The sequence below is a fragment of the Anarhichas minor genome, unplaced genomic scaffold, assembly GCF_050575085.1.
Source record: "Anarhichas minor isolate MPS153535 unplaced genomic scaffold, ASM5057508v1 ptg000026l, whole genome shotgun sequence".
NCBI classification, from domain to species: Eukaryota; Metazoa; Chordata; class Actinopteri; order Perciformes; family Anarhichadidae; genus Anarhichas; species Anarhichas minor.
The window spans coordinates 2399394-2471482 of NW_027466472.1; the positions used below are offsets into that span (position 1 = coordinate 2399394).

Consider the following 72089-nt stretch of genomic DNA (forward strand, 5'->3'; position numbering starts at 1 on the left):
TGGCATCCCTGTGAGCGGGCGCCTCTGCTTTCCCATGAAGACAAAAATACAACAAATCCCAGAAGACAAGATATAAGAGAAATAAACAAGTGCATACAAATTAAGAACAATGCAATTCAAGAGCACTGTTAGCTTGTTCCGTCCTTCATGTCACCGTTTTTGTTGTTCTTCTCACATTTTACTCATAACCCATCATTTTCCATAATATCTGTAAGCAGTGCTCGCGAGCACATAAGGTTTTCGTTTCATAATGCAAACAGTCTGGGGGCGCGGGGGGGGGGGGGGGGGGGGGGGGGGGGAAGAGCGGTAAAGTTGGTAATAGGGTAGCAATAAGGATGTCGGTGAGTTGGAGAGAAAGAGGAAGAGGAGAAGGAGAAGGGAGGCCAGGAGGGGGGAGAAGAGGAAGAGTTGGGCAGTGGTATTAACACTTGAAGAAAAGGCAGGCGAAGCAGGCCAGCAGGAGCCACAGTGATTGAGATACACAGGCAGAGCCGTTGATGTCTCGGCCTGTCCCGGGTCCTGTACAGAGAGAGAGAGAGAGAGAGAGAGAGAGAGAGAGAGAGAGAGAGAGAGAGAGAGAGAGAGAGAGACAGAGAGAGGGATAATGTTGATATTTTTGGAAGCACAACACCAACAATGATTTCTGTAGTTTGACAGATAAGTAATATCACTTACAACTTACTTTTTCTGGTGCTATATATATATATATATATACATATATATATATATATATACGTATGTATATATACATATATATATATATATATATATATATACATACATACATACATATATATATATATATATACATACATATATATATATATATATATATATATATATATATACATATATATATATATATATATATATATATATACATACATATATATATATATATATGTATATATATATATATATATATATATATATATATATGTATATATATATATATATATATATATATATATATATATATATATATATATATATATATATATATATATACATACATATATACATATATATATATACATACATATATACACACAGTATATATGTACACAGTATATATATATTAACATATGCACCTCCTCTGAGCCAGTGACTACAGACTTTGAGAAGTGTTTGGTGACATCTGGTGGTCATGTTACGCTATTGCCTCCCTTGCTGTGATTGAAGCTCAAGCCCAATTTTTGCTTCAGAGAGCACAGCCGAGGCACAAACTGGGGAAATATAGAGCGGCCCTGAAAGCTCAACGCACCGCAACTTAAGAAAACAAATGCGAAAAGACACAAGCAAATAAAAAAAAAAATGCTGCAAAGTGAGAAAACCCAATCGAATAAAGAAATGCATCAAATACAGAACTGCTGCAAGTCACACCTTCTGTGACATCACTGATGGTGAGGAGCAAGTACTCACCTTCGTTAAAATTAGTAATACCACATTGTTAAATATACATACAAGTTATGCATTCATAATCTTGGACCAAAAGTAACAGTACTCATTGAATGATCCATTTCAGAATATTTATTTTCTTGCTGGATTATAATAATTGATGAATGTGCCAGCTCGTATAATTTAACCTACTTTTTATGCTGCTAGGTGGCTTAATACATCATCAATTAGTAGTTGATTCAAATTTTTGATTAATAATCTGAATCTGCAAACCGGTAACTGATGTGTATAAGCAAGTGACACGTCAACTTGTGTCAAGGGTTTTCTTGCTCTCAAGGGGATAAAAGTCAATCATGCATCCGCAAAGTTTGATAAATAGTTCAAAGGTTATGGAATTTTATATATTGAAAAATACACTGTGATTACAAAGTTAAAAAGCAAAGCTTCCATTTTGAGGTATTTTCCACAAAGCTGAATGGACAGTTATGGAAATGATGAAGCTGAACATTACCTTTTGTAGGCTCTAGTCCCCTTTTACAGACATTTTGGGGTTTAAAAGTGGATTTGGATAATTTGAGAAGACATTCTGAAAGTAACCCGTTCCTTTGAGTTCACTTAAACCATTTGAACACAACCTTACTTCACCACACATCTCCTTCCCTCTCAAGCCATATTGCTGGATTTCCATGAGGGTTCTGTTACTTTCATGCAGAGTTGAGTACATTGTTTGGCAAATCATAAAAAATGACTACTCAGCAGGTTTTAGTTTCCATACTTGACTCAATTGTTCAGCTCTTGCAGTGAAGCTTAAAGAAAAGCACAGAAAACTAAAGTGAGTTTCCTCCCTGCTGGTTTTCAATGATTCAATAGGAAAGTAGTTTAATAGAATTAATACCTCAGTCATTCAATCTCACCTTGAAACCCACACCGATTTAAATGATGGCTTGGTGTATAAACTTACTGTAATATTTCATACTTTCTCTGTATTTTGAGGATCATCCATTTTGGATTGAAACCGTGAGATGGCATATTGGCAGTAATGTCTGTACTCACTATAGAGGAAAAGACTGGCATTCTGGACGCCCAGTCGGTTCGAGGCCACACAGGTATAGTTCCCATAATCCTCTTCGGTGACGTTGGCAATCATGAGAATGGTAGTAGTGCCATGAATCTGGATATTGAGGCCCTGGGCATTGGACAGCCTGGAGAGGAGAGAAAGATAGAAGAGAAGCCATTTGAAGTAAATTGCAAAGTAATGAAATCCTGGGGTCTTTAAGCCAAAAGAGAGTTAGTGACATTTTGGGCAAAAATAATAGCGTCTGCTGTGTCTGTGCACGTAAAGGAGACAGAAGACTCCATTAATCAACCAACTAACTATGCAGATTTTCTACTAAAAGAGAATACGCACTTTGAGTTTTTCTTAAAACAAATGCCATATTTCCAGTTTACAAATAGCTTAAACGCGCCATCGCAGTGCACGTGTGTTTCCTCGTGTTCCCCACTCCTCTCGTGTCGTCTATGTCCCCAGTTTGTCCCTCTATGTGTGTGTGTGTGTGTGTGTGTGTAGTAACCTGGAATGAGCCTACCAACACACCTGCTTGCAATCACCACACACCTGGTTACAATCAGCTCATCGACCCACAGTACATCAACCCCAGCTTTCTGGGGCTTCCTCTCACTGCTTCCTCTCACTGCCGGTTAGTTGCTCCAGTCTCAGTTGTAGCAATGGCCGTTGCCGCCTACTCCAGTGATTCCACTTGTGTATTTGTTACCTCGTCTAATGTTTGTTTGTTCCCTGTGCTCTGAATCCTGTTGGCCCGCCTGTCTGCTCATACCCTCTGCCTCCTCTGCTGCCACGCCACTCAGCCACTCTCCTTCCTGCTGCTCTCCAGCCTCATCTTGGTCATGTCCTTCAGTAACTCCTGCAATAAACCTGTTCAACTTTATCTGCTTCCTGGTCTGTGTTGTGTGTTTGGGTCCATTTGCCAGCAACAGTCTCACTCTAGATGATCACCCTAACGGCAACACGGGGGACAGGATTCAGCTGTTTTCTGATGGATGTGACATCCTTGAGGCATAATACTGCTGCCTCCAGTGCGCACCGTCTTATTGAATAGATTTCTGTGAATCTCTACACACAATGACACATTCATTTTGTTAACGTCAATGTTAAAGGGAAAGTTTCTGAAAAGCTACACACTGAAGTTGACATTTGAAAACAGCCAAATCTACCTTCTTACAAATATAACTGACCTCAACTACCGAATCTCAATAAATCATAAAAATGCACAATAATTTAAATAGAAATGTCTGCTTACTGTATGTGAGTAAAGGTCTCAACATAGCTAACGGCATTAATCATGTTCCAAAACGATGGATATACTTGTGCTGACAATCACTTTGCAGTAGGGGTCAGTGGCATGTAAGTCAGCGCTCTTGACTGTAGGTGTTGTGACTGTTAGGAGGGGACGCACGTCTTCATCATTTGGGCTCAGCCTCTTTCATTAACAGCATGACGCTGCATTTACCAGAGAGCAAAGAAGTTTTTTGTTTTCATTTAAGTTTGCAACAACTTGTAAACATGGCCAAATATCAGATAAACATCGCTTATGAAATATGTCTGTATGGATATTTACTGTGCGGTTTGTCAATTTGTTCTTCACTGTTCTCTTTTATTGCTTTTATGTCTTTCATTGTCATCAAACAAGCAGGGTCATTGTTGGATTAGTATGCTGCTGACGTCCTCCCCTGCACTTCTGGGAGTCTTAATGACCACCAAACTTCTGCCAATCAATTATGTCAACCCTCGAACCCCTTCTCAGCACAAATTAATCGATACAATTTGCTGACTCGGTCCGTTAACCTCTCTGATAAACCGTTCCTTACATCATCACAACCAAATAAAACCCTTCAAATAACACGGCGCACATAATGGATTCTGCTTGTTCTGAGCTGATTGAGTCCTTTCGTATCATGAGTGAGGTGAAGTTCATTTGAGGCGCCTCAACTTAATCCTGCTTAACTCTGGGTGATGTGGTAATCGGAATTTGAGCAGGGGAGCAAGAAGTTTGTGCTGACGCATACTTGGCTGATAGAAAGTATTAACATAAGAAGGCAAACGCACATCATGGCACAGCATAATTTGCCTGACTGGGGAGCGAGGACTTGATAAAGTGCTGAGGTCCTTCCCATAGAGACACCTTGGGAACGGTGGCTTTGTGTGTGTGTGTGTGTCTGAAAGCGAGAGTTAAGGGAGGGCACCAGCACTGTCCCCACTTCATCTAAAAGCAAACCCACCTCCCACGATAAGACCAGCAGCAGATATATTCTCCAGTGTGTCTTCATGAGAGGTGACTGCACTATTAAAAAGGTCTGCCTGCCCGCAGAGCATGCTGAGAGACCCTGCTATAGAACACAGCACTACAGGGAGCTGAAAGAAAACAGCTATTTGTCCTATAGATTACAGGGCATGATGCAGCAGCAGGGGAATAAACGGACCCAAACAGGCCGAAAGAGAAAGAACCCTCTTTTGTTTTCACAGTGACGGTTTCAGGTTGGACCATTTTGGGTTTTTTTCCGACTCTGTGTGAGTTCAAATACGCAGCAGCAGAAAACTAGAGCGTAAAGAACAGGAAACTGGATCTCTGGCCCCCAAAGTGCGTCTCCTTTTTCTATTTGCATTCATCGAGCTTGACATCTCTGCTGCCCATTTTAACTTTGAACGCGTTTGGCCCTTGCACGCAGATCTGCAGCCGGCAACATTTCTCACTTTTGATTTCAATATTATCCTCAAATATGCCCGTGTCTCTGCCAGCTTCTTCATCTGGCATAATAGTCTGGAATACATTATCAGAGAAGTTGGCAGAAATCGTGCACGTCTACCTATTTGTTTTGGAGGAACGCTTTGTTCTCATCGGTACTTGATGTCCTTCCTCGCAGGCAGAGGGCAGCAGTGTTTCAGTGGACATCTTCAGTGATCACTCCTTGATGCACAAAGCCACTCGCTCTAACTCACATTAAACCCTAGATTGAAATGATTTGACCCCTCTATTTGGCAGAGGGAGGGCGGTGTGTGTGCGCAGGGCTGCGACTGCCGGCCGGTAGAGATGAAAGAGCATGCAGAGCAAATCATCAGACGGACGGATTTGATTCTGTGGCGTGTGGGAGCATCTAAAGTAGGTTATCACTGCCAGAGAAAGTGACAGGCCTCTTATGATTCAAGGCAGATGATAAATGAAATCAAGTGTAGAGTCCTGCTGAGACAATAACCCAGAGATGATTGAAAGCACTTTGGTGTAGGTGACAGCCATGAATCAGCTGACAAAACAACAAACATATCTGTCTATCATGTCAGCAAACGGCTCACGTTGGATTCTCTCATGTTATAAACATGGGTGAAGGGATTTACTGCACACAGAAGAGGAGCAAGCAACTTTAACACATGCTTTAGCAGATCGACAATTCTCAAGATTTAAGTACTCTAATTAATTATGGGGTTCATAAGAGCTACTGCAAAAAAACTGGGGGATATTTTCTCAGTGAAAAATCAGATTTGTAGCTTGAACTTTAGGGGTTAGCATCACATAAAACACAGGCTGAAGGGGCAGGAAATGTACAGGTTGATCCAAGTTCCATCATGCACTGCTGCTGAAATGAGACACAAGGAGCAGGGAGGGTCGTGGCAGCCAGGCAGTAATATTTTTCAGTTATGGAATTCTGGCCAGCTGCTTTCAGATCATGATGAATCGGTCTCCACTGAGGTTAATTGGGTGCCTAAGCGCCATGGAGACTCTCAGATCCCGGTGAAGTCAGAGATGCTGTGAAGCAATGTTTCATTTACGTTTCAGAGGATGAGTTACGTTTTATTAGCTGAGGAGGGCCACGTTTTCACGTGCAGATTTAGACTGACGGAGGATGGATATGCTCAAGGTAAGGTGAGTTAAGCCTTTCTAGTCAGAGGAGGAGAAAGGAGCGAGCTCTGCAGCCAAGTATGTGTGTGTGTGTGTGTGTGTGTTCACTAGTTTGTGCCAGGCAGTTTGTTTGAACACTAAAGTGTTTACTCCTTCAGTTAGATTTGTTTGAGCAGGTGAGAGCGATGCTTTTCAAACTTGGCACTAGATAACTGAAGCAAAAAATGTGTGTCTCTGTTCCAAGAGAGCTGCTGTGTGAGTTGTTTGGGGTAACATAACCCCCCATGAGGAAAGGAAAAGCTGGAAGTGGCCAGAGAGGCAAGGTTCATTTATTTTTGTGGGGCTGTCACAGTATTAATAAAACGTTACCATTTTTTACTTCGGAAACAAAGGACATTAAAAAAATAATGGGGGTCGGGGGATTAAGGAAAACAATTAATCGACGTGAAATACGAGGCTTTGCAAAGATAAATCCTGCATCTGAGGGGTATCAGTAATTAAAATATGAAACATGGCAGTTTAGTTTGTTTGCCAAAATACCGTTAAAGGAAGGGATTAAACAAGGTTTGATTCAACAAGGCCCCAAAACTAATCAGAAAACTTCATTAAAGCTTAACTGTACTTTTAAAAATGTAGCAATGATCAACGTACAGTGTTTTGTGTTTGAGGCTGAAATAATGAGAGGTGACGATCCAAATCCATTAACACCTTTCTCTGTCTCCTTGCTAATGTGTTGTAACAGGAACAGGGGTTTGTATGTTTGCCAGTTGTTGTGTATCACCTATTGTACAAGTGTGGAGCCACACCCTTGTTTTCTTCTTTCTACGCAGGAAAGGGGATTAACTCCTTCACTGCTGACATGACAACCCGCGGAAAAATGCCTTTTCTGACTTTAAACTATCACATATGTAGCCTTCTACTGCCTATCAGCACCCATTTTACAGGGTTACCATTGTAAAACGAGTCAGCTGGAGACTTTGTTTCAATCAAATCATGGAGCTAACATTAACTAACTAGCTGGCAAAATCAATATTTGCCAGACTGCTGACTTCTGCCTCTGTTCTGAAACAAAGAACCCAACTTCAAGTGGTAAGTCTGGCACTGTGACTGCTGCGAGGATCAAAAGCTTGACAGCGACCGTAACGAACACATTTTCTTGATTCACATGCAGATTTCAACCTGTTGTTGATGAGGTTAAACTGATTAGAAGGGAAACAAAGACGGGAGCAAGACCTTAAAATTCTGGTGAATAAGACACAACAGGTGACAGTGCATTAGCACTGGGCAGGGCACTGTGAAATTAACTAGCCAAGCAAGGATAAATGATTTCATTATGGTGCATTAACATCATCATCTAAGGAGAAAGTGCAATAACACTTCCCACTGGCGTAGAGGGAGAGAGAGAGAGGGGGGGGGGGGGGGGGGGGGGGGTCATGAACAGGCACACAGCCAAAATCCTCCAGGGGACAAAACAGCTGAGATAGATGGCGGTTGGAAACAACAGATAATGTAAAAATATTTCAACCACCATCAATCTTTCTTTTCAAGCACTGCCGTGATAGGCCTATTACTTTAGAGACCATATCTGTGATAACACTTGTGACATAATTTTTTCTCCCAATCATCAGTGAACTTTTACTGCTGTAAATTGGGTGGGAGTATGTGCAATCCCCCCCCCCCTCCTTGTTCCCAAACCGACTCAGGTGGCAAGTTTGCTGCAGAGGGCGGACTTATTAAATGATAAGATGATGAAACGGAAAGGACTCGGTTGTCGTTGCCTTTGAATATCATTACACTTCGATCCTCTTCAAGTGTTTTCCAGACACATGCGTGACACTTAAATTGATCGTTCTCCAATGAACATCTGTGTCTAGGCACACAATTTACGATTTCAAAGGAGACAGTAGAGCGCCGGGAGGCTGATTTCCATTTCAGTGGAATTACTTGCGGTATGAGAAAAAGGGTTATTAGGATTTTCAGCGACTTCCGTACAAAAATTGCATGCAGGTTGATCTCCTTTTTCTCTTCTCCAAAGAATATCACAGAATCCACTGCTGTCTCGCCCAGTTATTTAAATTAACAATGGAGCAACAGCCTAGTGAGTGATTAAGTGGGTGATTAGTCATTATCAAACCACACACGATGCCATCAAATTAACATTGGGATGTGACAATGGCAACACTGCCAGGGCAGATTTGACAAAAGGGATCAAAGAGATCCATTATAACCACTGAGTTAAAATGATAGGGAGCATGTCTGGCACAGAAAATAAAGTGATGAAGCTGCTGCCACTTTTGCGAGATGAGGACAAAAGTACTGTGGAGAGAGCATGTAGAAAGTTTCTGACCCAGACCATTAAAAAAAGGGCTGCTCTTTGCAAGACCGCAGGCTTGATCTCAGGCTAGACCTGTTGTTTGAAGACAGCTCAATGATTAACGCTCAGTGTTCACCAAATTCCTGCATTGGGAACAGTGTTCAATATGCTTTTAATTTAGAAAGCAATGCTGTTCATTAATTGCTCATTGATTGTGCTCACAACAGTAAACAGCCTCTTACAGCTGCCACGGTCATGCCTAAGTAAATTCAATGTAAATCTAATTATTTTGCCTCATTATTTTATCTGTAATGGCGGCAAGATAAACCAAGTATGCTCCGTGCCTCCTGGCAAGTCAGGTCAAGTTAATTTTAAGATTATGTCTGCAAACTATCATCCCACGCATGGCACCAGCAGGACTCCATGGCCTAAGGACTAATTAGCACTCACCACAAGTCAAAATGTTTCAGTACAGAATACACCTAGATAAGCCACAAGGAGAGCGCATCAGAAGCTCTGGAACTTAAAATCATGACACAAACTTTGCCAAACTGTTGTAAGGCATATACAGTAAAAGCTTTTGTTGTGAAGGCTTTCCTCAAAGACTTTGTTGTTTCCAGTAATCTGACATGTAAGGGAGAGAAGGTTTTCCATCCCTGGAAACAATACTGGAGGTAATTACAGTAATACTGTAAAGGTGCTCCTGAGCACCAACGGGTGCCTGCTTTGAAAGGATCCGTCTTATATAGTTGTTTGTGATAAAGGAGACTAATGGCTTGTGCTCTATTTAATGGGTTGTTTGGTATACACCTCATGTAGCTCTCTTAGAGATTGATTGGGATAAAGCAGAACAACAGCAAGGACCGAACTTGCGACATCATCTCCAATCTGTTATATTTGCCAAGTGTTTCAATCCGTTTTTCATGGTTATACAATCTTGAAGCGTCCCACAGAAAAACGCATTCATGAAATGTCCGAATGTTTCGTCATCTCACCACGTCGTATGCAGATTTGTACACGTGTGTATTTGTGACATGTGGGGAGCGATAGTGTAAATGTGTGTCAGGTTTTACCTTTTCTCGTCCCTGTACCATTCAAACTCTGGTGTGGGCACGGCCGTGGCGTCACACTGCAGTGTCCCCATGCGGCCCACTGGAGTCTCTGAGCTCTGGGTTCTCTTCACTGTCGGAGGGTCTGCAGAGTCATACAATGTTGAAATAAGTAACATCTTAAAACCAATAACCAAACTCCTATACACTGCAAAATAAAATGATTTAACTTGACACTTTCATTTGTTCTTTTTTGGAATGCTCAGATTTCCTTTTCCTACAAGGTAAAATTCATTGAATTTCATCAAGTATGTCTGAATAGGGCCACTGACATAATTCAGAAGACAAGCCCTTTCTACAATGTATAAAAGCAAACAAACCAACAAATATTTTGGAAGTGAAAGTTTCTTCTACGAGCCACATTTCATAGTGTCAAATTTAATTCTATATTTAGGCCTTCAAGCCAAGAGAACCAATTTAAGATGCATTATTTAGAGCTCAGAAAAGTAATCAGTGCTAAAACTTTAAATTCCTTGAGTTTATTAACATTTCTCATACAGACAGAATTCTACAAACGTCACAACGGCCATCAATATGTGGATTAATACCAGTTTTCCATTTCGGATCAAACACCAAGAAATGGTTTAATATAGAAATCTTCATCGTTTCATTCACTTAGACTTGGCTAAAGTACAAATCGGGCAACCAGCCATACGTGATTTGTTCCGATCAAAGAGAATTCTCTACCTCCTCTGAGGGGAAGTGGGTTTGTGATGTCCCGGGAGGTGTTCATCAATCCAACAGATGTATTACACCCAACAGTTCTAACATGGACCCCTGATGAGATGTAATTAGGTGATCTTATTTTGAAATGCTAAGCGTATCTTTAGTGATGGTGGTACATGACAATTACCATGTTGCAATCAAAGCGAGAGATGTTTATCTTTCTACCTGGATTCATCTTGAGAAAACTGAGCGGTGCTCCAAAACTTTCAAGATTCAATCATCACTCTCTGCCAAACAACATTCTCCAAGTCTCTACACTCACTTCCAATCTTGACTTTTGTATGCTTTCATCTAATGAATGTATCATCCTGTGACATTTCTAACACAAAAAGGTAGTGAGCGAGCGGCGTATTGTCGGGTTACTTACAGCTGACAAGCACATTGACATATTTGACATCAGGCGTGGCGACGTCGTTGCTGGCCTTGCATTCGTAACGACCCGCTTGGTTTCGCATGATACCTATAATGTCCAGGTACTCCTCTCCGTCCAGCGGCTCTGCTGCAGAGAGTTAGAGACAGAGGGGATGGAGGGAATGAGGGAGTCAAGAGGGAGAGGAGCAAAGAGAGAGAGACAGAAAGAAGGAGGGATGAACACAAAGTTAATTGAACTCCAGAGTAAAAACATTTCCTTCTTATTTCAACTCTTACTTTTGCCACTGACCAGAATAATCTAGTAGCCATCAGTTCGAATGGAAAAGCTGAATGAATGGAGGAAAAACTGTCCAACAGATGGATGCATTGAGTCACATCTTTGACATACCAATCACTATACTGTATACATTACTTTACATTACGCACTTTGTTTGAACATACTCACATTGAGTTTTGTTGGAGACATGTTTATATGTATCTTCATACTTTGGATGTTTGTTGTTCTGTCAGATATCTGTTTATACTACTACAACAATTTAAGATTTGCTCAGAACTTTCCGGAACACACTTTATACAAAATACTGTATATTGAGGCACAAAAAGGAATGTCAACATTGCTGAATGACACGTTTCATCGTTCATATTGCTATCAGATAGGCGTGAGTATGCTCAAAAATAATTAGTTGATATAACCTCTGCAGAAGTGTTTATAGTTTTTGAATTAAACTAGAAAATTCATCCACACTCATATTGCACAACAGAGTTAATTCAAATTCACAGTCAGGTCATGCTGTGAAACTCAGATTGAATGACTTCGATTGACTCTTAAACTGGGGCTGCATTTGATATTCAACAACTTGTTAAACTGACTTTTATTAGTTGTTTTTCTGACAGCTTCAATTAACAGAGGCGGTAGACAAAACATCTTAACCGAGTGGAAGAAAACCACAGAGGCTATCAGACAGATATCTGACTAATTGTTTAATGAGCAATCCAGCTAATTAGCCACGTAAAGAACACAGTGTCTCGGCTGATCTGCTTTGTCTTATTACAGATCTGTTGGTGGGGCAGGAGGAGGCAATGGCAAACTCTTTGATGTGCTGCCATATTAATTGCACTTCATCTTTTCAACACCTCTAAAAATAGCATTGGAGTGAAGAGATATCATTATTTGCAATGTCACAATGTATTACTTTGGTGATTGTGTGACATTGCTTTCGTTTGAAAGCGGTGTGATAATTAATGCTGCATGCGACAATACCATGTGTTTGCACACAATAGAAAGATGTACAGCTTCTACGTACATTGCAACGTGATGGGCAATGAAATTATTGGAAATTGGAAACTTAATAAGGAATCATCTGCTTGTAGCCAGTATGCCAACAGTGCAGATCTCACGATATTTCTCAAAAAGATACAATTATCTGCCCTGAATGAGGGAGGGAGTCTCCTGGGACTGAGCAAATTTAATAACAACAATAACATGGACTGATTATTTTCTGAATCTAAGAAAATAGGGAATGATGGAATCTCGGCGGTGGAAATACATTGCGAGGAGGAGATCTCTGGGCTGAATGGGGAGAATGCACTGTTTGTAACAACAGTAAATGTCAACGGTCTCAATTGTGGGCAGGTTCATGCTCATGTTACGTGTGAGGGGCTGCAGGCTCTGTGACACCGAAGCGTTGCGACCTGAGGAATGAACAGGCAACTTCGGGGACTTCGATATGGGAGGTTAGTCCAAAAAAACAGCCGTTACACTTTGGTGAACAAACCTAAATGCTTTTGCCATTTCATGCCGTGAAGCTCACCAAATCAGCAGGTAACAACAAAACATCCGTGTGACTTCCATACATGCCTGAAGCTCAAACACCCTAATATCTGCAAAACTGAGTCAGGCCTCAGTGTTTGAAACAGAAAGAGAAATATAACTAAATGACCCATATCAAGTGCATGATGGAGATGGAAGTCAGTTCATACAGTATTATTTCATATCGACTGAAAGATCAGTGGGAGAATGATCAAAGCCTGAGCCAGACCATATTCAGCTCCCACTGGACGAACTGCCGGAGTAACGTGATTGGAGAGGTATGATTGAAAATCTGTTGCCATGGAAATTCTATTGAAGCTCAATCTCTTCTTCAGTGCTTTGGTTTTGGTGCTGGATACACAGAGAGAGAGAGAGAGAGAGAAAACCAGGTGACTGCAAAGATCAAAGCATAGAGAAGAGAGAAGAGAGGAGAATCCAAATGAGAGATGAGAGGAAACGTCTCGACTATTTCTTTTCAAACGCAGCAATTAACTGTCAGTAATCTCACCTGGTGTGTATAGAGAGCAACTCAATCATGGCGGATAACGGGAACGTGATGTATCGTCTGAAGAAACAATTCATTACAATACATTTCATGCATCTTTCTCATAGGAGAATACAGCTTCCTTCATGAGAAGAGTGTGCTTCACGTTATCTGTTTAATGAAGCGTAATGAATAGATAGGTTAATCTTGTCTAGAGGGAATTGGTTAGAGCATGTGTACAGTGTATGTGTGTGCATGTGCGTGCACACGGGCCCCACGCCTGCGTGCGGAGGTGTAATGTCTCCGTGGTGAGTATGACGCGTGCATGCATGAACTGGGATGAAGACACATTTCCTTGAGGGCTGTCAGGAAGCACTGACAGCGGTGAACGAGCACATTAGAAAAGCCCCATGAATCCTGGCATTACACTATACTACATAATCACATTTCTATGCTAATCTGGAGGAAGGAGGGAGAGTTGGTGACAGTGAGGGAAACAGTATTAAGTAAGGGAAGGACAAGGAGCATTTGTTTTCCAAATACAAATCAGCAGGCTGACATGCTGATGATCCTAATTACAGTAGCACTAAACAAACAGTACAGCTGGTATCCTACATTTGAAGGTATTTGATAATAAACCAAACGTATTGGACAAATGCAAATTAGTACCTGATAAAGTTGGGGGATTACCAAAGCCACTGGGATTCATCGTCTGAGCACCGTACATATCTGTGCCAAAGTTCATGGCAATCTGTCCAATGGTTGTCAAGATACTACACTGAAAATAAAACATGGCAACCTTGTGGTGGTGCTAGAGAAAAGGTCAGTAGAGTTCATCCTCTGGGGACCAGGAATATCTGTACAGAATGTCATGGCAATCTATCCAGTAGTCGCAGAGACATTTCAGTCTGAACCAAAATGGTGGACCGACAGATATCGTCATTCCTGCAGCCAAATCGCAATCATGGGGAGATTATTATCATCACCTAATAATGCTCAGTATTTATGTCATTCTGTTCATTTATAATAGCTATATAGTTGGCCAGGTATGGTCATAATCACAAATTGCTTGTAATATCTGACAATAACCTCTAATGGCGGCAATTTGCAGCTTAAGCTAACGAGCTTCCATTAGCTTCATTGAAACGGTCATTGCTCTACAGCCCTGAATCCCGGAGGTTTCCATTCAGAGCTTTTAAGGTGATATATTTATAATGATAATACAATGTGTTGTAAGTTGTAACTTTAACTGGGAGATTCAAACAACTCTATTCCCTGTTCCACTTCTATTTTTTTAAATTATAAATTAAGAACAAACAACCTGTTCTTTATTTTTGTAAATGTCAGAAATGAAACAGTGTGGAGTTCTTCCATCTCATAGAACAAACATGAATTAGATATAGATGAGTAAATTGTCGGTATAGCTTGTAAAATAAACTGTTCCAAATGACTGTACTTTAAGTTGCTTCTTAAGACAATGCAATTATGATAGTTTAATTTAGAATCTTTCAAATAGCAATGTTGATGAGCAACCAAGCGTTCAGCAGATTGACGGAGATATTTTTAACATTGAAACTTTGGCTCTTTTGGCAGTACTGACACCTATTCTTTCTCTCTTGTTCTTGCTCACACATTCTCATGGGTACACACACATATAGGTGTTCTTCCGCTTCCAAAATCTGTGAATGCAGGTCAGAGTTTCAACCCCTGCCAAACTGCAGTGTGTTTTTGTTGTACGTCTTTTGATTATATTTCCATGTTGCAAGCGGTTTTCTCCGACTTCTCTCCTGCCATACTTGGGAGTGGGGGAAGCACACAAGTGTCAGTAGCCTTGAGCTACTCTAACAATATAATTCACAATGAGGAACACACAGAGAATAGGTGGCAAAATGCATTTTTTAGTATGAGAGAAAACCGGAAATAGAAACTTGTGGTTGCAGAAGGTGTTTTGGACCACTGAACTGTGAAAAGATAAAGACAGAGAAAGCATCCATATAAACTTAAGATCATCTCTGTATGAAATGTGAAAGCTCTACCGTGTGTCACCACTGGGATGCAGCTATCAAAATGCTATGAAAATACTAAGTGTCATAATCACTTCCAATTTTGTGCTTGTAATATCTTGTTTGCAAGAGGTATCCTATTTTAGGAACTGCATATCTAATTTTAGAATTTTCCATGATGATCACAGAGAGATGTATACCCAGCACACAAAAATCCTGCTTGGTGACTATTTAAAAAGCATTGTTTTAGGAGTGGGTGAGAATGCTCAAAAACATACTGTAAATTAAAGCCATGTAATAACTTAGAATTGGAAGAAACATCATCAAATAATTAAGTTCTACAGTGAGCTGCATTTCTGCATTGCAGCTGACTAAAGCTAAATGAAGCGATACAGCCAGCTTTTCTTCCAAGCCATTTGAAAGCTTATAAAATGTGTTGCAAGACTAGATGGAAAAAAATGAAGTTTGTGACTGTCCAAACTGCAAAACATGTAGTGTATACCACATGTTCATGGCTGAGCAGTGACAGTTCATCAATTGCTGCTTTTAAACCCACCTTTCACCCTTTCGTGGACACAAAGCTCAAATTGCCATTAACTAATTTGCCATGCAGCCTGGCGCTAGGCATGCTGAAAAGACCCATCATAGCGTTGAAAGCCCCGTGCCCCTTGTGATATGCAACAGCAGGCTTCTGTAAGTGAGTTGGGAATAGTTGAGGGGCCTGGAGAAAGTTCACTTCTACAAATGCCTGCTGATTTGCATCGTACTGGCAACTTTAAGTTTGTGTGAACAACTACAAGTTTTCTATGTCAATTAAAAATACTCTGTAGGAGTGAAGGACAGCAGTGGCACACATTCTGTAGGTCCACGCATGCCCCCTTCCTCCCTGGTGAGGGGGGATCACAAACCAGTAACTTCAGCTGGCAACTGGATGGCGGCCATTTGCATATCCTCATGCATCATTCATCAGCATCACTTTACCACAGTGCGAAACATTACATTTATTTTGCAAATGCTAATTTATGTTAAACAGCGGATTTGAGAAACTTCAGAGTCGAGTAGCATAAAAGATCCTGCGACATTTATTCTCTTTTGTCTGCAGGAGTGTGTGACAGTACGTGCGCTGGTGTGTGTAGACGTGCACATACCCGTCGCCGCCGGCTGGACCTTAAACTCTGTGCATGTGTGTGCCTGTTTGAGCGTTTGTGTTTGGACAGTTGGTTTCCGGCTTTATCAGGGGAGGCCACATGGCAGCTATCTTCCCGTCAGGAGTCGGTGTGATTTAAACGACGGGTCAACACATAATTGCAGAGTAACTATCCTCATCAACACATTCCACCCGGTGGAGATAATGAAAAGATGACTGAGCTCGGAAACTAAAGGAATCTTAAGCTCACTTATGACTCCATTGACAGTGTGTTGCCAAAACCAAACACACCATGCGATGCGATGTCAACAGGGCTCAATACTGCTATCTTAAAGGGACAATGCACTCAGAGTTTGAATGCAGTGATTTCACTGTGTGAGGCATTGGTTTTAAATGACAAACATCATTTTACACCATTAAAATCAAATCACTTGCAATCTGAAATGTCTTAAGTCCTATGTAATGAAAGCACCAAAAATAACCTTGTGAGACTCATCGCGTTCATGTGCAGTGTTACATTTCCTGGATTCTAATGTCTTTTTACACTTGGCAGCAATTCTGTATGAACACTATCTTTTCAGCAGTCTGAGGACAAAAGGAGAACTTCCACTTCTATTCACAAGCCATTTGCTGCCACTGCTGCTGGCGGTGCAGAAATAACACAGGTGTTGAAGCCAAAACATGACGGCTGTTTATTTGCCGCTTCTTGAGCCGAAGAAATGATACGCACAGAGGAGCGGTGGAGCCGTCTGTTTTCCTCAACGCTGTCATTCCTCTCTCTATCTCGTTTTCCCACTCTCTCCTTCTCCTTCTTCTTCTTCTTCGACTCCTCACAGCCCTTTGTTGTTTTTTTTCTCGGTGTGGCCGAGTTGTTTGGCGCCGTATTGCTACCGTTGTTTGTCTTGTTCAAGTCTGAGGCTTTAAAAGGAGATTAATTGTCGATAAAACAGAATAAGGTTGAGTGATTGAATTCCCATGAAGGGAAGTTGTGTTGTCCACTTTCTCTAACACTTGGCTGATAAACAGATCCAGCCTTTTGTTGTGGGAAGACTTCTCATTACTGTCTGGATGGATTCAATGAGCTTGTGTTTGCCATGGGAGAAGAGCCTTTGTGTTCAGCAAAGATAGCAAGGTCAGGCACAGACTATCACTGCTTAGCCTTGTGTCACTGTTTCTCTCCTTTCCCTTTCTCTGTCTTGCACACACCAACACATGTCGTTCATACACTTCTTCATGTCGGAACCTGAGATGAACTCTCTGGGATAGATGTTGTTGGACGGTGTTAGAAGATAGACGTACAGGGATGTGCGTGTATGCATGTGTGTGTGTGCATGTGTGTGTGTGTGTGTGTGTGTGTGTGTGTGTGTGCATGTGATTAAAGAGATGTGTTGCCAGTAGGGCCAAAGCTCTACACTCATCATGTGCACTCCACACGACCATGACTCAGTTGTTTTTTTAGTTACTGAAAGTAACACCTAATCGGCATAGGGCTAGGAAAATAGCAGGATTTGTATCTATGTATCTACAACACTACAGGAGAGTAGATTCCATAGGTGGTCAAAAAAACACAGGACATTCCAGGACTTTCAACCACGAGACTGGTGTTTGAGACCGCAGGTCCCTAAATGTTGTTGTGAATTGTCGTGGTCATGACGGTTGTTGTAAACCTCACTAAGTGGTTTTGTTGCCTAAACCTAAGTTCACGTAGTTATTTTAAGCCCAACCATATTTTTTCTTTCCTAAACCTAAATAAGTGGTTTTGTTGACTAAGCCTAAGGTTGCGTAATGTCGTCCAGACTAACAGAAAAAAACAAGACAAGAATGGAAACTCTTTGTCCCTGTAGACGGAAGCAATAGATACAAGTTTGTAACTATTTCATGAACTGCTGTGAGACTTTGTTGGTACATGAGAATTGCCCAGTATGACCACACTATTTCACCACTGTCTACTTTAAAGGGCTTGCTCAAGGGCATGTGAAGAAAAGGTGTGTTCATTCTCCTCCCATGCGCGTATCAGCTTGCCTTGTGCAGAGATTCAAACCAGAAACCTTGAAATCACGAGGTCCACTTCTCCTTTAGGCTACTTTCTCCCTGAAGGGCTGTGTGACTTGGGGCTCTTGAAAAAAGTGCTTATGGACTGAAAAAAAAAAAAAGTGCTGAGTTTGGGTGCGAGCTCCAGCATTCAGCCAGCCCAGCGGTGACTACACCTAATGAGGCTGGGCAGACACAGGGCAAGCTGTGCTCATGATGGTCTGTGCTCCATGTGACAGCAGACTGATTTCAGACCAGCTGCTGATGATGCTGATTGTAAACAAACAAGGGAACAGTGGCTGTCAGCAGATCTGAGACCTGCTGAGAGACAGATGAGCAGCTGTCTTCTCTTGCCAAAGGGCTGGGAATCAAGTGGTTGTGCCACACATGCACGCGCACAGACTCTCGCACACAGCTGGAGACATGGAGCAGGAAGGTTGACCTGGGTTGCTCTGACAAGGACCTGTCACCACCTTACACTTCACTCCCACAATCAGCAGGCTTGTCAGCTACTCTCTGTCGCTGACAGCTTGGCACACAATGATGTGTGTGTGTGTGTGTGTGTATATGTATGTGTCTGTCTCCTGCATACTCTTCTCACCTACTCCTACTGCACGGGAGTTTTACTACTGAGGCACCTATGTATCTGCACTCATGCCAGCTCCACTCCCTCCTGAGCGTCAGAGATGTGTACGTGTGCATCCGTGTGTTGTGTTGTGCTCTCTAGCTCCATGCCTCTCCCCAGACAGCAATTGAAGTGACTGTCATACTCTGCCGATGGAAGAGATGGGAGGATGATGGAAAGAGGAGACAATGAGAGAGAAAATGAGGGAGAGGAAGACAGAGAGCGACAGCGGAAGATGGATAGACAAAGAGTCGCATCGAGGTACAGGGAGAGAGCCCTCTCTAGACAAGGTGACAGGGCTGGAGAGACTTCCCCGAGCCCGGTCTTGGAGCATGGCCGACACCCAGCCGTGGGCGGCATAGGAGTGATGTCAAGGGCACTCAGCATCAAACCTCCTAAAGGCTGCCCTGCCAAGCACTGTTATAAAAGGGTTATGACTTCAATATGCAGCCGGATCATATAGTGTAGGAGCATGGGCTGCGGTCCAAATCAATTAATTTGGACAGATGTCTTTGTTGCAATGAAACTGTTGCGGTAGATTCATAGCTTGCCATTTGCAGTTACCTGACGCTATTATCCAGAACACCTTTAGGGTTCGAAATGTGGCTCAAGGACACAGTAAACATGACTGCTGACGGACGGGTAATAGGTGTTGAGAAAGTTAAACCACTGATGTCTTGGTTACAGGACACTATTTGCAGTCTATCCGTCCATTCGGCTGCCAGGGTGCAGCATCGTAAATACATCAAGGCCTCTTTAACGACTTGAATTTAAATCATCAAGGTCCTACTTTCACTGCAAGCTTCTCAGATGCCCAGCTGGTGTGCCTTTGCTTGAGCGGATCCGAGGTTCACTGTGGCTGTCCTCCCTGCAATGTTAAATGACTGACAAACTCTTTTACACCAGATAGGTGAGAGGATCTCAAATGCATAATTGAACATTAATTAACTACTGGAGTTACTATAACTAATGATAAGAGTAATTGAACATCCAGTGAAACTGGCAATTTGCATACTAAAGCACATCTCTGTTCGTTCTCTCTCTGTCTCCAGCCTGTCTCTCTTGTCATTTGCCTTCCCTGAGGACAGCATAACTTCCACCAATTCCTCCTCTTTCCAGCTCAGTGTGGGTCCTCCAGGTCATGGGAAGCCACAGGCCACCAGAGGGCATGTATTTTTCGTACCTGTCTGACCACTACTTTGGTGGTCTTAAGAGGCATGCAATGAAGAATTCCATGCTTGACCAGAGGCTCCATTTCCCCCCTCATTGTGCACAATTGGTGCTGCCATTCTCCCGACCTCCCACCACCCAGGAGCTCCAGTCTACCACCTTTGGGGGAGTGGGACTCAAGCTGGGAACCAGCCAGCTAAGGAGATCAACACAGACATGCTTGGAGGTCTCAGCACGAGCATGTCGCGCAGACACTGGGGGCTTTGCGCATGTAGTGTACCAACACATGCATTCCCCCTCACATACTGTACTTTTCCCCACCCTTCTCTTTTATCTTCTTTTCCTTCCTCCCATCCCGCTGAATACCCCCTTACCACTGCTCTCCTCCCCATCCCTCCATGCTCCATTGATCGTTCGGCTTACAAGTCTGAGCAATCAGCTGCAGTCAACATTCACAGCGGAGGCTGGAAAAAAAACAGTTTTGATAAACAGCACAAGACTTACAAGATGTCATGCTACCTACAGCACTGCCCGCTGTCTCACACAGGTAAAACAGATTTCACACTGCCTCTATGGACATATGTGACTCAGATCTTCAAAGTCTCCCTTGCTGCCTTCAGTGACTACGGTCAAAACATTTTGGTTAAGGGGTTAAATTATTACTTCTTCACGGTTAGGGGACCTTAAGCGACATAGTTACAACAATAAACACACATAGGTACAACTGCGTTCTTGGTTTAAAGAAATCATCGTTGATTGTTGGTTTAAAACGGGAAACAAACAACAGTTCCCCCGAGTTTAAGTGACCCCTCCGTCCACCTCGACCTCCTTCCATTACAGACTTTGTTTCTCTATAATGATGTCCCTTCATGCCATCCTTTACTTCTGTCATAACTACCACTACTTCTAGAGGACTTTGTCACTTTCATGTGAACACGGGGCACTTGCTAAAACGATTGACTCTTGTTTTTCTTGGGTGGACAGTCTCCCAAGAAATATGCTGCAACGCCAGATAATGGCAACTTATATTTTGTACACTAAGGGGTGAAATCAAAAAAAGGATTGCACAGCTTGCGCATTTAAGATAAAGAACAAAACCTGCGTAATTCTCAAAGTATCAAAGGGTAAACTGCACCCTTAACTGGGCTGCCAAGCCAATAACTTCTCAGTGCTCCTGTGCTGCTTGCGTGTATTTAAATTAGGTAATATGCACGGGCCCCATTGCAAGAACAGTCAAATTCACAAAGATCAGCACTAAAAGCCACATGCAGTTACAGTGAAAGCATTAGCATGTTCAGAGAGTTGGCGGTAACTGAATTGCATTCATGCTGACAGACTTGCATATTAAATACCAAATTATGGTTGCCCTCTGTCACGTTTAAATTACTATCCTGAAGTTTCGGGCAATGCCTCTGGACCTCTTTGTAGGTCAGAACCTGTAGCTCACCGTCTGAAATGACTAGTCAAAATGTCTCAGCCATTATTATGCCTACTGTGTTCTTAGCACAAAGCATCATTTTAACTTTACCACATGAATAATTGCAATGAGACGCAAGAAAAGGGCAAATTGCACACAGCTACAAAACTTAATGGGCATGTTTGCGCTGTAATATCATAAGTGCATGGACCTTGATATGGGGCGGGTAGCTCAATCCATTCTTTGTGAATTTACTCCCGAGTGTCTGAAAGAACGGGTTAATAATCACACTCAGTTCCGTTGAGGCTATTATTTTTTGGTAGTGGTAATTGTTACACTTTGCTTGTTATCTGCGTTGGCGTAAGCCTAACAACAAATAAAACCGCTTGGGGTGAACCGGTGCATGTACCGCTTTAATGAGCACCTTGTTTGCCCTGCCTGCAGATGTCCACGTCCTTACTCATAATGAAGTATCTGCTGTCTCATTGTCATCTTTTATCATGCTCAGAGGGCTGTAATATTTACCAAGCCACAGTATTACGCATTCCATCTGATGGTTCTCTGTAGTCTCGACACAGCAGGTTCAAAAATCCCTGCATCAGACATTGCTCCGGCAATATATTACCAGACCTTGGGAAAATTCATTAAATTCAGTCTCACAATCACTTAATTACAAATGTAGCTCAGTGATGTGCAAGCAATAACCTGCCTGACCTCGTGTCTCAATGACGCAAAGACTATCTTTGATGGAGTCTAATTATGTATATACATATATCCCCAGCGCTGAAAATGCGCATTCTGTTAATCTTTGAATCCATCCAGCATGCCATTTCGTCATTAAGAAACCTAACACGTCAGTTATGATCTAATTAGCTTCTTGATAACTGAGCGATGGAGGCAACAATAGCAGAGAAATATGATTGTGCAGAGCTGAGAAAGTGCAGTTTCAGCTTGTAGAAACAGATGACAGCTGTAATCAATGTGGACACCCTGAGAAACCCTGCTATTAACTATCTCATCAACAAATCCTGCGATGGAATACCAATTGAGACTGTTAGCTGAACGCATTTAACTCCAGCGTTGAAGGCATCGTTTGTCACTCAGGTTATATGAATTGTATGGGATTGCTTCAGGCTTCTACAGACAAATATTTCTTTCAACAGATGTATTCAAGAGCTGACTACAGACACACTTCAGTTTGATGACTTTCTAGATTGTTATTGTCAGTTTGGCTACGGTATTTAGTTAATTATAGAGTTTTTACAGTTTTGTCAGTTTGATATGAAGCACACTTTTTTCGCTCACTCCCTTAGCTTCACCATTGGCATCTATTGCAATTTCAGTTTTTGGTTGGAGCTTTTCAAACATGTTTGCAAGCTACAGTACACAATATACAGCAGGGACTGTTTGTTTACAGCTGTAGCTTCTTGAGGAATAGTTTCCCATGGTTTTTTTCTTAATGTGAAAAGTTGTCAACACGTCTTTATAGTACAAACAGTAAGGCAGAGTTTGTTCTGATATGAAGGCCACGAACATTGTTTTTCTTACAATCACTTCTCATTAGAGAAAGAGGATTTCCAGTTCAAAAGACGTACGTCTGACAGACCAACATCCCTGGGTGGCTGTCATTAATCTAGAGGCATGTAGTCATGTGACTTGAAGAAGATACTATTAGTGCCCTTGTTTTAAATGTATTCTGTATGAGTGTGTTTGCATCTGTTGGTGCTCTGTCACTGCTATCTTAGACACAATGTTGTCACTTGAGGGTGCGAGTACTATTGGATTTTCCCACTTTTGTGCACAAAGTCATCAATCTGAAGATGAATATGCATGTGGTTATGCAAGGATGAGCTACAGCCAGATTTTGGCAATCAAATCTATGACTCATACTCAAGTCACATAGGATTTATGAGCTTCTTAATAATGACATATAAAAGTCATTCAAAGATTGGTAAATATGTTTTTAACAACCTTACCTAATAAATGAATGGGCACCGTTGCAGCTACAGCACTACTGTACAAACCAACAGTCTCAGTTCAGTGTAATTAGCCATTAGCGCTAGCCCTGACCTTATGACACTGCTGTTCTGGATGCTTGGCTGTTCTGAATGAGTGGATGCTTGCTGCATGATTTTGATTTTACTAATCAAATGTCTCTTTCCATTGAAGTGGCAAAAGGTTAACTTGACCCTCCGGATGGTTTGTGATTCTTTGCTCTCCTTCAATGAAGACATATTCTCCAGTTCTGATAAAACTGATGCTATTGCAGCATCAGTTTTAGGGGCATTAACCTCTTTAAGGGCCGCCATTGCTCTTTAGAAAGAACAGACGCCTCTCTGTGTCGTCACAAACACCCAAAGCAACGCTTGACAAGATGGATTTTTGTGTGGTATGTGATCATGTGATTCTGGCATGATCTTGTGACATCGTGAAAATCCGGCTGATGTGCAAGGTAAGCAAATGGTAGCCTTAGCATTATTAGTCAAAAGATGCAATATTGGGCAACTTAGTTCACCTTAGTAAGGGAACAGTTAATTCTTTAGCTGCCGCTTATAATATGAATGCCTACTTTGCCTTTTCCTGGCCTAAATGTACTAAGTTACTGCATTACTCTTGAATGTTACATTAAAGGTAATTTCCAGTGAAATCCGTGTAAATAGTCCACACTTGATCTTGATCCCCGCTCTGTAGAAGACTCAAGTCTTGATTGGAATAGCATTTTGGGACTCATGGACATCTGTGGTCCCAGCCATATGTTAAGAGCCTCGCTAGTTGAGCGAAGCAGCGTTACCGCTCAGGCAGGCGAAGGCGTGAAGCAGTGAGACCACAGGTTGCCAGACATCATTATCTCTCTCAGCAGTCCCCCACATGCTCTCAAACTGGGCTGGGCTTATGGATTCTGGAGGTGAAAGACACCCACACAACCACAACAAAAATAACAACAGTTGCAGTGTTTGCAAATGGTGTGGGACCCCCCATCTCTCTCTGGAGCCACTTTGTAGACTTTCAAAACCCAATCCTGCCAGGAGCTGACAGGATTTTCCTTCCGTCACACTGTTTCACCATTCACACTGTTTCAGTAAAGAACAAAGACTTGTCGAAGGTGGTCTGCCCACGAATTAAACAAAACACTGAAAAAGATTAAAATGAAAAGAAAAGCTACTTTATAGAAGACATTGTAGAGAACTTGCAGAGGGAATAGTTAGTAAGGCCTACTCCATTGAGAAATCTACTATTAGATATTGCTTTTTCCTTCACTCTATATCCACGTCTTCGTCCATATTCTTGGAACAAAAGCTGTTAAAACCTGCAAAGGGGCTTTTCCTCCAGTGAGCCATCTGAACCTGGAGGGTTCAACTTCAGTTTCACAGGAAGAAAAGGAAGGGAAGCTTCTGGTTTTCAACACAGCACCGTAAAGCAGCCCGTCGGATCCGTATGGCTCGCAGGATTAAGTTGAACAGATCACTCTCCTTTAATGCAAACAGCCAAAAGAAGCAAGTACACCTATCCAATATGTTCAGCTTCCAGGTGCAGGAGACATATTTGATGGAACACGTCTGGAGTGCTGAAAAACGGATGCAGTAATTGATGAAGACATACAAATAGAATGGTTTTTCAATCTGCAAAAAAGCTGTTATCAAACTGAGATGTCAGCTCGAGCATCTCCATCCATCATTCTACAAGCTTATCAGCAGTGGGGGACATTCTATACTTTCTCTAAAAATTGGATAAGACGCCAAAGCAGCGGTATCTCCACTAATCCGAATGCACATATATAGAGAGATGTACTGGCACACTGCCTGTACACACTTTGATAGCATGTACAAACAGCAACATGGCTATCCTACATGATAACTTATTACATAAGAGACTCAACCCAAGGAAAGATAAACTCACCCTAGCTGTAAACGTATCTGTCAATACCAGTATTTTTAACAGCATTCAGAATTTAGAGGATGTGGGCAGGTTCTGCTTCTGTGTTTTCTCTTATGCCCTTTAAACTCCTCATATCTCTGAGCTAAAGTGCTCACAAACAAGAAATATCTCTGCACATATTGATAAAACCTGCTTGCACAGATAAAAAAGGAGGCTGCGCATGCTGAGGAAGGAGGTCAAGAGGAAGTCTCATTTGAAGTGTGTGAAAAAATTTGAGAAAGCTATTGACTAAAGATCTCTTGACTAATTCCCATGCACTTTTGAGATGCCCCCCTCACTTCAGCTTGTCAGTTTCTGTCTACAGTCAAGTCGCACACAATATCAGACGAAGAGGTAAAAATGACAACATATGTGAACATCAGTGAATCCTGCTTCGGCCCACGAATGAGGTGAAGACATAGAAATACATGTTGCTCTGGCTGCTGGCACTTTCCTGTTTACACTTTCCGGATGGCATTCACAGGAATACCTTGATATTTAAGAAAAAGTTGGAATCTGATGATTTTGAACCAAGATCTACAGTTTTAAAAAGTGTGTTATTTGTATACATCCACGGTTTGTATCTGTTCAGAGCACAATATCTGAATAATGTAATAATTTGTCTGTGTAACATTTACATATTGCATCCACCACAGCTAATTTTGCCTGATTTAGATTGACTTAAAAAAACAACAACAAACTTGTAAGTTAGATGATGAAAAAGTCTGGCACCTACTGGCCAGGAATGTAGACTGACACAAATGATAATGAGTACCGATTAAACGATTCTTACCTGAGGGGTTGAGCAGCCGCCAGGTGATTGCAGGGTCCGGCCTGCCACTGGCCAAACAACTGAGTGTCACGTTGCTGCCCTCGTTCACCGTGATGTCTTCTGACACCTTGTAGATGTTGGCTGGAACTGGAGACACAAGAGAAAAGACGTGAAGGTTGAAATAGAGTACGAAGAGCAAAGTGTTTTTCATCTTTTTCAGACCAAGATCTGGAGCTGACTTGGATGACTCAACAACTGACGTCTTTGCTATTTTATTTGCATAACTTGAAAAGCAATATAATTATATTCATCTTTCTGTTGAACACAGTTCAACTCAACAAAATGACTGAGACTTTGGCGTTAAAAACAAACCACAAAATACTGCTAGTCTACCATGCCAGCTGCTTTGCTCCCAAAACATCCATTACCATCTCTTCACAGCAACTATTGGCTATGAACAGAGCTTACATATGAACACAAGCTGACCTTTGATTCTCTCAGTGAAAGGAAGAGTTCAGAAAAGCTCTGGAGAACCTTTTTTTCACACTGCTATAGCCCTCAGAGGTACTTACGGAAAACTTTTTCAACCCAGGATCCAAATAAGCAATTTAATCTTTAGCCCTGGGACCTGAGCTCATGAAAACAGATTGCTTCCCCTGTCACACGGGGAACCCGGAGACACTTGGCTCTAATTCTGAGTTCAGACACATACCTTCAGAAAAGTAGGCTTTTATATTAAATCAAAAGTTAGAGGTAAAATGAAGAATCTTTTCATGTGTGTGTGTATGTGACACAGATGTTCAAAGTAACACGGAGCTATTTCGTCTCAGCGTTAAATAATCACCATCTACTCCCACTCACACAACAAACAAAATGAAACCTGGAGAGAGAGGGAGAGGGAGAAACCCTAACTCTGGTAAGAACAACTCAGGCGAATTAAGAAGGTACAGTCTGTTTTAAAGCGAGTCAGCAGCAAAGATGCAATCAATCATGAAGGATACAGGGGCCATACATCACTGTTTGCACAAACTGTGGGTGAAGTGGTTGGGATACGATTCCAGATATGAGGCTAGAAATACAAATAATGATCAATAACTGGAATATGATGAATGCTGGAGGACGCATGATGTGGGCAAATGCACGACTTATTATTCCAATTTCTGGTATGCATGCATGAATGTATGTGTGTGTGTGTGTGTGTACATAAGATTCCTTTAGGGTGGACACACATTAGGCACATTGGCACCGATTCTTTGAGCAAACTCCAAGAATCCAAGCTGTTCCTCATAATAAACACACATGAACATGAAGTTCTTGTTAAATCAACAACACCAAACATATGGATATTATCCAGCATATATTTTGAATGCAGCCGTTTTCCCTGAAAAAATGTGTCTTTATTTTATAATAGCTATGGTCATCCTGGAAAAAACAACAACAATATGTGCAAAAAAGGTGCAAAGAGTTGATTTTCACGAGTGCTCTGTCTCAAACTATGGGATGCTTGAGCCTGTGAAACATTGTGCTGGTGAACATTATCATGAACATACGGACTCTTGATGCATCCTAGCAAACATCCTTCCACTTTCGATCTCTAGTTCCGAGCCTTATTTCAAAGGCAACTACCGTTTAGCCAAAGCAGCTGGACATACGATCCACTCATGTGATTCGACTTGTGATTCACAGTCGATTTACAAATTACCTGCAGAAATCCTTGTGCATCAGCTTGACAACGAGTCGAGGAAAGTTTGCATTTGTTCTGTTTGTGCAATGTGACCCTGCCATTGTCCTGTACTAACCCAGAGGGTAATGATGCTTTTCAAACCACACGAGGTGTCGCAAACAACGAAGAGCTGCACCTTTTTAATTCACTTTGCATGTTAGTGCTTCTCAACCATGTGATGTTTTGAGTTTCTCTTTATAATACAATGTTATTACTACTTAGAGGACATTTGTAATTCATGTGGGCTTTTCACCACTAAAAATAAATATTCAATTTGGGTTTCATGTTTGTACACCTGATTGGAATGTAATAGATAATTTAGAGGCCTTTCTTAAAAATGAAAACACATCAAACAACTCCTCTCCAGCACGCCATGCTTTATTCAGCAATTGTTTTTGGCTCTCTTGCCTTCATCATTGTGGTGCCTGAGGCTTTTCCAATGTCATTCAGTTGAAGAGGTAGAAATATGTGCCAAAATGTAATTTTTTGCATCAGAGTGTGTGGCTTTGACCTGCACATGCATGGTAGTGCAATAAAGCTTAATAGGCATGATTAAAACAACAGCCTACATTCTCTGCACATCAGATTCACATTGATTTATCCATCCAAATCATTTACGCATTAAAAGCAGGGTTGGGAAAAAAAACATTAAAGCTCATGGGTTACCTGCTTAAAAGTGTCAACAGCAGCCCAATCAGTTGCAAATAGGCTGGCGTGGAGAGTAACAGACTCTGCCAGCTCTCCACCACTGTTGTCAATTTGTCCATAAACAGGGCACTTAAACCCCAACTGCTCCAATAAAGTTACTCAGTGGCCCCACAATAAAGAATGCTATCGTCTTATTCCTGTTGTGGGTGTTATCGGTGCCAGCAGGGCTTCTTCTTGCCATGAAGCATGTTTACAGTTTTGTACCTCTAATTTTGGTGCCTACATGAAGCTGCTTTAAAGACTTATCTTGACTTACTCCAATAAACAACATTGAGGTTATTGTTTCTGTGAAAGTAACCGAAATATAGAATATGTATACTGAAAGCATTCAGGAGTCCATAAGTTGTAAACATATTTGTGAGCGCAGCATTATGTGGGAATTCATATGCTATCTAAATCTGATGGAAGTTGTGGTGCTGGATTGAAATAAAGCTGCCCCCTTCCTCCATATCGACCATGTTTTCTGAGAAACAATATTTCAGTGTTTGCCTCTTTATGATTGTTTGTCCAGCAAGGTTATTATTGAAGCTTTGTCTCTGTACAGCATCACTAACAGCCTCCCTGCCTCTAACATCTCTCTCTCTCTATCTCGCACTCACGCACGCACGCACGCACGCACGCACGCACGCACTCTCACACACACACACACACACACACACACACACACACACACACACACACACACACACACACACACACACACACACACACACATCTCCAAGTAAACCATCTCTCTAATACCAACTGACAAGACTTTCACAATCGTGCCAAATAGCATTTTAAATCAAGTCATGCAGAGGTATTGCTGTAGTCAAATGACCAAGCCAAAATGAAGATGGGGTCACGGGTGGGTGGGCGGGGGAGGGACTCCATCGACGTGACAAAGAATCCAATTGGCTTTTTTTTTCACCTCAAAAACAACCAAAGCTGGGAAGGGTGGGGAAGTTGATTGGCTGAGTGGGATGTGTGACTGGAGAATTAATCCTCGCCAAGCGTAGATAAAAACGGTTCGGGTAAAAAAACAACTGCTCATACTCTGATAACCCTGCCACCTCTATAAATGGGAGGGAAGGGAAGATGGTGGAGAGAGGCTGAAAAGGGGGGAGGAGAAGATGAAAGGAAGACAAAAGTGAAGGAGAGAAGTGTGATATATCTTATAGTGCCATATAGCGCCTGGTGTCCAGCTGACAGCAATGACGGGGGAGGAAGGAGAAGAAAAGAGTGATCTTAGTCATAGGTCAAACTTCAAGGAACAATGTTGGAAAGGGCATCTATTTGAAAAGCACTTTAGCTCTGCAACAATGGATGAATTCCATGGGGACACACTGCACTTCCTACTGTTTTCCCCTTGGCTGGGTTTTAGTGAATTATGGTATGGACACCAGTGTGGGCTAAAAACACCCACATTTAAGATCACAGTCGCACACTCACTTTTATATGTACTCTCAGACCTCTACACCTTGGAGAAGCTATAGAAGCAAAGTAGAATTACTTTCCATTCATTGCCAAACATAACCAGGCACAGTATACAGGAGCATCTTTCCTCTATTCAGGTTTGGCAGATTTCAGCCCCCATCCACCTATGTCCTCTCTGGCTAATGATCTCCTATTTGGCTTGTTTTTTTTCGTGCAATTTCTCAAAAATAATAAATCTCTGATGAAAAACGTTATAAATACACTGACCTGGCTTTCAACTCTAATTTCAAACTTCAAAGAAAGAAAGAAAGAGAGAGCGAAAGACAGAGTGAGAAGGAGCAGAGAGAGCAAGAGTAATAGGGAGGACTGTGTTTGTTTGTTTGCAGGTTTGTGCATTAACTGTGTGCCCGCATACAGCAGGGGGGGGAGAGAGAGAGAGAGAGAGAGAGAGAGAGAGAGACGCAGGCACTTCCTTAGTCCATGTGACAAGTTATTCAGCGCGGGGGGAAATGGAAGGGACCTTTGCATGATTAATCACTCACTCTTTCTATTACCGGTTATATTCAAATGCACCTATTATTGTAACTGTTGCCAATAGCCTATATTTTAATCTAGACAACATTGTGAATAGGTCTTCAAATGTTTCTATTGCATGGAACCTCCTAAATAAATGGGTTTGTGTGGGGCTGCAATTACTACACATGTCAAGACTATTATCGATGAAAGTGTGTTTTAAGCAGTTATTAACCAGTCAACTCCTAATGCTGTTGCGCTGGCTCTGCACCATTACAGTGTTGAATTGGAGGATGTGTCACCTTCAGGTTGCTGTAGAGATGCTTTAATTTGAGGTGAGAGGCTTTCATGCAGTTTAAAATCAGCCGTGGATGACTGATAATGGCTAAATTCATTCTTTTAGCAAAGAGTAGAGAGTTTGTCCTTGATTTTTTTTTTTAATGCCAAAAAAACTATCTGCAATTGTGTGTATTTTTTCAAAGTATTGACCTTATACTACCAATGAACGTTAATACCAACGCAGGAAGTAGTGCCCTATGTTGACAGTCTCTAACCTTAACAATACGGTAGCTGCCATGCACAAATATTACAGAAAGCAAACATTTCATTTGGCATTGAACGTGACAAAATGTAGTCCGGGTTCTGCAGAATCATCCAAAACTGAGGTTCATGTCTGGAAGAATGTAATCACCCAGTATGAGCAAGACAGTTGGTATGAATCCTGCATGCATATGCATGGCTGTCTGCCATGAACAATGGTACATCCTCCCTGCTTCACATCTGCTCCTGCACAAACATGCTCATTTACAAGAAAATAAATGCTCAGATTTTACCATATGGTAAACGGTATGCTTGTATACTAATAGCAGCCTAAATGTGGGACTTGAGTTGCTGTTTGAAAATGCAGCAATTAGGAAAGAGACAACCTTCAAGGACAAAGAGGTTGAGATTCTGTTAAATGTGATTCGCAAAACGAAGATGTTTCATTTGGCACCTTCACGACTGTCTTGTCTAATTTAACAAAAGGCAGAGCACAGGGAGGGTAATTAATGTACGCTAACATGGTGTACTAATATTGATGTATATGTAAATAAAAATGCTATAAAACATAGTATAGTAAAACATAGCCAAAATAAAATGCAAGGGCATCATCCCTGATTGACAGAGTGCATTTCTGTCAACCATAGATGAGACTGAAAAAACACTTGCAAAATAACTGCAATAATAAAATATTGCTGGGCACATTTACACCAAGCAGACCGATAAACTGCACTTTAAGAGCAGAAAATAACTCCTCACTAAACCAGAGCCCTTCATCTCTACTCAGGATATAGTAACACATTTTCCCACTTTCTCTTTCCCACTGGGCATTTCTCCCCATCTGTTCTCTGTTTCTTATAATCGCAGGTTGTGTTCCCTGATGTATCAACAATACGTCAATATATTTGCTTGGTCCATCTTAGATGCATGCATACTGAGCATGAAATTAGCTTTTGAACAGAAGCAGGGAAGGACGCAACCTCTCCCACCCAGACTCTGTCAGATTGCGTTGTGTTCAAGTTAACCTGTTCATTATAATTCAGGGATTACTGCGACAAACTCTATTCCACTCTTAAGAACACAACGAGGACACAATAAACAACTCGACGGCTTTGGGCTTTGACTGTGAAATTCATTCTCTTAGCTCACCCCATCAAAGCTTAACAGTTAAAACAATATATGTACATGTGACTTTATGGACTCACACGTAAGAAGCACTGTTAAAATACAAGAACTTTTAGGAGTTAAAGGGAGTATACCTTTTACAAGCAAAGCAAAGGAAGAGTTTGTTTATATTAAAGACATTAAAGTATTGTACAGCAATAAATCATCTATACTGTTATGGGTTCTGTGTATACCAATTTACATGTTTTGTAGTTTTTTTCCCCCCCTTCGGCTCATTTTGCTCCCGCCTACATTTACCCCCCGCTGGCTCTCAATGTGACATTCGGAGAAGTGATGTAGCGGTGAGTGTAGAAGAGGCGTGCGATTATGCTGAGCAAATATAAAGCCATTACAAGATAATCAGGAAAAAGCACTCGCAGCTCCTGAGCTTTTAGCGCTTGGAAGCTTTGCTGCCAATTTACTTGCTTTCTTCGAAACAAGGTCAGCCCGAAAACCTCCCCCAAAAAATAACAATATGACCAGCCTGTTGGCCACCAGGGTGGCTCCTGTCACAACTCAGAGAGTGAACAACGTAGCCTTAAGCAAGCCGTGTGCTGTGCTTTAATGCTGGTGTGAGTTTGTGTTCCTAGTGTGCACCAGATTTTCCTGCATCACCACTTTGGTACCTTGACCTTATAGAAACTAGAGAGCGACAATCAGGGAATCTTGACCAGACTACTGTCAATCGTCCTCTCTGGATTTGTCCGTTTAAAGTCAAAAGGAAGAGGAGAAGCACACACACCCACTCTTACATGGAAGTCTTTGATAAATCTAAACCCTTACACATCTCATGATTTACTGAAAGACTTATGAAAGAGGAAAAGAGGAGCTACCAAAACGAGCAAAATGTAATCGCTGTGCTACATCTCCAAATGTCTGCGACGTGCTCGTGTTGATAAAGAATATCTCTTTAGATTAACACTAAGCCTTTTGGCTGGGCTGTCGTAGTCTTATGACAGAATCATACACTCACATACCTGCATGCGTAAGCAAGTGCAGCCGCAAAAACACATTTTGTTTTCTGTAGCTGAGACAGTACGTCCCCATACTGCGTGACTCATTGTTAACATGCACCATTAACCCTTCAATTATTCATGTTGACATTGTTACTTAACGCAATGACAAGATACAATTGCATTGCATGAGCTGCACACAAACACACACTTTTTGCCCGTTATATGAGGTCACCAAAAAAGGAGCACCTTTCTCATTTGATCTGAGACCTCGAGGTGCGTTTCCTGCAGCGACACACACCTACACTAATTCCTTTCTGTCTGGCACTGCAGAATATAAAGGAAAGATAATGCATAGGTGTGAGAAGTGGGCTGACGCTGCTCTTCCTGCTAGTGGAGAAGAAGCTCAAGTGGCCTGGCAATGCCAGTGGGCCTTCTCCCCCCCCTGCACTCTTAGCTGTTTTCGAAAACAGGAGAGAAGGCAGATGAGAGAGGTGATGACAGAGAAGAAGACGCCACCTCCTCCCTATCCCAATGGTAGCCGTCAGCAGCGGCAGTGCTCTAAAAACCCGAGACGCCTGCGAAACTTTCAAAGGAAGTACAGAATATGAGATGCAATGGCCTGCTGGAGGCGCAGATGGAAGCGAGGGAGGAAAAAACGGAGCCTTTTCTGTGTATTTCCGAAGGAGGATTTTCTGCATTTGAGACCCGTTGCTGATATGCAGACCTCGCTCTACCAAGGTGATTAATTAAGGAGATGGTTTTTCAGTCCGTCTTTAGAGGTGGTCCTCCAATGAGAGTCCCACAAGGGCAGCAACTTGTAAATAACACAAGCATTTAATTGGTGTTTGCACCGAAAGAGGGAAAACAACAGAGTTAAAGTATATACCTGCAGTTCTTTGCTAACAAGCTCAACACAGGCAGCCAGGGAGGGTCAAATAGGAGAAAATGCTATACAGATAGTATTTTTTTTTTTTCATGAAACCAACTAATGGCAGCTCTTATGAGAAATGTGAGTGTTTCCTTATAAGCTGTAATTCTTATCTTGGCCTAACGGAGGTACCTCCGTAAATCCCTGGTGTCCTCGAGAGCCGTAGCTTTGTACTTTGAGCTTGGCATGCACAAGGTGTTGAGGGCTTGCCAAAAAGGCAAAAGCAGATTTTGCATCCAACCCATCAGATGATTTAGAGGCTTACGATATCATACCGCTCATGTTAATGAGAAAAACAAAGATGGCCAGACGAGCTCAATCCAAGGTTATAGAACCTGCAATGGTTTCCAAGGTGCCATTTCTTAAACTGTTTAATAACGCTTCCTGCCCTTTGCTCCTCCACTTTCAAATACCATCCCTCTTTATGTCACTTTGTCCCGACAAGGGTTATTAAAGATCACAAGCCCTCCCACAACCCGGGCAGCTGAGCTTTAGATGCCTTTTACACCCCACCACTTCCCATTTTCTTTCCAATATGAAACCTTCTCTCTTATTCCAAAGCCTTCTCATGTTTTTCGTCATTGCGGCTCCAGTAAGAACAAAGAACTTCCCCAACAATTTCTCAACGTATTAATCATTAAAATGAACACATTTGTATTTAACAGCTGATCACTGTGTATCTTTTCCATGAAAACAAATATTCATAGCTGTCCAACACATTTCCTGTATTACAACACAATCGTAAACCTAGACAGCGTGTTATCGATTTCTGCAAACTCAAAGCAACAACATCGCTCACTTAGGCATTAAAAGGGGGTCTATCAAATTACAGCTTGACTTATGGTGGCATTCAAATAGCCTTTCAGCATAATTCCCCTGATCCTTGAAGACACTCAAGGATGTTCTGTGGAAGTCAAACCAGCAATCAGCACTAAACAATATTACCTGATTTGCCCCCATTCGCTATAATACACCAGATTAAAGTGCACCCCATTACGGATAATGGGGAGCATGTAAGTGTGTATATTTCTATAAGGGCGTTTAACTGTGTGTGTGTGTGTGTGTGTGTGTGTGTGTGTGTGTGTGTGAGAACATTATCAATTCAGACCCCTCCTCAGACTTGTGGCCTCCAGACTCCTTGGTTAGCAGCCATTAACTTTTAATCTGAAATCGGGTCCAAAGGTTCTTTATTTAAGTCTGCAGCTTCGTTGATGGACTCTCCCCACTTCAATGCTAATGACAAAGGAGCAATGGGATCAATGCGCGAAAGCTACCTGACAAATAACAATGCAATCTGCATATCAGGAAATTCACATACCCAAATGCACAAAAGAGTACATTTTTTAGTTGATGCCGTCTGAGACAGATGAGGGGTTACGATTATATATTGTTCATTACTTTGGTAATAATTGGGTAAAATGAAATCAATGTATGGTTCCAATTAAATAACTTAGTTGCTTGAGATTTCGGTCAGTGCACATTTCAATTGAACATGCAAAGATGTTCATCTTTCTACAGTCAGGTGTACATTTGAACAAATATGAAGACTGAATATCTAAATGAATATTTACTTGGGTTGAAACAGTTCAGTTTCTCTCAGGTCTCAGGTCAGTTTCTCCAGTCCAACTACTATTTTAACAACTTAAAGAACTATTTCTCTCAGTTTTTTCTATAAAGTACCACATGACTTAGTCAATTCCTGTCAGGACAACCTGTTCTCACTTCCAACACATCAAATACCGATGCACTGACGTACCGGTACACGGTATAAAGTGTACCGGTCTCTAGACTAACTTCCACGTAAACCCATCTGCCTCATTATCAGCCGGCCACTGACTGACTTTATACTGTTGTATAAAGAGCCAGGTCAACTTTGACTTATTTTACCTTAGTTTTATGGGTAGTAGTTATTTTGAATAACAAACGTACTTATTTCAACCCAAACCACGATGTTTCCTAAGCCTAACAAAGTACTTTTGTTGCATATTTGTTGCATAAAGACACTTTGCATGTAATGAGCAAATTATGACACACTCTCCCTGAGACTTCCAAAACTGATGCTAGAGGGGTCTCTAGAGCTTCGTAGGGTTTGAAGCAAAGGGCTAGTGACCAACCAACAGTCTTTGATGAGTTGGAAGTGAGAATGTGTGGGTTGTTTCATCAGGGTTGTTTTCTCTTCATGATCAAAATACCAAAAATGGATACTTCTTAGACAGCAGCAAAAATGAAATTACATTTTCATGTTGTGCCAGAAGACAACATCTATCTCACCCTTTCATCATGGCATTGAATTGCCCCTCTCTCCCCAGCTGATATCCTCTTTCTGATTTATTATTCTGTTTCAAAGACACAAAAGCGTGAAAGTAAAATTTCTCTCCAAGTGCTATTTCTGACTGTGACTGTGGAGCTTCCAAACATGTCACATTGCTCTTCCACCAGACCCTGTAATCCACATGACAGTCAGCGGCCGGCCTCTGGTATTCCCCCAATGATCTGAATTGGACTTAACAGGATGAGAATCCAACATGAGAATCCTTACTCCTGATCCACACAACACGGTAAGCACTTAAACAGTCTAGTGCCTGTGTGAGCACTACACTGCAGTACATTCACAACACAGCACAGGCCTAACCCAGGCTGTCACAGGAGTGTCATGAGCTGCTTATTTTCCTCCCTGAGTGAGGCCAAGTGGCCAAGGGCAAAATGCTTGCTGGAACGGAATTTGATGTAAAAATCAGGATTGATCGAATCAGGTTTGCAAACCTACTGTTTCATGAAGCACGGCAGAGAAAAGCATTTAATTGCCATCAAATTCCACATAATCCATTTCCAGCTTCTCAACTGTTATAGAATTGGTAATTGAATACCTTTAGATTTTACTAAGTTGTTGGACAAAACACCCAACTTAAAGATGCCTTCTTGGGCTCTAGGTAACTGTGAAGGGGATTTTTGTTTTACATCTTAAATAATCAATCAATAGAAACATACAACCACAGGATTAAAAGATAATACAAATAATTTTGACGCACTACATTAGTATATGAAAATTCATGAGCCACCACCGATAAAACGACTAAAAGGTAATACAGGATGAAAGACAAGGATTATTATTGATGGGATAATCTAGAGCAGACAGAGCTCGCACAATTTTCAGAGTGTGTCATTGGCTCAGAAAAATGGAAATGAAGGGCTGCCATTGTGTTAGTGCTGATTGGATTCCAGATCTGTAGACTCTCAACCAGATTGTTGATGCTCACTGTGTGAAGACCTGTGAACAGCTGGTAGAGTGCAGAGCACCTGACACACTCAGCTGGAGACCACCCCACAGAGCTTCCCCCCCCCCACACACACACACACACACACACACACACACACACACACAGCCTCTGATTGGGCTCACAGCCGCTGCTTCTGCTGCTATATCGGCTGATGTGTGTGTGTGTGTGTTCGCCATTGCGCTTTTTCTCTCGTGTGTCTCTGTGGGTGCCACTCGCTGCCTTTCAACTTCCTCTTCTATTAACTCCTTTTGTCTCTCATGCAAACGTGCACACTCGGATGCAAATATTCATGTTGTGTACGTACACACAATCTTCGTCTCCCCTTGTCTCCGTCCGCCTCTCATCCAGCCTTGCATTTATGTCTTCAGTCCTCTGCTGGCATTCTGTCTCCACGACTCCTGCCTCATCACTGTCACTCTTCCCCAGTCTCCTTTCCTCCCTCTGTCTTTCCTTCTCTCGGATGCTGTGCTTTGCCCTGAGCTGCAGTCTAATGAGCAAGTGGCTGGTGTTGGGAGAGAGTTTCCTTGCTCTGATGAGAGATAACAAGCCCATATGTTACTTACCACAGTGGCCACTGCAGCAGCCGACCAGTGCCAACTCTGAAAGACCCTCCCAGGGAAAAATATTTCCCATTAAATCCGTAGCTGCGCCATCAAAGTGCTGGGATGAGGCATATGCTCAACAACACTACTGTAGCTGTGAGACACCTATGCAATAGAGAGCAGCATAATATAATGAAAAGTCATAAATATTTCCCCCCATAAGTGTTAAGCAATTTTTTTCTCATTAGTGAGATGTATTTTTAGTTCCTCAGAGGGCCTCCGTTTTGATTACAGTGCCTGTGTGCTTTGAAGAGCTGAAACTGAGTGTGGAATAAGGCAAAACAGTATAGCAATATAAATACTTAGTCACTTTATAGAAAGTAAATTTAGTCTGATGTCATATTTTTGATTATTCAAAAATAAATACAGTCAGATGAGAACATTTCTGACAGCTTTCTCACAAAATGTATGCTCAAATACTTCAATGGCATCCAACGACTAACCACATATTGAAAACAGCCAGCATCAGCTTTCAATCACATAAACTTGCCCGAACACCCAGCATTTTGAAAAGCAGCCCTCCATCAAAAAGAAAACAAGGCATATGTTCCATCACGAGAAGTTTTAAGCGCCCTCCTGCCCCACAGACGACTTGGTATGTGAAGCACTGCACCAGCACTGGCTACCATATGGTCCAACTAAACAACGTGCCAGACACTGGGAGAAAGCGCAGGCAAGCACACGCACTAGAAAACACTGAAAAGTACACAATCCATGGAAGGCACATGACGGATGTCGGCCAGTGAATTTCATGAGTCTCTTTGAAACACTCCTGACATAAACAATGGCTGCTTTCTAACTGATCACTAAACATGACTAAGAGTCTACAACCAGTGAGGCTGAACTTAGGCATAGAATCTGCTGTGCTTTGGGCTAAATGCCGCCTATGGTGTCAATGCCAACATGCTGATGTTTTGCTAATTTACCTGGTTGATCATGTTGGTTTAGTGCGCAAGTGTGCTAACATTTATCAATTATCCCTAAAAACTAAGTACAGTAGACACTGATGGGAATGCCATTAGTTTAGTGTGGATTTGGTCATAAACCAAACTAATTGAAAATTATACTATTAAAAAATTGACCTGATGTTGGCGGTAGATTACCAAAGTTATTCAAATGAGCGGAAAAATACTCATACAATTTCATGGCAATCCATGCAACAGTTGTTGGGACATTTTATTACCTCATGGTGGCACTAGAGGAAAAGTAAGAAGCTCACCAGCAAGTCAGTAAGCTTCTTCGTGTCGAAAACATGAACGTCTGTAGAGATTTCAAGGCTCTCCGTCTGCTAATTTATTATTTGATATTTCGGTCTGGACCAAAGTGGTGGACTGTCCGACTGACAGCTGAAGAAACTGACATTGCCTTCCCTCAAGCTACGCTGCTATTGTTGCTAAAGATAATGCATGGTTCATACTCCTATTGCAAGACCGTCTGCACTTCACTTTACTGATTGCTGACAGTAGAGAGAAATATAGGAAAGGTAGGAAAGTAGTTTGAACCCACATGGGCCCGAGCAGTGCTGAACTTGGTACAACTGAGCCATTAGGAGGCCTCTGAAATCAGATATCTCTCCGTGTGCGTTTAGCTTGTGCCACTGACACACAGCAAGTGCGGAGACAGAACAACGATGACTTCATGATGTTCTCTCCCTTTCACGTGCCTAAATGGTATCAATAGGTGGAAGCCATTAGCAGACCACTGCACTCACCCGCTGTAGTCTCACTGGTTAAAAATGAGCAATTTCTGCTAATACTCGGCACCTTCTGTTCGGCATTGTTGACATGTCTCTGAGTGGCACCCCCACATCTCTGCTCTTATCCAGCCCACGGTGATAAAAGTGGGATCAGGGCCTCGCTGTGGGATTGACCTGAACACCAGCGGGGCTGAGTGGCAGAAAGTTCACACACAAAACAACACACACTCACAGCAGGTGACCCAGTAGTAATGTAAGGGCACAGACATTGAAGAAAAGGTGACGGAATTCTATTCAGCCATAGTGGGGCGAAATGTTGAAAAGGACACAGTTGCAACACAGAAGGACAGTCCTACATGTTTACCTATACAGGCTTAGCACTATGTGTTGTGCCACACACTGACACAACCTCTACACACCCCTAACCTTGTCTGAGAAAGCAGGTGAGGTGAGGTTTAACTGTGCCACTCAATCTCACTTCCAGAGGCATTCACGAGCACGAGGAGCCCCGTGCCAAAGGGATGTTCATCTCTCTGACAAGCTCAGGTCACATAGCGGACAGAAAAAGATGGAGGGAAAGGACACTGGCACTTCTATACAAGTAATGGGTATGTGTGTTGGGAACAGAGGCAATAGGAAAAGAAATATTGTTTCTCTGTGTCAGAGATAAGATCGAGGAGACACTGTCCAGAACTGATGGCCCCTGGCTCGCCTGGTTAGCCTGTGAAATATGGCCCCCATGACTCACCTGCAGCCCCTGTCAATACCCCTGCTGTCATGAGTGTCCATGGGATGGCCCCATTTAAATGCATGGGAGCACCTCTCACAGCCAGCATAAAGAAGATTAAAGGAGACTGCTTTTTTTTTTTAAAGATTCAGTATAAGCAACATAAGCTCAGCAGCCCAGGAAGAAAAGGGGAATGGTAAATTGTTTCTTTCATTAAAACTTCAAGGAGTCAGTTTCATTATGAAGGTTCAAAGGCAATGGAAACTGTGTGTGGCTGCTTTCTCCAACTCTCTCTCTTTATGTCTGTCTTTTTTTCCTCTTCATCTAACTGGGTAGCAACATGGAATAATGAGCGATGTGACAACGACATGTAGACCTTTCCCTGGGGGTGCTGGTGTATATGGCCGGTCTGCCGTCATGCTCACAACAGGGATAAGGAGGCATGGCGGGGCTTACAGCTGGCCTTCACACAAGCCAGTGCTTCTGCAGGGTTTACTGCAGGCTCTTCAAATACTTGAATCATGGACTTTGATTTCCTCTTAATTTCCTGAATGTTTATAGGCTAAAAATAAGGCGCCGGGAGTGTTTTCAGAGATGGGTAAATCGACTGTGTAGTAATGCTTTAAAAGCTGCACTGATCAATATTTTCTATTAACAATGCATCAAATGACTATGTGTAATGTGAGGGCGGTGATAATTCTCTTTTCATCCAACTCTGCAGTTCCTCGGCCTACAACTTTACTGTTTTAGTTCAGTCTCACCGCTCCAGTAGAGCCGTTCCAGGTCCCAGCAGGTGGCTGGTTTCAGTGGAATCGCTCTAAAAACCCAGCATCCAAACCTAATACCCTACCTGTCCGGCACCACACAGCAGATCAAGTAAGTGACTGGCTATTGGACATAGTGGATAATTTATCAGCTAAAGAGCCAGACATTTCCCTTAGGAGGTGGTAGTGACCAAAAACCGACCCAAAGAGAGTATATATCTGACTTCTTCAGTTTGCCGAACACACCACTCCACGGACGTGGATGTGTGAATAGAACAGTGTACTACCACACTTCATAAAATATGTCATTGTTGTGTTTACAGTCTGCCCTACAATAGTAGTAAAATATATTAATGCAGCTTTAAAAATATACATTATATAAAATGATTTAATTATTTAAAAAAATAATCCTAATGCTGTGAAGATTAAAAAAACAATAAACGACACATATTTGAACCCAATTCTGCTTGGAATTTGTCAAAAAACATTAAAAAACAATCTTTTCACGCAATCCAGAATTTGTGCGACACACCCCTTTAGCTCCTTTTTCCAATCTATTCAAGGCTTCAAGTGCCATGCTCCATGCACTCCTTTGATGCCGGTGAGCCCTCGACAAGCGATAGCTTTGCCTTCAATGAGAGGTTGCAAATGCCTTCTGCATAGCAAGGAAGACTTTCTGTTGATGTGTTTGCTTTTTTTCTCCCTTTGGTGAATGGAAGCTTCATTGCTCTCTCTTAACATGCTTTTTGGTAAGAAGTGATCATCCAGCAAAAAGAATGTAGTCTGAACTCCTCCATGGCTGGCGGCGATACAAGCAATAATGTGTACGTGGGTGTGATCACGAAGTTGTAGCAGTAGAGCCAGACAGACTGCCGATATCTAGAATTAATGATAGCCATACCTAGTCTGCACTTCCCTCCGCATTGCTTTCAATTCCTCTGCCTTTCCCCAATCTTTCTATCTCCCCTGCTATTAATATAACCCCAAGGTTAGTGTGAGAGGAAGTAACAAAACACCTCAGCAACAGCACAGATAAGGGGTGGTCCGAGACGTGGAAGTGTGAGAGGTGTGCTGGGGCAGAAGAAAGGAGCAAGAGGTCGTGGTGATGGGAAGAGGAAGAGAGGAGCACAGTGGATAGATGGCTTCACAGGCACAGCTGAAAGGTCCTGATTGTCCCATGATAATTGTTAAAAGGTCAGTATCCTTCTCGCCCAGACTGTAGAGCGGAAGATATGCGCGAACACAAAGACTACACATTCATTGGCGCATGCACACACACCCGCCCCCCTCCTGCTAGGGTGCTCTTTACAGTGACACGGCTGCCTTTAGAGAGTTCTGCGGATTAGGCTCCTTAAATATCACGGCATTGTGATACAGGGTTGGAAGAAATGAAAGGAAGAAAAGATGGATCAGTGTGGAAGAGGGCACATTTGATGGTTCCTATCTTTTAGTCCTGAATTCAGTGATGCCTAGTGGAGATAAACGTTGCTTCCTGTGTTAGAGTCAATAATGAGGTTCAAACTGTTGAAAACAAGCAAACTGTAAGAGCACTTACAGATACAAAATAAAGGTTGAAACAGGGGGATGTGGTTAGAATTGGAAAACAGACTACCTTGTTTATGAGTCTAGGAATAAATACAACTATAACATTGCACCAGGTTGTAATTGTATTTTTCTGATTCGGTGCCGTGGCAAAAATGATGAAGACACACACACACAACATCCTGTTCTTGCATTGATTCAGTCAATTCTCCGTGCTCCAGAGCAAGTGTCTGCAGTACATTAACATTAACCACTTCTCAATGGACAGAACATGTTGAAATGGGGTCACAAAAGCCAGGGAACAGCTGCTTACAGAACTATTCACTTTGTCTGCTGCTTTATAGTCACTCTGTTTCTGTGACATTTATGAATGGGTAATACCATCTGCCTTGGAGGGAAGGTTTGGGTGATAACTTGCAGATTTAAGAGCAAATCAGGATTGACTGACCAGAATGGTTCTGGTCATAAACACGACAGAATGTAGATGTTGTATTGAAAAATAGGCAAGAATATACAGTCCAGTGAATATGACTTGTTGTTTTATCTGTGCTGCACTGTATTCAAAAACTAAAGCAATGTAAAAAAAAAGAAAAGAAAAGTTTGACAGGTTTTTATATTAAAATCTAGAAGTTGGCTCATGAATGAGATTTTGAAGGGCTTTAATTTTGAAATTCTAGATCAGAATGTCCTGGTTCTCTCTGAGTGACACCTTGAAGTGGTCTGCTGTTAACCTGTTGTGAAATGATTTTGTAACTATGCACCATTTCCTCTAAAATCGAATCGGAAATTAGACAAATTGTCTCATGAATGTGATTTGAAGTCACCTCATGAATGTGATTTGAAGGGCTTTAATTTTGAAAGGCTACATCACAATTTCCTGCTTCCCAATTGGGGGGCGCTCGGGCTTGGCTGCTAAAATCATTTCATATAGGTCAATGCATATGAAAGTGCTGACTTTAATTCAATAGTATCAGATCAATGCTGATTTGAATCAGCTGATCAAGCATCACTGTAGTGAAAAGGAAGTAGAGGGGGGGAAGATAAAAAGACAAGGAACCAAGATAGCAGCATATTGCAATTGCCAACCAAAACGAGATCAATACTATTGAGAAGCTTCAAGGAACTCGTGGCTTTTGGCCAACAGCCAACACCCACTCTTGTATAATTGGCAGCACAGTTTAGTACACAGAGAGAGAGAGACACGCATGCACACACACATGCATTCTATTTATAATCACTAGCAGCAGGACAGTGCATGTCAAAATTCATCCAGCTGTTATAGCTCCTTCGGCCACGATTCAGCTGTCAATTTAATGTGTGATTAGGCCAGTGATTCGAGACCCTGCACGCTGAAACATGATTCACTCGCTGGCTGTGGTTACTAATATTTTCCCAACTGGTGAAATAGTCCCATCGAATGAACGCTGACTGTTGGATACACTAGTGGAAAGCATAGTTCAACAAGCTGCAATATTTCTGATTGGGGTCAGCAGGCAGTGAGCACTAAACCAACTGAAAGCTAAAAGTTCCACTCCTGTGCGATGGGTATTACAAGAGGACCCCCTGCCTCTGCATTTTATAAAAGTTATTTGCATAGCATGTTGAGATTTTGCTGAATTTGCTCAAACACTGCTGCTGTGAATATGTGTTTACTAAAGCTAGTAAGAAAATGACTGGGGTATATTTAGGCTTATGTGTTTTTTTATAAAGCGCCCCTCCCTAACATTACAAACGTTTGTCTACACCTTCTCAATAAATTTGTTAAAAATCTCCCCCACCTTCATTTTTCTAAAAGTAATGTCTTTTTAAGATTCCAACAAGAGAGTCTTCGGTCATGATAGCTCCTCTGTGAGGCTTTAATCAGGCACAGCAGTGCTTTGAGCTAAATCCCTACATCAGCATGCTAGCATGCGTTCAACAACAATGCTAACAAGCTGATGTTCAGCAGATATACTGTTAATCAGGTTCTTAGTTTGGTGTATTAGCATGCTAACAATTGACAATTAGCAGTAAAACACAAAATTCCCTTGAGGCTGATGGGAACATCATTTTGCAGGAATTTGGTCATAAAGCCAAGTATTGGACACATTTTTACTTTGTCCTGATTATGGTGCTAGATTGAATATTAAAAGGCCTTCACACTGAGGTATAGGCCTCCATTATCATAACTGTCAGACATATCCATTCATGATAATCTAGGCCTATACACCATACTTTGGTAAAGACGCTGTCTGATGATGGCTGATGAAGGCTTAAAAGCTGTTATATCAGTCTATCAGTGTCTATTTTTTTCTATTCTGCCTCTGTTTTTCATGACAGAAATTGTCCTCAGGAACAAGAAAAATAAATTGCATGCAGAGTTTGATTCACCGAGGAGCCTTTGTTGTTCACAAATTATAGACATGACACTTGATTTTATGTTGTCACATTTTCTGATGTATCTGTATTACACCTACTGATTGCTCGGGTATGAACTGAAATATTCGATGACACTGGCCAGTTTAATGAGTTGCTTTGAATGCCATTCTTACTTATACAATAGTTTCCTATCATCACAAAGCATCCTGTCTATTCGTACATGATTTGTCACTGTCCTATCTCACTTTGTTTCATTGCCTGCTGTTCATTGTAATGATGTTAGTGGTTTAACCATGTAAGGTCGAGCAATTGCTAGGCCGTGCGTGCAAGTAACAATTTGTTTTTCAAATGACTGGCCTGATGGAATAATTCTAAAAAAAAACACTCAAAAAAGTTAAATGATGTTATTATAGATGTCTGGATATCCCCAAGTTACATTAGTCTCACGCAAATGGATTCAAGAAAGCTTTTACTGATTGAGTATGACAATAGTTATAAAGGCATACGTTATTCAACTTTTTAATGTGTCCAAAATGTGCCTTTTACAATGGGAGAAATATACTCCTGTCATCTGTACTTTAGGAGAGGAACATTATTAATGACAGCTCAGCAGTTTATATGGGCTACAGACAATATTTAACACTGTGGATATCAACACGAAAGCACAGATTGTTCCCCTCTCTGGGATTGATGTCAGACGCAGTCTACAGAGTATACTTTTTCCAACTTGATCAAATGGTGGAATGTTTGACTATTTAAAAATCCCATCAATTCAGCACAGTTACAATTTTAATGGGGTGTTATTTGGTTCGAGTTCAAAGTGTGTGAAGTGCATATAAATCTAAAATGCCTCTCCATAGTCAAGGGGAAAAAGTGAAATGTATAGGTTTGCTGATTAAAAGAATGACTTAGAAAGAGAAGTGCATTTTTCATGATTTCCAACTGAGACCATTAATCAAACAATGGTCTGCGCTTATTATAACTACTATTAAAAACAACACAAAAAAGCCAAACTCACTGACTAAGACGTATGCAGGTATGCATCTATACACACTTTTCCACAGGTGTAAACATCTCTTGACGAGCTAATAGACTTCGCAGACATCAAAGTCAAACCTTTCAAATCCTCACAACACTGGTGTGGGCTTGCCCATCGGCTAAACTTCTATATATGTTTTTCATAAAAATCGGATTGGATTGGGAAGGAAAGCCTACTATTATTTTGTGAATCTTGTCGTGTGCAGTGACCCCGCTGCTTGGCACCACTCGTCTGAGCCCCGCGAGTTCGCCACTTATTCATCCACCGCAAATTTACTTTGTCTGATCATTTGTTTTCCAATTACGTCGCTGTCCCTGCTAGCAGAAAATTGTCAGCTTTGGTTACGTGAACCCGCTCTTGGGTCTGTAACCAGGGGCAATGTTTGATGCTTGGAACATTTTCATACCCATTAAAAGATGAAGGCAGGGTGAATTATTATCCCGCAAAGTTGATTGGGTTCTGCAGGATTGGTTTAGGTTGCTTGCTGCATGTGATGGCATATACTGGAGCTACACACAGAGAAAAAATCTTATCTACCCTTTGAAAAAGACTTAAACCTACATACAGAGTAGAAAAAAGACCAAAGCAAAAGCGGAGGTTAAATAAGTGGTGGATTGTTCATGAAGTAGGATTTTACGTCGCACTCTTGTTATTATGTAAGCATTCTGCATTAAGTTGTTTCCTCATGTGTTCAATGTTTGACCACCATTTAAAAGTAAATAAAAACTTCACAGTCTTTGAGCATGGCAACACATTCACAGTAATTGCCGGAAACCTAGGGCTTCAGCACCGCACCGCAATTTAGATGAAAGATGCTGAACTGAACCTCAAGGAGAAGATTACACCCACGGAGCGGGTAAATACAAAAGATGAGCATAACAATGCCAGCTAAATTGAATGGGACTTTGAGAGGCAGAGCAGAGGACAAAGTAGGGAGAGAAAGCAACAGAATCAATGTTTGGCTATAGCTGTCGCATTAGCCGTGATAAACAAGGCCGCCGGCAGAAACTCTGGAAGTCGACGCAGGACATTCCAATGATCAAGCGCTGGATAATCGGACACAATGGATTCTGGGAAGGAGAGGCAATTTGCTGCCATGGATCCAAGAAGCAGATCATCAATTCACATATTGGCCTTTAAAAATGCTATTAATGGATGATATCTTCGGTTCATAGCTGGATGGGAAGTTACCTTGTTGGCTATTGTGTGTGGTGAAATTACACTGTGGTGCATTTCCTCCACTGACAGCCGGTGTAGTATTTATCTGGGGTCGGGTTTCCAGTCAGTAGTTTTAAAATGGAAAGGGCAGTTAAAACAAAAACAAAATGTGATTGATGAAACAATGCACCATGGTGAAATGTATTGAGCTGCAATAGTAGGTTTGGCACTGTACATAAACAGCACTCCATGTCTTGCTTTAGTATTTCTTCTTGGGATAATGGACAGATGACAGTTGAAGCATTTATAGCTTAAAGCAAAGTATATAAATACCTACACCCACACATCCAGGAAAACAAAGAAACTACTGTATAGGAGAGCTTACTTTTGAGCACTCAGGTATTGCACTCTTATCTGTCAGACAGCCTGTTTCTGACAGGTTAAGAGCAATTTCTGTCAACTAGCTGTGACTTTGGAAAACGAGACAACAGAGACTTAGTGATGGCATTTTGACGGATAATGAACTCTCTTTTTTAACGGCCTTGGTGCACAGCTCAGTATTTTTATTGTTCTTATTCTTTCATGGTCCCAAGAGCTTACTGGCAATTCAAAAACATTTCAGAAGAGAACTAAAAGGGCCAAGTATCCTGACAGTTTACGAATAAATAAATACAAGCAGTCAAAAGCCTGCATCACCATAGTGGGAAGGAGTAGGGACAGGGAAATGACATGTGGCAGGTTAAAGGACATTCTGAGCCAAGAACTTCCAGTAATATATGTTATACACACAAAGGCTATAGAGCCCTCATAGATATGCGTATGCTTAGCTTAGCTTAAAGACCGGAAACAGGAGGAAACAGCCCAGCTCGGTCCAAAGGTAACAAAATCCACCTACGAGCAAATCTGAAGTTCACTTATTAACAATCCGTAATGAAGTATGAATGAAGTACTCTATTGGTATCAGTATTACTTTAATGGTACTTGTATTGGTACTGGCATCGTCATTTTATAAATGATACCCAGTCCTAGCAACTAGTTAGTAAAACAAGCAAAGAGAACAAGGAGGTTGTGTTTTTGAGCTGCATCTAGAACATGTGCAGCCTCTGGCTTCCCAGAGAAAGCCAAGGTGAATTAGCTTCTAGGTCTTCCTTGCATCCAAGTACGTCACTGACACGTCAAATGACAGAGTTTGAGGAAGGTGAAACAACAGATTTTGCAACAGAATAACTCCTGTTTCTTGGTAAATATAGCACACACTGAAAAATGTATTGCTTAAATTGACTACATTTATCATCAACGCTGATTGGACATCCATATAAAACGTGTCAAATGTCTCTTTTAATAATTCTTCTTTGCCACCACCACAATTGTTTTTAAATTTCTGTTCTGTGTTACATCCAATCACTGTTTTTTTCAATGCGCCAAAAATACATGGTTCTACCTTACGTACCTTCTGTAAATCTGTGGGTTATCATCATGGTAAGACATTAACTGGTGAGATAACTACTCAATTCCTAAAATGCATCTTTAAACATTTGTTGTGGAATTAGTTGTCCATTAGTTGAAATGGGATCGCTATCAGCAGACTTACTGTCATGGGAACGACACAATAATGGACAATAGAAAAGGTTAAGAACTGAAGACGACATCTACGCATACACCTTGTTGACAGCCTTCTCAGGTTCAACAATATGATAATGATATCGTGTTGCTTTCTCCTCCATCTCAGGAGCTACAACCTTAAAACCAAAGATAACTTTTTGAAGACATGTTGGAAAGAAAGAAAAAAAGAGAAGAAAAAGTTGAATTCCACCCTCTAGGCCTCGGATCGAATCCTGCAGCACATTCTTTCTCTCGCTCTCAACTTTCCTGCTGTCTTGATTCAGGAGCAATAACTTCCTATTCTTTGAAATGGAAAACTACTGCTGGAGGCTTTTCAAGTGCACTTAATATTCATTTGAACTGGAACAAGAAATGATGTTGCTGTAGGCGGGCGTTTGTGACATATAGCTATTTTCCTCCTCTCAGTACATATTCATATATTTTCCTTGCCGAAACCTTAGAGGGACACATTTCAGCATTAAATAATAGAGCGGTGGTGACGCTGATGTATGCTGCTTGTGTGCTGTTGGACAATAATGCCTCGGACTCTTGAGTCATTATGAATATAATTTACAATGTGTTGTGGCCTTTGTTTAGCATTATGTGTTGATTTAAAGTTTGTGTCTTTTCAGCTGGCTGATGGATAGTTGGTGTTACCTTTGCTGCTGGTGTGCTTGTTCGGTGCCACTTACCTTGTACAATGAGGTAGACCTGTGAGGTCTTGGGCTGTTGCTTAGTCTGTATGGAACAGGTGTACGGCCCCTCGTCATACACATCCACCTTCAGACAATAAAAGAGAATATTGTTATTTGAATATGTCTTATAACAATACTACTGTAGAGCAGCATGTCTTCCTTTGTGTTACTTTGTTTACAGGTATACAGCAGTATACTTTGTATACTTTGTATACTGCTTTTTTATAAAATTTTTAATTATCATAATTCTAAGACAACTTGCTGTTTTAATAACACGTGATAGTGATAATAATACAAAACAACCATTTAATGGTTTATGTATTTTTGGTGTGACCCAAATTCAAGGAATAATTCAACATTTCAGGAGAATGCTATTATTTTTTTTTTCTTGATAATAGTTGTATGAGAAATTTGATATTACTCTCATATTTGCCCATTTAAATATAAGTAACGTGTCACCTAGTCTGGTTTAACAGAACCAGGCTAGGATTTCCCCCCTGCTTCTAGTCTTTGTGCTAAGCTAAGCTAACCATGCTTCCTCCGGCTTCCCATTCAGTGAGCAAACAAGCATATCTCCCAAGATGTTTAACTATTCCTTTAAGGCAGTGGTTCTCAAACTTTTTCTGTCCCGCCCCACTTTGGAGGAAGAAAAATGTTCATGCCCCACTGCCACAACAAAATGGTCCATGTTGAACTTTTATTGAAATAACATTTTGTGACTCCTCCATCTGTGCTTTTTCAAATAATAGAATAAAGAAAATTGCAATCACTTTTAAGTAAACCAGATTACTCCATCAGACAAAAACAAATAAAATGTGCAATGACTTTGTTAGAACAATGCAAATAAAGTTATATCTGTGCAAAAAGGAACTACAATTTGGCAAAAAGCCTCCTGCGGACAGGTGTTGTAAATTAACATTTCGCTTCAAACACTTAACACAGTGCATCTGGGCTTTGTGCATAAATGTATGTTACAATTCTAATGCTACTGTGATGTCCATATCAAATAAAATAAACATAACATTATTATGAGATAGTAAGTCATTATTTAGATAGTATCTCATTATAATGACTTACAGGATCTGTATTTTTCCTCACAGTGGCGGAAACGGGCTTCCATACATTTCGCCATGTATTTATTAATTACTTAAAAAAACAGGTGCGCCCCACCTGTAATACCACCCACACGCCCCACAGTTTGAGAACCACTGCTTTAAGGTTTAAGTTACGCAAGCAGATTTGTTTCATGTAAAAACACACACCCCTTTATAAAATATGATATCTCATCATGTGTTCATGGTTGTGAAAGCACAGAGAAAGTGTTAAAAATAGAGCATACAAATATACTCCCTCTGACAACCTGCTGCATAAATAAATGAATAAATGAATGGATAAATATTTTAAAATAACACAACTCCAGGGTCTTAAAAAGCAATTAAGGTCATGTTTCATGATTTTTGAATAATATTGAATAATAATATCCTTGAAAAAAAAAAAAAAGAAGTTTTCTCGCCTATCTCTAAATGCAACTGTCACCAAAATCCAGTTAATGATGATTCAAATACAAAAACCTAAAAAAACAGTCCAGTTTCTAGGTCAGTATTACCTTTTGTATGCGCAGGCTGTACTCCAGCTGTCCTTTAGTGACCAGATCTACTCTGGGGTCCAGGGACCACTTGTCCTGGCCGGCAAAGATGATGTTGGATCGATTGAGCCAGGCCACTTTGGACACTTTGTCGTCCACATAACACCTGCGGACACAACAAGAACAAGGGAAGTGAGGTGAAGCTCTGATAGGGGGGATCTAGTGCGAGAAGGCTTGAAAAGAAAGAGCATGTATTGTATTTAATTTCATAATATGTAATCATATTAGGGGAAAGGAAATGTGGAGTTTTGTAGATAGGAAACAAACAAATACCAGCAATTATGCGAAGGCATAATTGCTGGTATTTGCAAGTATGAGTTGCATACAGCCCGTATGCAACTCAATAGGCGATTTAAGTAAGGGTTTAAAGGCACAATCATTTCTTGAAACAATGGGCAAAGATGGGTGTATTGCGACACAGTTCAGTAGTGTTTTGTTTGTTACTGCTGACCAGCAAATGTATTCCAGAGTTAGTTAAGCTAATCGCACAACTCAGCCCTTCCACTTTCTGGGGTCTTGAAAGAAAACTTAAAGTTGAGGAGCATCAATTTCAATTTCCTATCGTCAATTCCTCCCTTTTCACACTCATTGAGTTTGAATCTGCCTCCCTTCCTCTCTCTGATAAATACATCTACCTTCAACAGTGAACCCATTGCTGAGGATGAGAAAGGACAGCGGCATCCTCTTGTTTACTCCTTGTTGCATTCTGTCAGAACATTACGCCAAGTAAGCTAAGACCTAAGACATCTCGCACGGGAGGGATGGGAGCCGAGCGTCTGCCTAATGAATAAATGTAAATGTGAGGAGACGTCGGAATCAATGAGAATGGATATCAGCCGTAATGCAAGCCGACAGTGGATGCGCCTCACATGCAAATCCCGGCGTCTCCCCGAGCCTTGGCTGTGCACACTGCTTTGGAGTGTGTTGGGCTACAAGAGAGTAGATTAGCAAGGCAGTGGAGTGAGGCTGTCTTTGGCAGGTGACCCCGGGTGATGCACAAAAGTGGTGGTGCAGTCACCCCAGACTGTTATCCAACTCTGACATCTTGTATTCGCAGCTTGAATCCCTGTTGATGTTCCTTCCCTTTGTGTGGAGTCCAGATAACTCACTGTATTCACTGACTCGCTTTGACATCAAACCTCTACTTTCCTCTCGCTGACAAGTTTATCCCGTTTTGTTTTCAAATATCTTCAGGCTTCTAATTAATACTTTATAGTGACTTTATACTCAAGAAGATCCAAACTAATAAACACCCATTTTCTTATAATGATGGAGAGCTATATAAACAACTGAATGAAAGCATATGAATCGAGAGGAAACATCTGAAGCACTAAAATGAAGCCTAGCTCACATAATTAAAATCCATATAGATCATTTTATGAATATTGAGCTTTAACCTCTTCAAATCATTCATGAACTTGATTCGTGGAAGTTACGTGTTCACTGTTCACACCCACAAAGCTTTACTTTATATTCTTTTCAGAACTTTGTTTGCTTTCGAAGGCACATAATTCAAAGGAAATATGGAAAAAAACAACGGTACTCAGGACAGACGTAGCATTACGTTTTATCGCCGACATAGTTCTTGTATGCGGACTGAAAACACAATTTAGTTTACACGTGTGTTCAATTTGGTTAAGAGTCCCTGACCACGTCCGGAGGTGGTTTGGCGGGATCGGATCAGAATCTGTCCACAATGCCAGAGACAGTCTTTGACATGTTAAACAGATTTTAAGTGTTTGCAGTGAAGAAATAAACTGCCCTGGTTGACTGGATGGCTGCATCTTGTTTGTTGTCACTGAGCTTGCTTCCTCTCCTGCCTTACTCGTCTCCTACCGTGAAGTTAATGGAAGGAGGCGAAAAAACAAAAGCAGGAGAAAATGAAAAGAATGGTGACACTAGTTTCCTTCAGTTGTCTCTTTCAAAAGCTTAATCTACAATAACCAGCATGCTGGCACTGAACCTAAATCGTGATCATCACCAGGCCCAGGATTAAACTACAGACTCGCAGCGCATATGCTCAACAAACAATATATCCTAAAGCCTATAATCTACAGTTTTGTCATACAAAGCTAGGGATTGTCTTTGTAGAAATCAACTCTGTTCTGTTACTGACACTGATCTCAGAGACACATACTTCCATTAATAATTACTGACAAGAAATAGGTACTTCTGAAGGTCGAGACCAAGTATTTTGATTGATGTAGAAGAGTGAGTTCTTATTTTGAAAAACGACCCATACCCTACCAGGAAATAAAAATAAGTCCTAGTGTTTGAGGTAAACATACAAATATCTGTGGGCTGAAATTGCCACCGCACACTCGCTGACAATTTTATTATTATTTACAATTTACACTATTGAGACTATTGTCCAACAAAAGACCGAAGTGGCAAGCTGTTGCTTTCTTATGTTGAGGGCAAACGCAGCCTGACTAATGCTCTTTGATCGCTATACACAGTTCAGAGTCTGCTGAACTGTTACTCAGAGAATTTTAATCAGATTAATCATGCAATTAATATGTAAATATTCCAGGCTTTAAACGCCTTAAGTAGATTTGAGATAAAATGAAACTTGTGCGGAAAGTGGGTAATTGAAAGGAGCAGCCATTGTAATAGAATCCAGCAGAGGAAAATAGAAAATAAAGCAATCTTTCTCAAGAACATATGGTAATAACGTCGATAGAAACAGCTATGAGCATTATATAAACAACATTGTCAACAGCTGGTCATTAAATGATTGTGTAGTTTAATCTAATTTGCTGTCTCTCCTGTATTAAAACTCAATGGTACAATAATTGTTATAATATAAAATGAAACTGTGCACACGGAAGCAGTATCATGTAAAATTCTACATTCAGACAGTATCAAATATGAAGGATGCCTTTTAAGTTTTTGCCAGAACTCTTGCCTCCTGGTGTCACTGAGGTCAGATAATTATTAATTAAGTTACTTTAGTTTTAGCACCATCACAGACACTGTAGCAATGTCCCTCATACAGTATTGGTACTGTCACCTTGTCTTTTGCCTTGTTTCATTCTACTCAAGACTACGAGTCCACAGCCATGCTAGCAGGTCTGTGAGGCTGTGCTTGGTGTAGGAACTGCAGTGCTTTGAGCTTAATGCTAACGCCAGCGTACTAACATCAAAGAACTTAAATTGACAAGAATTGAAAGCTAAATGGTCGTTTGATTGGACCGAAATAGACTATTGTATTATCAGAGGACGGCAGTAAAATGTTTGCCTACAAAGTGCTTTACAACAGTGAAACCAAATTCGTTCTTGTCTATTGGGATATATATAATGCCCTTACCAAATCGGCCTGTTTTCCACAGTGAAAAATATTATAAATCTGCATACTATTATAACTATTTACCTTCTTATTTATTCATCACCACGGAACAGGCTTCACAGAGCATACAGCTCATGGATGTATTATATAATAGAAGTGATGAATTACAGACAATATATCCATTATTACAGCCGAATACAGTTAGAACGAAGCTGGCACAACCAGATGTGTCATATGAGCGTGGAGGGCGGTGCAGTATCGGGGGTGTGGTGCACATTCATTATGTCGAGATCAATAACTGGATTTGGCTATTAAAGAACTTTTCAACTTTAAGGAAATAATCATTTAAATAAAAGATTTACCTAAAAAAGAAATGATCTTCTGGTTTACAGCATGCTAATATTTGCTACAGCTGAGGCTGATGGGAACGTCAGGTATTTGATCATAAACCAAAGCATTGGAAACATTACAATCTTGACGTGATGATGGTGCTGAATGGGAAACAAAAGAATGTCCGGTCCAAATTTCATGACAATCCATTCCAACAGACATTTTACACAAGAAAGGCAGGGGTTCACTAAAGTCGTGAGGATTCATCCTCTGGGCATCATGAATGTCTATACAAAATTGCACCAATCCATCTATTACAGTAGGTGTCGAGTTAATTCACTGGACTTTGACCTGCAGGTGTTGCTTGAGAAAAAGTCAAGGGACCACCATTTGGGAACCATGAATGTCTGTTCCAAATTTCATGGCAAGCCATCCGATAGACGTTGGGATGTTTCATCAGGACCAAAGTGGTGGACCAACCAAAAGACAGACAGAGACGCTCTATTCTCATGTCCAAAACTATGAAAGAAGCTTTGACACCATGATGCCCATCACTACTTTTAATGCAATGTTATTGTGTAGTGTACTATGACATGTAGTTATGTTCTGTGATTGAAATGTGGTTTTGATTTAAACTTCCCAGCCATGATAAAATAACAGACAAACAACATCCTGAAAGGGCTCTCCTACAGTTTATCCTCTGCCATAGGTTAGAAACATATCAAACCAGCCTTATATGATTTCCAACTGTCCTGTGGCAGCTCTCAAGATCTCTGGGCAAACATCCGTTTCCAGGCCATAAAGGAAGGAGGGAATACAGTGAAATACAAGAAGAAGCATTCGTAGTGTAACAGGATGCTCCCAATTATCATCTCTGTGTAAGTGAGACAGGCAGTTATAATTGTGCATTGCACTCATACTGTGAGTGTGGGTCCTCCAAAGCATCTTGAGCGCTCTCGGATAAATACAGGTGACTGGGACTATTAATCATCCAAATGTTCCTAATTGCATTACGTCCTTTCAGTTAGCAGTCGCCATATGCTGCACCATATGGGTCAAAGAAATAGATAAATAAATACACAACACATGGTGCTGTACATGCCACCAAACTCATGACTTCAATCACTGCCATATTCCGCTGCTCCAAACACCCTCATCTCCCCTTCCCTTATGTATTTCCATCTCATCTCTTCGCGCCTCACCACCCCACTTCTCACTACCCTCGTTTTCTCACCCCGGCTGCCTCTATTCTCTACAAGTTCCTTCTCCCCTCTCACCTGTCCATCAACACTCTTGGGTAAAAGTGGACAGCATGAAATAGAATTCAAAGGAACTTTTCAAGGATCTGCACTTCAGATCGGGTTTCTTTGCTACCTCTTGCCCTCCGCTTTGTCTGTCTTCTCCCAAAACTGCCGAAGCCTCCAGAGGGTCCTGACAACCCGTGGTGCAGAAAGTAGAGCATGCTCAGTAGTAGCTATTTCCTGTTCTCACTAATGAGAGACTGCCCGGGAAGCAGAGAACTATCTCTTGTCAGAGCAGTTGTCTGCCTGTAGCTCTCGCTGTCTTCTAGCAGAGTAGCTGTCAAGGTGTGTCTAGGCTGGGCCGTGGTTCTCGGGGCTGTGCCGGGGCTCTGAATGATAAATAAGAGCTTGGCTTTCCCCGGCTGGCCCAAACCCGGGAATTCAACAAGTTGCTTTCAGGGAACTCGATTTGATTGGAATAGCGAGCCACAGATGAACGATTTGTAATGAAAATCCATCCCATTAACTGGCTGCAGCCCTCACAATGATGCAGTATCTCAGCAGTGTTATTTAGCTAGCATGACTATATTTATTTGAATATTTGGCAAAAAAAATGTGCCCTTTTTAATCACAACGGCATCTCCATGTTTGCAATCCTCTGCGGAATCCTCTCCAAGCCCATAATCCTCTGCAGAATACATGGCCTCCGCGTACATAAAAAAACGCTTGTAAATGCAATCAAATATTTGCTGATGCATGTAAATAAAAAACCTTGTTAAAAGGATTTTTTTCAAAACTTGGTTTTACAAAGTGGCGTTGTTTATCAGTCCCCGCTGAGACCAGGGGCTGGGTTTACACGGGGTCTGCTCAAGATGGATGCCTAGGTTGCTGTCCCGCGCCGTGTTACCATGAGCTTTGTTGATGGATGCTCTGCTGTGCTATATTATAGTCTTTTTCTACCCCGCTGTGCTGTGCCAATATAGACCGGCCAATAGGCTATGGCTGACAGGAGACTGTGTGGGCTGACAGATGCCTGGGCCAGAGCTGCTGAGCTGGGCTTGTGTTGACAGGAGGGCTGGGCTGAATGAATCCCTGCTCCGGGGCTAGCCGTGGGGGAGGACCAAAGAGCAGGCGGAAGCCAGGGAGTGAAACTGTAATGAGAGGAACGATGTGCCAAGACTGACAGAACAGCCCCACCACCCGCTATCCCCATCAATACCCAATTCTCCTCATCTCACCTCATCTTTTCTCTCCTTTTTTGCGTCTCTCACACCTCTCACCCCATAACTAAACACTTTTTTCCCTCCATTTCCTCCTTGTTGTGCTTTTGTCGTGATCTGCCCTCCACCCCCTTCAACCTTCTGCCTCCATCTCATTCCCCTCTCCTCACCCTTTCTACCTTTTATCCTCATAATTACTGGGCAACCTGTGTCACTGAGGTGTATCTACGTGCATGCACGTGGATTCCAGTGTGTGTCGGAGCAAATGCCCTGCCTGCTAAACAGAGAGAATGTGAAATATTTTCTTCGAACGAATCAAACAACTTGTTTCAGCAATCAATAAAGACTAAAGGCAAGACTGGCACACAGACTGTTTGATCAAAATCTGCCTCACAACAACCTGGTGGGCAAGAGCCACTGAGGCTAGCCAGTAAGTTCTTTGTCTTTGTTGTCTATATGGCAGGGGGGGCACAACAGACAGAGGGGGGGGGGGGCAGAGATATTGCCAATCAGACCAACAAACAGACAGCGAGAGAAAAAGAACACATGCCCCAGATTAAAGCAACACCAAGAATAGAGAGAGCGGAAACATAAACTATGGGATAGAAGCACAGCTAAAGCTGCATACTAAATCAAAGTCAGGTCATTCCTTTATAGGTCTCAGAGCACTTTCTTGCCCCAGATATTCTCTGCGAAGCAGGTTAAATGTATTTCCGGTAGGGTCTAAGTTTATCCCCTTGGACCGGGCTTAACAGAACAAAGCATTCGTTGAAATATCTGGTGCAACGCCGTGGAATTCACCTTTCACCTTTCTATATGACGAGAGGAAGGCAACGGAAGGTAAATTCATCCAATTCGCCAATTAACACTTTAACATGAAAGACATATGTCGGTAAGTAAGCACGCTGTTAAATCATGTGGAATCACAGAAAGACAAACATGAGACTTTCAAGGTGGATGTATCGTACTGTTGTGGCATGCATCTGTGCTTGTTTATGTCACCCCCTGCGTTGTGTAAATTGACAGTAGAAACGTAAACTCTTTGTGAGGCCTTTGCAAATTGGTGTTGACACAAGTGGCAAACAGTTCACATTAATTATTGTGATTTCAAAAGGCAGGTGCAAAGTGTTTGAAGCTTGTTTCGTGAATTTTCCTTTGCAGGTTTAATGAAGCATTTAAAGACAGGAATGATGACGGTGCTACGTCGAGGGTGATAAACCGTCTCCTTTCATTGATAGTGATTTTAAACAAAGCTGTTATAAACAGGAAGAACACATCTTGTGGGCACCGCAGAGCGGCCCAGTTTGAAAAGGAAATAGACCTCTGTCCTGTAAAACACAAAAGCACTCTCTCCATACTTTTGATATCTCTGTAAACTAAAGCACACAGTTCGACGACTCAGAAGGTCTTTCGTTCCAGCAGCAGTTTGATTATTTAATGAACACCTTTAGATTTGGTTTTTAAGTTTCATATGGCATTTTCTGGTGTTATTTTGTCTGTTGTGCACTGTGGACTGTCTATTCTTGTCTGTATGAGTTTTTGGCGGCAAATTAGTTTCCCCACTGGGGATTAATAAAGTTTTCTAATCTAAATCTAATCTAATCTAACAATCATTTGTTCTAATAATCTGTCCAGACCTATGCATAATTCAATGTTTTATGTACTTATTTATCTAATGTCGACTCTACAAGCAACTCTTTAACATTACCGTTTGGGAGAATCAGATTGCTGGTAGACATGTTGACTCTCTCCTTTCCAATCACCAGCCCCAGAGGGGTCGTGGTCCGGTGTCTCTTTGTCTGTCTCTTTCTATCTATGCCTGAGATCCACGTTACATTGAATGGCTGTTTAACTTCTTCCAAGACCTGCCATCAGTCGCTACAATCCCTTCCAACATAGAAAGTCATCACACCATCCCTAAAGGGAAACCCTGGATCCAATCCCTGTAGGGAGATCCCTGGTGATGTAATAGCATCAGAAGAGACTTGGAGTAACCTTTGTTGCTCTGTTGATTTATCTTCTCTGCTTCAAAGCCCCCTAACAGCCACAAATCCTCATATAATTCTCCCATCATGAAGCCCCTCCATCTTGGTTGGCATGCATCAGTGCTTAGAGCAAGCCATTAATCAGGGCAGGAATGATTGTTTTGAGACTTAGCCAGCAGACCTAGCGGGGGGAAATTATTCATCAAAAATGGTTACAAACAACTCAGGAATTTGCTTGATTCAAATTTGCTTGGCACAGGTGCGATTTCGCCCCTGAGGCTTTGCGAGTGCCATGACAGTTACATTTGTGTGTGTGTGTGTTGCGTTTTTCGAAGTTTCTGAAGCCGCTCCAAGTAGATGTTGTGCTTGGGTCTGCTGTGAAGTAGAAGACTTCTCTGCAGCAACTGTCGCGCGGGCAAGTAGAGGAGGGCAAAGGCATAACGTGCATCGCTGGAAACCGACATCTAACTGCTGATCAGAGTTCACACTGTACGTGTAAGCCCCGACCCTGCGCCTGCAGCCCATCCATCCTCATTTCAAAAGTCAGCGTGACAACTCCTCCACAGTTTCCCCTTTCCTTCCTCTGTGTTGTGTCTTTAAGCAGGCTTGGAGTGTGAGGGAGAAGTGGTTGGATGTAATGAGCGTGTGACAGATGGTGCCTCATTGAGGCGTAGGCAGGAGGATCTATGGCAAGGCCAAGGTGCTGCTATTACATCTCAGGAGATGTACTGTGCTTCCTCACTCTGTCATATCGTCCATTCCCCCCCCCCCCCCCGTCTCTTTCTGCTGTTTTGTACCTTCTCTTGTCTCTCCGTCTTTGCCCTTCCCTCTCCGTCTCCCCCAATCATTCTTGCTCCATCCGTCCTTTTAATCTTTACCTCTCCCCTTGCCATTCTTTGCTCATTCTCCTTCTCCTCCGCCTCTCAATACTCCCCCACACTGCCGTGGTCTGACCGTACAGCACAGTTGCTAGTCAGTGCAGGTAGAGGGTGGACAATATAACTGCAACACTAAAACAAAAATACTGCTGTATCCTTTGTGAATCCTACAATATCAAATTGTTGTTGGAAGTGCACCTAGGAAATGTTTTTCAAAGGCTTGTATTGCATCGCATGAGGATATCCCTGCATCTGTGTTTATGCCTATGAATCTGTGCTGTCTTGTGTTGACGAAAGTGTATAAGTATAGGGGAGCGACATATTATTCCTGATGTAAGCCGCATGCCTCTTACAGCTGCAAATTATGCTCATTACTCCACAATTACTGGCTGCAGAGTGTAGACCTTTCCTGCCCGTAGCTGTATTTGCGCTGCGTTCCCTTCTTGATGCACAACCTGCTCTCATTATTACAGAATGTCAACAATTTCTCCACTCTGCACATTTACTTCTTATGTGATCCATTACTTTGTTCTGCTTTGGTGCATTACGGGCAGAAAGGGGTGAATCAGTTTGATGATGTAGCACTGAATGAGAGCAGAGGCAAGAGGGAGGGGGGGGGGGGGAGAGAATCTTAGAGAGTCTGCTGAAATACTCCAAACCTAGCTGCCTCTTCTTAGGCTCTGAGATGAAATGCAGCATCATAAATTCTGTCTGAAATGAAATAGGCTTATTTGAATTTGTTGGCCCAGCACACTATTTATGTGTTTTGGGAAAGCTACTGATAATGTACAAAGTAGAAGTACAGGGACCGGCACTACATCTCAACAACATAAGATTCCACTGGAATCCAATAGAGCTTTAGCAAAGCCCCCGGAAGTCACACAAAGATGAGTTAGGAGCTCTGCTACCTGTTCTTACTCATAGTCTTTTGTTATCTCATGAGGTAAAACTTTCAACTGAAGATGTGTCAATACTTATGGTGTGAATCAGATCTTTGGGCACAGGTTGTTTCCTCATCATTTCCTGTTTGAGAATTGGCTTTTATACCCTTTGCCACACTAATCAGCATTTCTCCCTCGTGGGCTAATCTTTGAAAGCACAGCCTTTATTTAGTGGGGTTGTGAGGGACGCCGGTCAATGCCGCATCCACAATGAACAACATTGCGGTTGGGCTTCAAAGGTTAGCCAGCACTGGTACGGCAGTCGGCATATCAAATACATGACTGACAGGTGTCATGTCAATTAAGAAAGGCCAGAAAGGTCATTTGTGGTTTGTTGCCAGGCATGGAATAGCAAATCTACATGCATCAGGGGACCCTGAAAGGTTAACAGCTCTTCTTCATATATTAGAAATATTAGAAAAACGCTCGGACATTACCACCTCCTACAGCCGCGGCAGCTCTCACATGGAATTTCAATGTACGCGTAGACAAGTAAAATCAACAATGAACGTGTTTGACGAAACCACTGGAAATGATGGAAATTAGACAAAATATGACAGATATGAAATGGGACATGACATAGAGCAGTATACAACATGGTAAATATCTGCATGCAAGATACACCAACTGTTTCGATGAGGGCTCTGGTGTGATTGTGTGATTGTATCCACCGCTACTATTGTTATTTTTATTTGGTGATTTTTCTATCGTTGTTATAGATGTTGTGCTATTATTGTTGTTGCTCTCTCTGTCTCTTTCTCTCTCTCTCTCTCTGTCTGTCTCTTTCAACCCAACCGGTAGAGGCAGATGGCCGACGACCCAGAGGCCAGTTCTTCACAATGTTTCTAACCTTTTTTCTTTTCTCGCCACTGGCCGCCCCAATGTTAGCTCATGAGAGAATGTTTGGTTTCTGTAAGTCACAGAGCACGGTCTAGACCTGCTCTGCATGATAAGTGTGATGCTATACAAATTAATTTGAAATGAAAATGAAAAGCCTGCCAGAAGCTTTGCAATCCATCCTTAAACTGCAGTATGTTTTTCTTTTTGGAGACTTATGTAAAATAAATCCATAACGATGAATCCAACACTGAATGTTTTTCTCTGATTATTTATCCATTTTTTCCTTTTGAAAACAGAGCTGCATTCCAAATCGCATACTTTCTTTTTACTTTTACATGCTGCAGCTTCCCTTAGAAACTCATACAAGATTTTATATGGTAATAATGCACAATATGGAAACTGCAGGCTATATGACCACCGTGGCAGCCTGACAAATTGTCTCAGACATCCCAGAAATTGGTGGTGAGTCTGTTGAATTATTAAATGTTGTACTTCTGATTTTTCACACAGAATTATGTTAGGGCATTACACTACATACCTGAGTTTTTACAGTTTACTATTGGGTTACTTTTATTAAAAAAAACTTGGCTTCAAATCCAAGTATTCATCCCTAAATTTGACATCCATGACTAGATCAAAAACTCTTAGCTAATCTGCTTAATCAGTCCTGTGAGGATGTGACTTGATCAGATTTGACTAACATTGACAAAACAACCCAACTATTATCATTAGAATATACTATTTCGTATTTGAATATAGATTTAGTAGATGCATACACTAGAATATAAATATGAATAGAATACATCTTAACCCACTTCTGAACACCTGAATGTGTGCTTGTTTGCATTTCGGTGCTGTCAAGAAAACACGCTGTACGTGCTGTGTACGTGCTGTGTGTGAGTGCGCTTTGTTCATTTAGTTGCATCCTTTACATAAAATTGTAGAAGAAGAGGGGACCGAACTCCTGTAGTCACAGCATCAATTGATGATGTAGCCATAGCAACAGTAGAACATGTAAGTGGTAAATGGTCTTGCATTTACAGCCTTTCTAGTCTTCCGACCACTTTAAACAGTATGTTAAAATTCGGACCAATTTGGGGGTTGGACGCTTGCGGACTGGGGATCAAACAGCCGACGTTCCCCTTAGAGGACGACCCGCTGTATCTTCTGAGCCAAATATAACACGTCACAATCCCAACGTACAGTTATATTATTATTATTTTCCTTTCCTTGGGGTTTGCTATTGCAGGGTCTTTCACAGCACTTAGCACCAAGGATAACTCATCGCTTCAAGTGGTCCCCCGAGTCTGCACAAGGCTGATTAATTAAAAAGCCAATGCATGCCACACGAGGCTAAAGTTTAAAAGGATTGTGACTCTGTCAGATCGGGAATTTCTTTTCTATAAATTATCTTTAATTGTTCACTTTATGCTGAGTTGGCATCTGTGTTTTGATCAAAGGACAAGTAGACATGTGAGCCTAATGGGCTTTGGCATGTAGATGTTGATCTCAGTATCCCCTGTGCCCTAACACAATCTTTCACAACGAGGAGGCTATTACAGTACGCTTAAGGCTTTTACAGTGCGATCTCATCCGGAACACAATGCATGATGATAAGCATAAATCCATTGGTTGATTCATTAATGTATTCATGCGGCAAAGCACAGCCTTAGAAGCGCTATAACATTCTGCTGTCAAACTCATTGCTGCAAAATAATGATACTTCAAGACCATAATTCAGACTCAGTTGGGGGCATGAATGAATGTAAATTCATTATTATCTTATTATTTGTCATAAATTACTGTTTAATTGCATAGCAGATGCCTAAGAGATAGACAAGCATGAAAAGATGTTTAACTCCTTGTCACTTTTCTGTAAACGCACTAATGCAACAGACCTTAGATCACAAAGAGAGACAACTTGTATAATAAATCGCTTTCAGACTGATAAGACTGTATTGGGAAATACTGTAACAACTGGAATTACAGGTCAAATTAAATATTGTTGCTCTAACATCCCTACATTAAACTAAAGGTCATATCTAATAGGCCAAACGCAGGGAATGTGCATACATCATTTCATAATTTGTACTTAATACTTATCTTTTGGACTCCATAATATAGTCCTGTTCACTTACAGGCATGTGACGTAACAGTATGTCGATACATTGCTTTCAACAGTCACAATGAACGAATAATAGTTTTCCCTTGAGTGCCCACAATTGAAGCCTTTTGTCAAAACTTGGCAGTAACACTTTCTTAGTAAAGGAGGGCGGCGAGAGAGAGAGAGAGAGAGAGAGAGAGAGAGAGAGAGAGAGAGAGAGAGAGAGACAGAGCAAAGGAGAGTAACAAAAGAAAAGACAGCAAAGATTTATAACTTGCACAACAATAGCTGCGGTCCAGAAAAGAATAAAAGGCCTGGTGCTCTCAAGCCCTGTCATGTGTGGCAGCTCGTGCGCCAACGCAAGGCCTCATCCGCACACGGAGGGATAGGCACGAGCAAAGCAAAGATTCTGGGTAATGATCCAGCAATGCACTATTATCATAACGGCAACCTTCTCTGGGATGGTATAAACAGACAATCTAGCAGATTCCCTTTTAATTGCTTTCTCGTCTGTGTAGGGCAATGAGAAGAGGGGGGGGGGGGGCAGGGATGGAAATGCAGAAGGGAAAAAGCTAGAGGGGGGGGGGGGTTTGTCTTGAGCAACTGTTCCAGCAGCTAATGCCAAGCAACTCTGACAGGGGAAGGGGATGAGAGGGAGCAAGAGGAAACAGGAGGATGAACAATGTGTTTTTCTGGGCTTCAAATCATCCCTACTTTTCCCCTTTGCTTCTTCTCACATCGAGAGAGAGAGAGAGAGAGAGAGAGAGAGAGAGAGAGAGAGAGAGAGAGAGAGAGAGAGAGAGAGAGAGAGAGAGAGAGAGAGAGAGAAACAGGCAGCAGAATGTAATTTCACCACAGCGGCGGTTTAATAACAAAAGAAACTATTCCACCGTTGTAAGACTGACTCTGTGCGGAGGAAATGAGCCCCTGGCACAAACAAGGATTAGGAGACTTTTTTTGAACATTAAAACAAAATGCCACATGCTGTTTGTCTTTTCACATAGTACTTAATGCAACAGCTCTGCGTCGAGAAATCAGCAATAACTTCAATGAATAGCTGCTGCTGATCCACAGCCATGCAAAGGGCATGGTTTATCAAACCTGTAAACAAGGCTGAATAGGCTCTTAGAAAGAATGCAAACTGCTTCATATGTCTTTGTTACTGACGATTGCATCCCTGCTGACCATTTCACAAAGATGAATTCCTTATTTTACCAGCAGTCATTGGACTCTCGATTTTCGTGTATTACTTCAAACTTTGTTTTGATCACATTGAACAATGTATTGATTCTATACATTTTTATAAAAGTTACCGAATACAGATGTGAGCAGAGGCCGTTCTTAAGCCTGTAGTGACAGCAACTTTATAACGGCTATAACCGACATCTTAGTGATGACAACGTGAAAACAATGTGAGAATGTGAAGGGTGTCGGTCATAGTGAGGAGCCTACAGAGACTTATCACCTGAATCTGCAGCTCCCCTCTGCTTTACGGAGCTATATTCAGCTCATTGTTTAGCTGTCTGGGCCACAACGATAATGCTTTGGTTCACTCTCACTGCTGTGATAGCTGTATTTAAAAAAATAAAAACTCTAGACTATCTGCTCAGCTGGTGCTGTCAGTGTTATGTTCACGTGTTTCTGCTGACACCCTCAAAACAATGCATGGGCTGACACTTTCTGGTTAGCCGGTTGATATGCTCTTACAATTGCTGGCGTTACTTAAATAAGAAGAAAAGCGCTTCTTAATCCATTATTTTCGGGGGCGGTAGGGACATGTGCGTGAGAGAGAGGGAAAGAGAGAGAGACAGAGCTCTTGACTTATGAAGGGTTACTCGTTTTGGCTGCTTTTCTTCAACAATAAAGAACAACATCATTTTAACAATTACTCAGCTTAGATATCCCCACTCTTGTGTGGCAGGGGATAAGAGAGCACTGGACCGCTAGCTGGAGGAGCTTTGATCAGACCTCAGTCCTGACAATTGTGTTACTATACTGCTTAAAGTTGGTGGTTTGCGGGTCAGAATCGGTTGATTAATGCATTGTTTTGTGGGTTCGGGAGATGCAGATTGGCTCTCATAACAGGTGTGGTTGGTGCGGACATTTAAAAACCCTGACCGGAGCATCACTTCTTGACAGGCTTTAAATGTGAACATATGACAATTTGCATATTTCAATATGTTTGGTCTAATAAAATACCCTAGACATTTATAATAGAGACAGGAACAGATCAATCGATTGGTTGAAAAGTAGATAGAATTTTGAATCAACCAAGCTTTTCTTTGGTTGACTAAAGCACAAAGCACTGATGTCTGCTTGTGTTTCAGCTTCCAATATCAAACAGTATATGAGCGCAATGCTTTTGTGCTGCCATCTGTCAGGACTTGGGTGCTGGAACATCTCTTATTAAACCACCAGGAACCTTCCCTTTTCTTCCAGAGCAGCTCCTGCTTATGCATCACATAACATACACGAGGAGTAAGAAATACACAACCCATACCAGAGACACCTACGTACAACCTCTCCAATGTGCCTTCAAACTCCAGACGCACAGGTTGTCGGCCTGCAGGATGTAAGAGGTTATCATGGACAGCGAGGAGATAATTAACTTATCTTCCCAGGTCCGTAACATGGCCTGCATCTACTGATAGCATCGCTACACACACCAACAGTGTGAACCAACAAGCAACCGGACCGCCATTACCGTTTGAAGCAATCTAAACTCCAACTGATTTTGATTTCCCCTCCAAGTCACTTGCTCCGGTGGTCTCGCTCACATCAACTGGAAAACCCATTTTGCGGAGCCTCAACCCGGCCAATTTCTATCTGTCACAGGTAGCGGGGAATTGACTGTGCGACAAGTAGCATATCACTTTAAAGTGACAGTAAAACGGGAAATCACTTTGTGCCAGCCTGCATGCTCTTGTCGCCTTCCATGAGAACTTTGTTCAGTCAGAGGGGAAAGTCCTTAAAACTAAACGGTTTGTGGGGGAAAGATAGCGATGCCAAGCCCTGTCTCCTTGCACCCACTCAGGACACATAGTGCAAGAAGCAATCGGGTCTCAGGATCGTATCCACTTTGAATAGACGAACACACTCGAGACGTGAACTGACATATGCACACGCACGCCCAATCCTGCATTTACTCCTAAAGGCCGCAACTTCAAATGCCAAAAAAAAAGTCACATCCACACACAACCACCAATGCATACGCACACCCTCGAGCAGCTGCATGGCCACCCTCAAACCTGAACATACACACACACACACATGCACGCACACACACACACACGCACAGAAGTGCATCTAACAAGCTGAGCTTTGACAGGCAGGTTTTGGATTCCTGTTTACTCATCTAAGACAAGCGGGGATGAACTTTAGGGAACGTTTCTATAGCTGCACACGACCACCGACAGATGACCAAAGTTAATCCTGAGAGACGAGACAAACGAGACAGAGGCGGTCTTTTCAGCCACAGGCATTGGCCGTCTCGCTGCCTACAGTCATGCATGACCTGAAGCTGACATGGTGATTTCTTGGATTCTCAGCTCGTCACATCAGATCTGAAGGCAAATGAAGCTTGAAATGTGACTGCAGAAAGGTAGAAACCAAACTGTGACCCCGGAGGTATTTGCATAACCACCGATTATTTTGTTATTGACAGTTGCACCTTTAAAAATGGAAGACTACAAACCATTTAAAACATGTTTGTTTTCTGTTATCCTCGTTGCTATGCCTACAAAGTCATACAAAAGAACCAGAACCAGCCACAGTTTTGTGCCATCTGCTTTGACTAGACACTGCATAGGAACACTGTTTTTACATAAATGGCCAAAATAATTGTGCAAATCGGTGAAAAGAGCAGAATTAGCAGCGTGCTCTTGAAGGATTGTGAAAAGGACAGGTCATTTTGGTGTGGAAGCTGTTTTTATGCCTTGATGTTTCTTTTAAAGTTTATCGTGTTAAGTATCAGCCAGTGATGGGAATATGTGTCTGAGTGTGTGTGACAGGGAAAAGTGGTTCAGGGCAGGAAGACAGATTGCAGAGGCAGTGTAACAGCGGGACACGAGGAGTGTTTATACAGTACATTTGCATGTAAAAGGTGGCTCGCAAATGTTTCAGTGGCCCTTGTGTGTGTCTTTATTAGTACGTATGTGTGCAAACTGTGATAACCTTGCACTGCGGCATATTAATCTGCACTTAAGCGAGGGGACTTATTTAAGGTGAACTTCACATAACTTAAAATGTCTGTGATGTATCTGATCGTGGGTGAAGCTCTCTCTGTATCACAACTAGACTGTGTCTCAGTGTAGTGTGTGTGTGTGTGTGTGTGCAAGTCGTTAATCACTTCCGACAGTGCTCTGCTTCAACTTCAGTTCAGACTGTCAAAGAGGTGAAAGGACTTCACACAAGAAAAACAAAACTGTTATTTTTTTACCATGAACGCTAGGAGCTGTCAGTTGACAGATTTGCATGCACTGCTTCTGAGAGTACTGGAGAGAAGCGAGAGCAGAGCAATCAACTTTTTGAGCTGCAGCTTTTCAAAGAAAAACTGTGATGAAGTAGCTCTACCTGAGATGTGATAGAACTTCACTTCATGAAACACTTTTGAATTATGAGGCTTTCCCATGAGCCAATTTGCTGGTATTTTGGTAAAAAGCAGCACAGTTCCCACCATGCTTCAGGGTCCGAATAAGACTTTTTGGGACCCTAAACTCATCTTTTACTTGAGTAGATAGACCAATGTGTTGTACTGTTTTAGTTTGGTGGGCTTTTTCAGAACTGAATTGTGTAAAAATTAACTTTAAATTTGGAAATATTACATTTGTGTAGGCCTACTGGCAATTTTAAGATAAAGATCAGATAAATACACTAGCTCTATCATAGTCATTCAAATTGAATTTGACAGCGATGTTGCCTCATTAGCATACGCTCTGACCTGCGGCAGTGGACTGGCAGAAAGCCTGTCAGTGTGTGTGTGCGTGTGTGGTGTGTGTGTTTGTGTGTGTTTGTGTGTGTGTACTGACTGTGCCACATACTCTGTGGTGTTAAAGGCCCCGAAGACCTATTTTCTCAATCAGCTTCCTACAATGAGTGATACATTCCTGCATCAAAACAGAGCTTTCTGCCAAAGTCTGAACGGTTTTGGTTGCGTCAGTTGCACACATTTTGACATGTTACTAATAGCAACAACAATAGCTTGTTTTTTATCCAAGTGTGCCTGTAAGCCACGTGACAGTGAGTGAGCATGAAATATCTTCTGTGACAAAGCCTTCCAATGTTCATTTGTTCAGCACCACTAATGACAGACCCCATGCTTAGTGCTTGAAAAGTGTTTTCATTTGTTTCTGTTCTGAGAGGTAACTCCAACATCCTCTGAGGAACCAACTACAACGTCATAATGAGTTACCAGGGTTTTGTCACTGGCTGGCACAATGGATCAGTGTTTTGTTGTTCAAAGACACGACGGCTACGACACAAGACGAGCCAAACATCAATGCCTTTCTTTGGCACGGCTTGTACCTTTGGACTCGACAAACTGTTTGCACCGTGGCATATCAACCTCCACTCTATTCAAAGGGATTTCAAAGGGATTTCAAAGGGATTTCTCTGCAGTTGGTGCAGGCAGCAAGCTAATGGCCAAATCAGATGGCTCAATTCAGAAATGCATCCAACGCCGTGGGAAATAGTTGAGTAGCGGCAGCAAAGAGGGAACATTCTCTGACCTGGTCTGGCAGCTTATAAAGCTGCCCGGACCAACAAACGAATAAAAAGACAACAATAACAGGGCAGAGCTTTGTTTTTCATATACTCTACATGTCTTCACTCGTGTCGGTTAGATAAAGCACATTAACAAAGCCATCAAAGTATCAGCTTCTCAAAACAGCTGGACTCCATGCTCACATCTGAAAGCGCCTATGGCTGCTGGCCTCCTCTCTCTGTCCACTCTGGCAGCAAAGAGAATACTAGAAGCCAAGCCTGTTCTATTTTTTCTTTCTTCTTTCCTACAGTACATGAAGCACCTCGACACTTGAAAGAGAGCTACAGTCGGCCTCAGCTATGTTCGTCTCTCCGCTGTTATAAAAAAACACGAGGCTCTCAGAGAGAGAAACCAAATCGAGCCTCTGAAAAGCTTGTTTTTCCAGCAGCTTACTCTGGTCGAGCCCCTTTTCTACCGCAGGAACTTTGCCTCGGGCCTAGGAACCTTTTAAAAACCCACTGCTTTTCGACCACGGGGACCGAGGTCTACATTAAGTTCCTGGGACATTTTACACCCCGGGAAGGCCCTGGTCGGGGTTAGTACTTTCTGCAGAGCACAAGAACTTCAGGGTTTGCAGGGGTGACCGCTGCTGATTAGTCAAACACACACAGTGCCGCTGCTTTAACCCTTCATTCAGGATGGAGGATAGGATTTACTCTCGTATTGATTTAGAACATCTTCAGGCAAAGGGGAGAGCATTTCTCTGTTTGATACCATTGAAAGTAAGGTTAGGCCTTGCTGTAAGCTTCCCGGCGGCTCATTTTTAAAAAGTCGGGGGAACTAGTGAGGGATCGCATGAATATGAATGAGAGAGAAAAAGGCTACTTACTGATTATTTCACAGCGGTTACATTCTAAAGCACAAACTAATTACCATCAAACACTCCACAAATGATTTACTAGTGAGACAGACGCTCTCAGTTAAATGTTTCACCTTCATTCTTTACATCCAATATGCATCAGTAAATACTATGCTGTAGTAGCCTACATGTTGCTGTGAGACAAAACCTTTTTGGGGCTTTTTTCAACGTGTCTTTTAAATGATAGCAGTCACACTGATCTGCAGGCTGCCGAGTGTGTTTACACCTATAACCACCAGCAGCAGCCTCCGTCACTTTCTTTAGACCGCTATGGAAACGACAATGGGCTGGCAGAACATTTTACTTCCTTGAAAATGTAGTCCAGGGACTATATTTTCCAGAACCTCTTGGTGAAATCGCGACTTTAGTGCATCTAGCTCATGTAGACGCTGAGCACGAGTTAAAAGTACGGAACTTGTGTATATATATATATATATATATATATATATATATATATATATAGATGTACATAAAAATTGAGATAGCCAGGTTTATTGGGAGACATTACCTATTCTAAATACCCATCTATATAAAAATACAACAATATATAAAATTACTTCCATTTTGATGACTCTCCACAAGGGGGCATGTCAATCTCAGGTCCGTTTATTACTGTAAATGTTCATAACCATGGTGACCACTTGAAACACACATTTAATTTAAATATATGTAAAAAAAACTAATTCAAATGAAATTGCCTGCATTGTATTGCTTCCAGCAATTCTTGAAATCACTATATTTGTAGATACCTGGCTGCTGCCACCATTTTACTACAACGTCTCTGCTCTAACTTCATGGAGACCGGGTTGCAGAGATAAACAGTTCATCACTTTTGGTAATGAGGGGGTAATAAATGAATATAATATAACCGGCCTTTGGATCATAAAGACAAAATTTGGAGAGCCTCAGCAAAACCGATTTCTATGTGGGGAAATTGACTGTACTGAACATAACCAGGTCCACAGTGTTATCACATCATAACAACGATTTTTCTTCTACAACGTTATTGGAAGGCAGAGACAAATGATGTTGTTCTGCTGATGTGGGCTGCAGATCTAAGAAAACACTTCTAGTTCTAGAGGTCAACGCATTTAATTTAGAGGACTTGCAAGCCAAACTTTTATCTGAGAGTTCAAAGCCTTTATCTAACTGTAAAGAAACTCTGAATGTAGCGTGTGTGTGTGTGTGTGTGTTTCCTTTGCATATTTCGGGAACCGTTCATCCGGTCTACCTCACACTTGGCGGGTGCATTGCCGGCGACCCAAGAAAGCGTTGTGTCAAATTCGGTGCAACGACACGTTCAGTATTAATTAACGGTGAGTAAACTAGAGATGACACTCGGTGCAGCAGCGGGGGCGGGGCTGAACATGTCTTCTGCAGCGGA

At 41.7% G+C, this 72089-nt stretch overlaps 1 protein-coding gene across 1 annotated transcript; it reads right to left on the minus strand.

The window, feature by feature from the left end:
• Positions 1 to 329: 329 nt before the first annotated feature.
• Positions 330 to 27217, minus strand: lsamp (limbic system associated membrane protein). The gene is made up of 6 exons (XM_076100537.1): positions 27205 to 27217; positions 26225 to 26350; positions 10825 to 10956; positions 9696 to 9816; positions 2452 to 2600; positions 330 to 519 (listed from the first exon to the last, which is right to left on the minus strand). The coding sequence occupies exons 1-6, from the start codon at positions 27215 to 27217 to the stop codon at positions 422 to 424; spliced, it is 639 nt and encodes a 212-aa protein (XP_075956652.1). The 3' UTR covers positions 330 to 421.
• Between the last annotated feature and the right edge of the window lie 44872 nt (positions 27218 to 72089).

Excerpts from the sequence above, each read along its gene's own strand:
- lsamp (XM_076100537.1), bottom strand. Across the intron at positions 2,601-9,695 it reads TGGTACAGGGACGAGAAAAG|GCTGTCCAATGCCCAGGGCC; the intron begins GTAAAACCTGAC and ends TCTCCTCTCCAG. Across the intron at positions 520-2,451 it reads TGCCAGTCTTTTCCTCTATA|GACCCGGGACAGGCCGAGAC; the intron begins GTGAGTACAGAC and ends CTCTCTGTACAG.